Source organism: Perognathus longimembris, chromosome 28, assembly GCF_023159225.1.
Source record: "Perognathus longimembris pacificus isolate PPM17 chromosome 28, ASM2315922v1, whole genome shotgun sequence".
NCBI classification, from domain to species: Eukaryota; Metazoa; Chordata; class Mammalia; order Rodentia; family Heteromyidae; genus Perognathus; species Perognathus longimembris.
The window spans coordinates 93,743,202-93,815,290 of NC_063188.1; the positions used below are offsets into that span (position 1 = coordinate 93,743,202).

The following is a 72,089-nucleotide window of genomic DNA, read 5'->3' on the forward strand; positions in this document are numbered from 1 at the left end:
AGTCTAGCACTCTACCACTTGAGCCACAGTGTCACTTCCAGTTTTCTTGTGGTTAATTGGAGATAGAAGTCTCACGGACTTTCCTGCCCCTGCTGGCTTTGAACCGAAATCCTCAGATCTCAGCCTTTTGAGTAGCTAGGATTACAGGCGTGAGCCACCAACACCCAGCTTCCCACTCCCTTTGTAAGGAAATAAGACATTATATCTGGTGAACAGCAAAGATTTCATTATACATTAAATGCAGAACACCTATGGACCAGAATTCTCAAACAGAACCAGATTTTTAAAAGATGCATGTCACATTCAGTAATCATAGAAAAACTTTCCAGAGGCTGGGAATATGGCCTAGTGGTAAAGTGCTTGCCTCTTATACATGAAACCTTGGGTTTGATTCCTCAGCACCACATATATAGAAAAAGCCGGAAGTGGCATTGTAGCTCAAGTGGCAGAGTGCTAGCCTTGAGCAAAAAGAAGCCAGGGACAGTGCTCAGGCCCTGAGTTCAAGCCCCAGGACCGGCAAAAAAACCCCACAAAACAAAACAAAAGGAAAACTTTCCAGAATATTACCTCACACAGTCACAGCAAATGTTGTCATTCTGCATTTCTGTAAATGCTGACAATCTTCTAAAGCTCTTCAGTTTTGATCAGAGCTCCTGGCTTATGATAGAATTGTTTGATCCACTGACTATCTTTGTTAATAACAGATAAACGAAATCATTTGTAGTTACCTGTGTAATAACTTACTCCACTGAGTTTACCATATGAGCCACAATCCCCCTCTATAAAAACAATATCAGGAGCACCCTGTGGTTCATATGCCATCTGCCATTCTGATGGGTTCCATGGATCTTTTGTGGAGTCTCATGCTTCATCAGTGCTGAAACCATCATGACATAATTATGGTCTCCAGGTCTTCATCTCCTGTCACCACCTCCCTCCTCCAGGTGGTGATGGTGGAGGAAGAAGAAGCTTCTGAGGTCTGCTACTAGCCTTGTTACTTTGACTAAGAGAGGTCCTTGAGAAGGGATCAGATCAATATATTTTGTTTTCAGAAGGAGGCACAGGATTCCCACACCAACCAGGAAGCATTTTGTCAAAGCTACTTCTTCCCTTCATGGGAAATCTCAGAGGATTTTCCTGTATAATGTTCACGGACGTCATCAACCATCATCGTAAAACCACCATAATCATAGGTTTCATGATAAAATTTAGATAATAAGGTTGCATGTCTTTATTAATGGGAGACTCTGATTTAAGATCAAGAACTATCTTTATGTGCTCTGTAGTCCTATCAATCTTTTCCCAACAGCAACAGTTCTCAGTGGAATGAGGACATCAAGCTTTCCCAGGAATGATGTTCTCTGAAACTTCTTTGATTTTAGCACCTTTGACCCCAGTAATTATTCCTGCCAAACTCTTATGAATCAACACTCAACTCAAAATCACTTCATTTATAGTGTTGGTACTTTTCCAAGATAAGGATGGTTTTCTTTAGAAATTCTCCAAGTTTTTCAAGATTAGCAGTAAAACAGTATGTGCTCAGGGCTACTGCAGTCTGTGATTGAAACACTGACTCTATAGTCTGTAAGGAGGGTCTTAATATTCCTATTTCCTTTTCTAATCACTGGTCTATTCTTGTTCTGAAGAAAAAATTGTGATATAACAATCTTACCAATGTTTCTGGATCTTTTTTTTTTTTTTTTGCCATTCCTGGGGCTTAAACTCTGGGCCTGGGCACTCTCTCTCTCTAAGCTCTTTTGCTTAAGGCTAGCACTCTACCACTTGGGCACAGCACCACTTTAAGCTTTTTCTCTGATTAATTGGAGATAACCACCTCATGGCCTTTCCTATCCCTGATCCTCAGCTCCTAGTCTCCTGACTAGCTAGTATTACAGCCACCAGTGCCCGTCAGCAGTGCCCTTACTTTTTAAGATTTGTTCCTTTCATTTGAGAACATTTTTTTTTTGCCAGTCCTGGGACTTGAACTCAGGGCCTGAGTACTGTCCCTGGCTTCTATTTGCTCAAGGCTCTAGCATTCTGGCACTTGAGCCACAGAGCCACCTCTGGCCATTTTCTATATATGTGGTGCTGGGGAATCGAACCCAGGGCTTCATGTATAGGAGTCAAGCACTCTTGCCACTAGGCCATATTCCCAGCCCCTCATTTGAGAACCTTTATCAAGCTGTCTTCCTTATATAAGTAGTGTTTCTCACTTGTTGTCATCTTGTGTCTTTATAGGTAATGAAATGTATGAATACCTAGCAGTTTAAAATAAGATACACCTACTAGTAATTATTTCTCGTGGCTCCATGTACTAGTTAAGCCATTGAAGTTTTTAATTTTTTTATTTTTGCAGTATTGAAGCAATGGGAAGTTAATCTTCCCTATTCAGTCTCTGTTGGAAGTTGAATGGTCTAGGACATCTTTACTTATTGGTAGTGGTCAAGCTGTTGGCTTCAGGTGGCTTAGCTAGGAAGTCTTGTCTCTGCTCCACTATGTATCATCTCCTTCTGATAAAGTGTACTGGTTCTGTTCTTTTTCTTCATAGCAAAGGCCTTTAGTATCCCTGCATGCATACTCCTATATGCACATCTAACTATTCCCATTTCAGTTTTTGTAGAGGTTTCACATAAGATCACTGCTTATCTTTTCTTCTTCAATATTCTCTTGGATATGTGTTTGCTATAAAGCAACTGAAGTTTTGTATCTGTACCCTACAACAGCTGCTATTCTCCTTTATGAACATTTTCATTCTTTTTTTTTTTGCAAGTCCTGGGTATTGAACTCGGGGCCTGGGTATAGTTCCTGAGCTTCTTTTGCTCAAATCTAGCAGTCCACCATTTGAGCCACAGCACCACTTCTGGCTCTTTATACTTATGTGGTACTGAGGAATGGAAACCAGGGCTTCATGCATGCAAAGCAAGCACTCTAAGACTAAGCCTCATTCCCAGCCCCATCCCTGAGCTTCTTCTGCCCAAAGCTAGTACTCTACCACTTGAGCCACAGTGCCACTTCCAGCCTTTTCTGTTTCTGTGGTACTGAGGAATTGAGCCCTGGGCTTCATGCATGCTAGGCAAGCACTCGATCACTAAGCCACATTCCAAGCCCTAACAATTTCTTTTAAAATAAGCTTTTCAGCTTTTACATATAGGCCATATGCCCAGTAGTAAGTTATGCATCTAGAGGCAATGAATCCATACCGAGAACCTTTTTTTTTTTCAGTACTGGGATTTAAACTCAAGGTCATATATTTGCTAAGTGACTAGTCTACTACTTGATTCATGTCCCCAACTTAGAGAATCCATACTGTGGGACAGATATGAGGCTGCCTGTGTTATTGGCTGAAAATATCATTATGCAAATTACTTCTTCTTGACCTTTTTCATCCATATATCATGTTGGCCCAAATCCCAGCTTGGATGAAAGCTTGGATAACAGCTCAACAAGGAATGCTAGATCCTTTCCAGTATGGGTCCATCCTTTGTGTTTCTTGCTTTCCTGAAGTTACCTTGACTTCTTACCTAATTCCCCTCCCCAATCTCTAGGTCAGTGAGCACTTTCTACAGTGAATCATTGGCTAGTCTCTTAAAGTGCATCAACTCTCATATCTCTTTAATTTTACCCATGCTGATTCCACTTACTGTAATCTTTTTTTAACCAATTTCTACTTGAAGAGTTCTTCATTCCTTGTATCCCAGCAAAAATCTGTCAAATTATTCAAATCTCAAAGTCTCTTTGTCATAACTGATTACTGTAGGTCATAAGTAATTATACCTTTTAAATAATTTCTCTCCCAAAGTATTGCAATATTCTTACTTAAAACTATTAACTATTAAGTCAAACTTGACAGTCTCTATCTGGAAAGATACACACAGACAGTTGTTTGATGGTAAGAGCTAAAGCTACTTGCTAGATAAGAGGTTATGGTCAAAAAGTACTTATCACGTGATTGACTGAACAGATAAAGCAGGGGTAATGTGTAAGATAGGCAAAATGTGGGAAGTAAATGGGAGTGCCATAGCTAAAAATGACAAGTGTAGTCCTACTTCTGAGAGTGATGGATTATTTCAGAAGACTAAGAAAGGCCTATGCTGAACTCTTTAACTTTTAGTTAAAGCACTTTGATGGTGCACTTAAAGGAAGGAGCCAGGGATCTTGAGTCAGAACTTGATCTTGTCTGGGAAGTTGTCCAAAAGTATTTATATATTAGTTACTTTTGGAAAGTGATGTCCTATATGACCCTGGACTGAGAATATTTTGAGCTAGTACTTCCCATACCTTGTATCTCAAGGATGTTTGAGTGTCTAGATAGACATAGTCTATGCCTTGTGTGTGTATAAGTATAGTAAGAAATAAGGTACTCATTCTTTTAGTGGATAAATAGTAGAAGACATTTTTAGCTCTAAACTGGGAAGTCATTAGGAAGAGATGCATGGAAAAGTGTGTGGTATAATTCTTTCTGTTTCAGATTACTTGTTCTTGGATTTTCTATAATTTTGTCTTATCTAATTTTGAAAGCATTTTATTTTCTAATATTGATTTGTTTATTTTCTTTAAGTGATTGTGATTGAACTCAAGGTCTTAAGAATGCTAGAAAAGTGGTCTACCACTGAGCCACATCTCCAGTCCGTCACTTTATCTTTAATAAACAGAGGAAGATTATTTTTTAGACCAGGTCATACTATGTAGCTCATACTCTCAGATTGTTCTTGAATAGTGATCCTCTTGCTTCATACTCCAATGTGATGGGATCATAGACATATGCCGCCACATCTGGAAAGTAAAGTTTATTATTAAAATAGAAACCTAAATAAGCAAAAAGGGAAAAGGAGGAAAGACCAAATGTAATCTTTCAAAGAGAACCGGTGTTAAATTTTGGTGGTTACCCTTATATATTCTGTGTGTGTGTGTGTGTGTGTGTGTGTGTGTGTGTGTGTATGTGTGTGTGTCTGTCTGTCTCACTCTTTCTCTTTCTCTCACCAGTCTTGGGGCTTGAACTCAGTACCTGAGTGCTGTCCCTGGCTTCTTTTTGCTCAGGGCTAGCACTCTACCACTTGAGCCACAGCACCACTTTTGGCTTTTTCTGTGTATGTGGTGCTGAGGAATTGAACCCAGGGCTTCATGCATGCTAGGCAAGCACTTTACCACTAAGCCACATTCCCAGCCTGATATTTCTCTTAATACTCTTGTTTATAATTCAACTGAATGAAAAACAGCTTTGATTCTTTTTTGCCAGTCCTGGGGCTTGAACTCGGGCCTTGGGTACTGTCCCTTAGCTTCTTTTTGCTCAAAGCTACCACTCTGAGCCAAAGTGCCACTTCCAGCCTTTTCTGTTTGTGTGGTACTGAGGAATCAAACCTAGAACTGGATGCATGCTAGGCAAGCACTCTACCACAAGGCCACATTCCTGGCCCAAAATAACTTTCCTTTAATACTACTTTTATTTTTTAATATTTCTGTGTAAAAGTGAAAATATATGGACATAAATTTCAAAAGTCATCAAAGGGCATACAATTTCCTACATACCTTCTCAGAGATAGTGTATATAGTTATAGTGAACTATGTATATATTTCTACATAAACAGCTAGCATACTACAAACATTATTTAACACCTTGCTGTCTGTTTTTTACTTATGCTAGATCTTGGAGTTCTACTTCATTTCAGTTCATTGACATTTTCAAATATTTTATTAGGTGGAAACAATTATTAAAATGTAACTTAACTTTTCTTTGAGACTAATTAAAGCAAACAAAGAGAAGGTAATACCCTTTTAGTTGTTGGTACATTTTTGAGACAGGGTCTCACTATGTAGTCCTGGCTGGCTGTCCTTCATTTCATATTCTTCTTTTCTCAGTCTCCTGAGTACTAGGATTATAAGCACAAACCACCATGCCCAGCCCTGAGACAGCTAATTCTTGTAGTGGTAGATGGGAAAGTAAGTGGTTTTATTGTGGCACTCTGATTTTTCCAGTGGCATGGTATTCTCCAAGAACAGGTGTGATTCACAGTGCCATGTAATCTGTGTGACATAGACCACATCACATTTTCCCATCTGCAGATCTGGTCACCACATCCTGATCTCAAAAATCTAAAAATATAAACAGAACTGTGACCTTTTTAGTGTCCTACTCTTAATGATTCCTATGAATTAACTTCTTGTTTAATTTTTCACATATCGAAGAGAGATTTTCCACATAATCATATGTCATTTTAGATGCTAATGGACAAAACTGTTTCAAGAAGTTCTCAAAGGAGAAAAGAAGAATACTTGTTTGACTAAGTACCATTTTTGTGCGTAGGAATTGTTCTCTTCTCTCAGACTACTCAAGTTTCACATAGTTTTGAGGGATGTATTTTATAAATTTGACTTAGAAGAATGAATTCTGCAGCTGCTTCCTTAGCTCAAGTGTTCAGAAACTTAGGTCAGAGAACCAGCAAGAACCAGTTTTTCCAGATTTGACCATGTTTGCAAGAATAAAAGCTTTGTAAATACAATATCATTTCCTTATAAATTGTAAGAAGGCAAACAGATACAAGAAGGGGTTCAAATGGATTACCTTGGAATGTAAACTAGAAACTGGTTTATGGAATCACAGTAGGGGAGTGACACTTGCTTAAAGAAAATACACCCTTACATTCCAACTTTTTCTCTTAAGCTAAGGGAGGAAGAAGGTACATTCAGTACTAAGTAGTAATTTCCTGTCTGCTGCATCATATCTCTGAAGTTACCCAAGGAATGGTCTTTTGAAGGAAGAAATTGAACCTTAGATCCAGGTGACAGTGGCTCACGCCTGTAACCCTAGCAACTCAGAGGGCTGAGACCTGAGGACTATATAGTTCAAAGCCAGCCTAATCAGAAATTTCCATGATACAGTATATCCATGCTACTGTTATCTCCAATTAAATATCAAAACATGTAAACCACTAAAGTTGGGACAGGTGATAGAGCTCAATGCTATGGGAAAAATATGGTAGAAACTGTTTTTGAGGGGATGGTACTGGAGTTTGAACTTGTGTTTAGCCAAAGATGTAGCTCAATGAGAGTGTACTTGCCTAACATTTACAAGGCCCTGGGTTCCATCCTAAGAACTGCAAAAAAACATTATACAGTGTAGGGATATTTTTGGATCTGAAAATAAATCAAACATTGTAGTCTGTGCTGTACATACAGCAGACATCCTGCAAAAAAAAGTTTAGTTGAGTTTGGCAAGAAATGTACTCACTACCTTACATATGTAACTATAACCCCTTTGTACATCACATTCACAATAAAATTAATAAAAAGTTTAGTTGTACATAAGCTTCATGTTAAGATGCTGAAAGTAAGTGCATTAAAATCTTGTTGATTCTTTTTTTTTCTTCTTCATTCTTTAAAAAATTTTTGTAGTGCTAGATGTCAAACCCTATATATGCTAGCAAGTGCTCTACCACTGAACATACCCTTCCCCGCTCTCTTTGTGGTTAGAATACCTAAAATCTAAAAGGTCATGAAAGTCAAGAGATCTGTAAATTGACTTGACATGATATATGTGCAATTAGCATTTATGTCTGCTGGATTATATTCTTAGTTTATATCATTACTTGGTGGATATTTCTATTAATGAAGCTTTATAAGAAAAGTTATAGTAATTGCTCAAAGAGAGCTCATACATAGGATTTCTTCTATAAGCTTCAAAAGTAATGAATTGATTTCTAAATATAAATGCATAGGGACTTCTACACTGAAAACTTATTTTGAAAGGACACCCTTTCTAAATAGCCTCAAACATTTTTCTTTATCCCCAGGAGTTAAGAGAAATAGCTATAAAGAATATAAATTGCATTGTTTTTATAACTGTGATAATCATAAATAGAAAGAGATGGCTAGTTTTTTTAAATCTGTAATCCAAATATATATTTGGCCCAGTTTTACTCAAAGAAGGACAGAACCTAAAGGAGGTTTTAATGTGGGTAGCTGGAAGCAGATGGAAAATTTCTGCCCCAGAAGGTTCTCCACAGAGGGAGGAAATCTAGAGCTAAAAACTGACGGACACTATTTTCACTTCCCTATTGTTTTGTGAAATGTTATTTGGATTGAAGTTTCAGTTTCTCCTCCATAGACTTCATGTGTCTCTGGCTGTCTTTGTCAACAGGACCCCATACGAAGACATAATAAAAATGGAATAAAGGTGATCAAGATACATTATATACATGTGAGGAAAATATCACAATGAAATTCCTTTGTACAATTAATATACCCTAATGAGAAAGAGATAAACGTAGAATTAAAGGAGAAAATTATGAAGAGACTATCAACTTTTAAAACCTAGAACTTTCTATGGGCTGTAGAACCTCTACTTGGCTTCAGAGTGTATTGTCATTCTTCCTCAAAAAATTTATCCAAATCAGTTAATATGGTACACAGCTGTAAATGTAGCTACTTAGAAAGTGAAGGCAGGAGGATCCTGGGTTCTAGGCCAACCTAGGGAATTGGCTAAACTATCTAAAACACAAAACAGAAGTAAATGATTGGGAAAATGGTTCAAGTGTTAGCACATTTGCACAGCACACTGAAAGCCCCGGTATTGTAAAAATAACAAATAAACAAAAACTTCACCAAAGCCTGTCATAGTGATCCATGCCTGTACCTTCAGCGCTCTGGGAGGCTGAGGCAGGAGAACTCTAAGTTCCGGGTCACCTGGGCTCCATAGAGAGATTCTGTCAGAAATACACAGGATTTTTTTTTCTTTTTTCTGTTTATGTGGTACTGAGGAATCGAACCCAGGGCTTCATGCATGCAAGGCAAGCACTCTACCACTAAGCCATACTCCCCGCCCCCTTTGTCAGAAACACAAACAAACAAAACTGAAACAAAACAAAGAAAGGAAGGAAAAAACAGAAGAAAGCAGAAGAGAAAAGGAAAAGAGATGAAAGGAAGTAGGGAAGAGAAAGGGAAGGGAAGGGGGAGGATAGGAGCCTAAGAAGAGAAACAATAGAGCTGGTGGTGTATTTCTTGCCTAGCATGCAGGAGGTCTTGGAATTATTTCTAGCATTGCCAATAAAAACAAACAACAAGAAAAAATCCTTCACATTCATGCAGTATGATGGAATTTGATCACACAAGGACTAGCCAGGTTTAATATTTCTAGGCCTGTTTACTTCTAGATCAACAATAGTTCAGAATTTAGTCAGATTTCATAAAGTACTTGATGAGAAAAATTAAAATTTTCGTTATAAGTCTTATACACAGAACACTTTAAACTGCTTTCCAAGGCCATTGTCCTAAAGCAGCCAGGCTAAATGATATGAATTTCAGGAGCTCATTGTCAGCTTTGGATTTGAAAGTTTACAATGCTTATTCTTTGTATGATAGTTCAAATTTTCTAAAAATGCAGAAACAAGAGAATGCAATGCATAGTATCTCATTCCAAACATAACTTAACTTATTGATTTCATATATCCTTTTTTTTTTTTTTTGCCAGTCCTGGGCCTTGGACTCAGGGCCTGAGCACTGTCCCTGGCTTCTTCCCGCTCAAGGCTAGCACTCTGCCACTTGAGCCACAGCGCCGCTTCTGGCCGTTTTCTGTATATGTGGTGCTGGGGAATCGAACCTAGGGCCTCGTGTATCCGAGGCAGGCACTCTTGCCACTAGGCTATATCCCCAGCCCTCATATATCCTTTTAATTTAATTCTGACCTTTACAGAAGAGCCAGCAAGAATAGATACCAACATATTCAACCTTCCCTTTTATTTTTCAAAAGTCTGAACAGTAGACAAAGTAGAAATACCAATGGATTTGGGGTTAGAATAAAAATCATTGCATAAAAATTGAGATTCTCCACTGATTTGGCTGGGTCTCTTATTATTTTTTTTTTTTTGCCAGTCCTGGGGCTTGAACCTAGAGCTTGAGCTTCTTTTGCTCAAGACTAACACTCTAACTGCTTGAGCCACAGTGCCACTTCTGGCTTTTTCTGCTTATGTGGTACTGAGGGATCGAACCCAAGGCTTCATGCATGCTAGGCAAGCACTCTACCACTAAGCCACATTCCCAGCCCAGTCTCTTGGTTTTAACAGGAGTAAATACTTATAAGGCCAAAGTAGAGTTTATGCAAAGACTCATTTGTGTGACCTTCAAGGAGTAGGTAACTAAACAATATCAGTAAAGTAGAAATCCTCAGGTGTGCAACTACAGAACAGAAGGAGGTAGGAAGACATTATCTTGGCATAAGGAGGAAAGATTTCTGTGATCCAATATCTGAAAAAGACTGGAGGGATTCAAAGAAGAAAATATAAGAACTAGAGAAAAAAGGAGCATGATTTTATTTTTTTTTGTCGGTCATGGGGCTTGAACTCTGGGCCTAGGCACTCTCCCTGAGCAATTCAGCTCAAGGATAGCACTCTACCACTTGAACCATGGCACCACTTACCAGATGTTTCTTAAAAATGGTCTTACAAGAACCAAGTACTGGGGCTGGGAATATGGCCTAGTGGCAAGAGTGCTTGCCTCCTACACATGAAGCTCTCGGTTCGATTCCCCAGCACCACATATATGGAAAACATGCTCAGGCCCTGAGTCCAAGGCCCAGGACTGGCCAAAAAAAAAAAAGAAAGAAACAAGTACTTGGGCTGGGAATATGGCCTAGTGGCAAGAATGCTTGCCTCATATACACGAAGCCCTGGGATCGATTCCTCAGCACCACATATATAGAAAAGGCCAGACGTGGCGCTGTGGCTCAAGTGGTAGAGTGCTAGCCTTGAGCAAAAAGAAGCCAAGGACAGTGCTCAGGCCCTGAGTCCAAGCCCCAGGACTGGTCAAAAAGAAAAAAAAAAAGAAAAGAAACAAGTACCTTGTAGCAAAACCATATCAAACACCCAGGAGTACTTTATGATGGTACTTGGATTTGATCTCAGCCTTGAGCTTGCTAGGCAGGCACTCTACCACTCAAGCCATGCTCTCAGACCAAGGAACATTTTAATTTAGAGTTAATGAAAGAGATTAAGTATTAATATTAAGCATATATGCTAGATCATTAAGGCAAACAGTGTCAAGTACAAGCAAATTATGACAATTAGCAAGCAGAAAGCAAAATATTGTACAGGTTTGCTAATTCTGAAAGCATTCAAGTTCTTGTCTTGCTACCTTTGATAGATGCCAACTAAAAGTTAATAGCCAAGCAAGATGCATACTATGCATGGCTTCAAAATGAAATATATAGATTAGATATATTAGAGTCAATTAGCTCCCTTTAATTTATAACATTTCATTTTAAGTTATTTTTCAATTGAAAGATTTTCAAAGTACTCCAGAAACTTTATGAATGCATTAACCCTATTATTTGACGCTGAAATGAAAATCTCTCTGAGGTGGAAAATGGGAGTTATTCAAGAGCAAACAGTATATATTACAATCAATTATATCCCAAATAACAAAATCTCTAGTGCACAACAAGCTATTACAGCTTCATAGGAACTTCGAACGTTGTACTTAATAAAGCAATTATAATCTGTCATCCACTACTCAGGACAAGCATTACTGCCCTGGAGCTTACCTTATAAGTTTCTTTGGTATAAATTAAACCTACTGAAGTATAACTAAGAACTTTGAAATGTCATATTAATTTTACTTGATGGGATATGCAACATATTCCTAAATTGTAAAATGTCCATGTTAATTTTATAGAATGTCAAATAAAATTAATCTTCCATAGAAGAAATGCATTAAAACCTTATATGGAATATTATAGTGATGTGTGCAGGAAATAGTAATTATAAAAATTACTAAAATGAACTGAAAAATGAATATGGGAGGATAGGGTTGCATTTTAAAAGGTGTATTATTGCCACGCACCAGTGGCTCATGCCTGTAATCCTAGCTACTCAGGAGGCTGAGATCTGAGGATTGCAGTTAGAAACCAGCCCAGGCAGGAAAGTCTGTGAGACTCTTATCTCCAATTAACAAAGTGGCACATTTAAGAGGGAACATTGGAAAAAAAAACTTAGCAGCTGGGTGCAGGTGGCTCACACCTGTTATCCCAGCTATTGAAAATTAAAAAAAAAAGTAATAAGGTTCCAGGCACCATGGCTCATGCTTGTAATCTTAGCTACTCAAGAAACTAAGATCTGGAGTATCAAGGTTCAATAACAGCCCAGACCAAAAAAAAAATCCATGAAACTCCATCTCTAAAAGAACTAGCAAAAACAACTGGGATGAAAGAGGGCTCAAGTTTTATAGTGCCAACTGAGCAAGCAAGCCAAACAAGTGAGAAGTCCTGGGTTCAAACTCTAGTACTGCCCCCCCCAAAGAAAACCAGTAATGTTCTACTCTTCACATACAAAAGGGGATACACACCAGGCCCTGGTGGCTAACGCCTGTAATCCTAGCCACTCAGAAGGCTTGGATCTGAGGATCAGGATTCAAAGCCAGCCTCAGCAAGAAAGTCTGTGAGACTGACATCTCCATTTAACTACCAAAAAATCCAGAAGTGGAGCTTTGGTTCAAGTGGTAGAGCACTAGCCTAGAGCACAAAAGCTGAGGGATACCACCCAGGCCCTGAGTTCAAGCCTCAGGAATGGCATCAAAAAATAAAAAATGAGGATATATATAATATTTGGAATGGATATTAAAAAAAACAATAGGGAGGAATATTTAAATTTCACTGCTTTTGTACTATTTATAATTTTTAATGTTTACTGTAAATAACATTTTCAAAAACCAAGTATTTAAAAAGAGAAGAGGTTAATGGAAACTCTGAAATATATAAATGCCAAAAAAAGATATAGACTGAGATAAAATCCTTAAGAATAGATGATTAGGAAATTTTGAGAAAGTAGTTAAGATGAGTAGTCACTGGAATACTGAAAGAGAAAACTATGTTTTATGGTAGAGAGGAAGAGAAAAGAGAGCAGTAGATGAGATCAATTTGATTAAATTATATTATATGCACATGTGATTTACCAATGTGAAACCCCTCTGTACAATTAATATGTGCTAAAAATGAGAAAAAAAGACTCACAGTAAAGTAAAACACGCCATGTTGCTGGAATACACTTGTGGGAGAAAGGAGGGCCAATAGAGACGGTAAATGAGGTGTGTGTGTGTGTGTGTGTGTGTGTGTGTGTGTGTGTGTAAATAGAACACCGAAACCTGTTTAAATTGATTTAAGAAAGGAATAAGGGGGATGGAGGAGAGAGATGGAAGAGGTGAGTTTAATTGGGATATATACTGTTCATACACACTTACGTATATTTTCTGGATGTATCACAATGAATGAACTATCTCCCTTGTACAACTAATACATATTAATAAAAAAAATCTTAAAAAAAACAATTGGGCTTGGCACCAGTGGCTCATGCCTACAATCCTAGCTACTCAGGAGAATGACACCTGAGGATTGTGGTTTGAAGCCAGCTTGGGCAGGAAAGGCTGTGAGACTCTTACCTCCAACCAACTACTCATAAAAAGCCGGAAGCGGCACAGTGGCCAGTGGCTCAAGTTGTAGAGTGCTGCCAGCCTTGAGCAAAAGGAAGCTCAGGGGCAGTTCTCAGGTCCTGAGTTCTGTCCCAGGACCAGAAAAAAACCCAATAACAATAATAACAAAAAACCCAACTCTCTTGTAAGTGGTTGCAAAGCATAATTTAGGAAGACAAGTACTTTAAGAGAGTTAAGGTTTGCTGGAATAAATTTGTGACCTGCTCAACTTGGTGTATCTGCATGACTAAATACATATGTGTAGGTGTGTATACATATACATACATATACACATATGTACATATACACACCCTTTTCTACTTAGAAAAAGACAATTATAGATTATATCATGAACTAGAAATGGTCAAATAGGATGTGACAGACCTACCATTGGGAAATTTAGAGTGCTCATAGTAAGAGCACTTGGAGGGTAGTGCAGGTTGGCAAGGCGAAAGGTTAAGAGTAAGCTAGATGAAGATGGTATCCTAATAGAAATTACTTATAAGTCATTTTTTACACTAGCAAAGTAATTGGATAATAGGAATAGCATCCACTTAGAGGAACAGAAATCAAGGAAATAACTTTTACTTATCATTTAGCAGATTGATGGAAAATTGTATTATAAGATTTTAGCTACAAAGGCTATAATTCAGTTTCCTTATAGTCAGCAAAGAGAAAAGCAGTTTACGGACAATTTCATACACTTAGGTTTTATGAAAAGAGAAATGGCAAGCTAAGTTGACATCATGCCAACTTTTTGATCACAGAAAATTTCTTTCTGGAAAGGATGACTTTCCAGAAAGATAAAAAGAGTGACTTATGAGACAAAAGCAAACAGAGTCAATGTAATCAAAATCTGGCCTTTTGTTTTTGAGTAAAAAGGTATGTGTATCTGACTTCTGGAACTGAAACTCCCTTGGACAGCTATTTTAAAAAAAATGAAGGGCTGAGAATATGGCTTAGCAGTAGAGTGCTTGCCTTACATGCATGACACCCTGGGTTCGATTCTTCAGTACCACATAAATAGAAAAAACCAGAAGTGGCGCTGTGGCTCTAGTGGTAGAGTGCCAGCCTTGAGCAAAAAGAAGCCAGATTCAGTGCCTAGACCCTGAGTCCTAGCCCCAAGACTAGCCAACCCCCCCCAAAACAAACCTAAACCCAAACAACAACAAGCAAATGAAACCCCAGTATAGTGACTTAGGCTACACTGGAGCAGCGCCAATCACCCTACATTGGTTATTTCATAATAATATTAGATGAGTTTTGGGGGACTCCATGAGACAGTGATTTTGGATGAGGTAAGACTCATTCTAGGGCATTCAACATATTCATAGCTGAACCTACAGCTAAAGTGAAATCAATGTTTGGCATGGAAGGAACTGTGACTCTCGATCATAGCTAAATTCTCCATGGGGTGCCATAGCCTGAAGCCATCACTCAACCTGAGTTTATGAGATTACAGTGCAGCTGAATCTTCCCCTGGGGCCTGGGGCCTTATAGTCTGATGTTTCTTGTGATGACAGGTCAAGTCAGACCTGAAACTAGATGAGAAACTGTGCTTATTGGACCTGCCTTTTCAACTAGATCTAAGTAGTGTTCTGTTAAATAGTGCAGAAAATCACGACCTCTAACAGAGATAAAAATTGCTAGTGTGATTGTAAAGATAAGATTTTTAAGAGATCGAGTCATCTAACAAAAATACATAAAAACAATTAAATTCACTAAATGAAAATGTTCACAACTTAATGATTTGGAAATTAGCTTTGATCGAAATGATGTAGAAAAAGAGAATAAAATGGATACCATTTGGACAGCAATACTTGTGGTCTGTTAATTAGAAGTAGTTAGAGTAAACCAGCCAAATGATTTTGAAAAAATCAAGTAAAATATGACTTAAAGCACTACTTTGTAAAATGAAAATGGAATATACACACATCGTAGGAATTTTCAAGTAGTCATTTCATTCTGGAAAGGCAGTCATTTATTTCAAATTATATGTTTATCCATATAGAAAAAATATCCTAATAAGCTGTTGAGTTTAAATGGTATGATTATTTAAAATTTGACAGATATAGGGAGAATGGCTTCCAAATATGTTTATAATCTCATCAATAGTGTATAAGAGTGCTTGTTTCTTCACAACTGTCCTTTAAAAATATTAGAAATATGACAGAGAAATAAATTTTTGCGGTGGTACTGGGAATTTAAACTTAGGGTGTTGAACTTGCTACACTGGTGTGATTCTACTGAGCCACATAACTAGCCAGATCATTCATATATATATATATATATATATATATATATATATATATATATTTGTGTGTGTGTGTGTGTGTGTGTGTGTGTGTGTGTGTGTGTGTGTGCTAGTCCTGGGGCTTGAACTCATGGCCCGGGCACTGTGCCTGAAGTTTTATGCTCAAAGCTAATGCTCTACAACTCGAACCACAGCTCCATTTCTGGCCTTTGGGTGGTTGACTGGAGATAAGAGTCTCACAGACTGTTCTGGCTAGGCTGGCTTTGAACCATGATTCTCAGATCTCAGCTTCCTGAATAGCTAGGATTGCAGTTGTGAGCCACTGCTACCTATTAATAATACATTTTGATTAAAAATCAATAGCATACATTTACTGTAAACTTTCTTTGTGACACTGTTATAGCATGGATATCATATTTCCTATCATTCTCACTCCGTCACCCATTATGTTCCCACTCCCCCTTCTTAAAACAATTTCTACAAGTTTCATTGCTATATTTTATGCATACATATAAAGTCCTTCCACCATATTTATTCTCATTCACCCTCTCTACTCATGTTCCCCCTTTCCCTCTCTGCTGATATTGCCCTCCAACAGAGCCTGTTTCACTTTCCTGTTATTTTTTACAAGGTAGGTTAGTTGTACCAAGAAGAAATATTGCTATTTGTTTATGTATATATGTGTGTGTACAGGAGCACAAATGTCTTTTAGTTTGTTTGTTTGTCGGTTTGGGGGTTTGAACTCTGGACATGGGCGCTGTCCCTGAGCTCTTCAGCTCCAATCTAGCACTCTACCACTCAAGCCATAGCATCACTTCCAGTTTTCTGGTGGATAATTGGATATAAGAGTCTCATGGACTTTCTTGCCAGAGGTGGCTTTGAACCACCATCCTCAGATCTCAGCCTCCTGAGTAGCTGGGATTACAGGCGTGAGCCACTAGCACCTAGCTAGGAAGGTCTTATTATATAGTCTAGATTGGCCTTGAAATCTTTCTGGCCTAGGCATGCCTAATACTTGTGATCCTCCTAAACTCATCTTCCTTTGTGCTGGGATTATAGGCCTACACCACTGTGCCCAGCTGATAAGGAACTTCCTAACAATTACAGATTAATGATGAAAACAGTTTTTTTAGAGTCATACATAACTATGGTTCTCTTTTGTAAGACGATTACCAGATAATCTATTGCTATGTGATAATGTGCAGTAATAAGGTAAAAAAGACAGTTTCATAGATAGGTTTCATTTTTCAAAAAAGGGGAAGAATCACCATTTTGTGGTTAGATGTGGGTTTGTCAGTTACAAGCTCCCCATTTCCTGGGACTTCCCACTGCTTCTTTAGCACACATCATACTTGAGTAAAATAACTATTTTTCCACAGAATCAGTTATAAAAAGAATGACAATGCTATGAGCTGCTTAGTTTCCTGGTCTCATCATAGAAAGGCTTGTAAACATTTTTGGAAAGAGTGCTGGCTGGCCTGCTCATACTTATATGATCAGTTTTGTGGTTCTGCAGGATCGAAGTAGCAGATTGGCTAGTGAAGGTAAGTAAGAAAAAGGAGGTAGTGGGTCCTACAATTGTGTTACCCTTTCCTCTCCTTTTGGTTCTCACCCTTTCTTAGACTGTTAGCATCGGAACTCAGATCCAGTTTTGTGACATCTAGAATACTTTCTTGCTTATTAAATCCAGGTTGAGTGAGAGTTAAGGAAATATTCAGTGGGGCTAGACAATAAAGAATAACACTTTTCTTATGTACTAACGTCCACATCTTGGACACTTCTAATTTTTTCTTTTATTTTAGTTTTCGTTTTTCTGTGTTTTTATTCTTGAGACAAGTTCTTGCCATGGAACCCCTTCTACTAGGGCCTCTCAAGTGCTAAGAGATTATGTGCACATATTATCATACCTGGTTCTAATCAAACACTTTATAATGTGTTTAGTTCTCTTTTACTAATTGCTACTCTGCTTAATATATGCATTTTTTACATGAAGGCTTAAAAACCTAAGCAGAACTTTCGGGGAAAATGCAGCTCTTGACTTTATACAGTGATGAGAATCAGAGACAAGCACAATCACAATACATTCCAGTTGGATTTTACTCTCAATTATTCAGTTCAGCGGGCTGTGCTATTGTTGTTCTATGTGGCAGGATATATTCAAAGTGAATATGATCTATGCCGATGATACTTTTCAAATTATCTAAGTAGTTTGAGGAAAACCTATCTTTTGGTATTAAAGACACCATATGCAAGGGTGGACTTTTTTAAAATTATTTTTTGATCTGCTCAAGCAGAATTTTCTCTTGTACTTATATGTCTGTGCATGAATATAAACCCGGTTCAGAATAGTCACATTTTTATTAATATTTTGTATAGGTCAGTCTGAGATAATGAGAAGCTTTTGTCAGTTTGAAGAGCACTTGAAATCTGTGTTAAACATCCATATCATACTGACAGTCACAGATTATTTACAAAGTGATATTTCAAATACTTATAACAAGTCACTGAAACATTTCCAACCACATGTATAATGATTAGTTTTATATATATATATATATAGAGAGAGAGAGAGAGATACATGATTTTCTCTCTACAAGCTCTTTTGAAAAGTTTTTTTGTATTAGCATACATTAATTTCACAGTTTCATTACCTTTTCATTTATGTAGATAATGTGCTTTGATCATATTTTTCCCTTAATCAGGCCACTTTCTCTTCCCAAATTCCTCTAGGTTCCTAACTCATGTTATACAATATAAACATGTCTTTAACTAAATACAGTAACTTTCTTTAAAATTTTTATTGAGAGAGTTGTACAACCAACACCTATTATAGTAGATTAGTCAGTTATATCATTCTGTCACATTTACTTTTCTTACGAGGTGAGCACTTTACCACTAGGCCATATTCCCAGCCCCACATTTACTTTTCTTTCTCAGCATCTCTTTCAGTTTCTTTTCCTGAATCATTTGAGAGTATATTGTTGACCTTAGGACACATCATTCCTAAATACTTTGGTGTATATTTCCTAAGAAAAAAGGCAGTGTTTCACATAATTATAATACTATTATGACATTAAGGAAATTTAACATTAACTTAACATTGTTATCTAACATATAACTCTCATAAAAATTACTTCATTATCTGCATGTGTTCCTTTATTGCTTAATACAAGATCCAATCAATAATCTCGTAGTGCATATGGTTATTTACTATCTAGTAAATGTTAATAGTAGTAAACATAATTAACAAGAATAGTACAAAGAAATTTTAACTTCAAAGAACACTGTTATGATCAGTATTCTTATCTTCCTAGCCTCTACGATGCAGCAAATATACGAAAATTAAATTGAAAAAGTAGTCATAGGATTGATTTTTCAATATGTGAGATGGCATGAAAAGGTATGGGGAGAATTCAACCACGAACAAAATATATTTACTACTAGTTTAGCACTAAATTTTACATCTTTTGAAATAAGGAATTTCACACATCATGTAAAGCCCTTGAAAATAGCAGTTACCTTTGGACTTAAGACTCCAAGCAGAACTGAACAAAGTTATTTATTTACTTGGGGAGGTTAATGTGAAGAACAGAAGATATTTGATTTACAGTTGTATAATCTTAACCATCAAGTTATATTTCCAAAAATTAATTTAAGAGTCAATTTACATTTGATAGAAGAGTAGACATTCCCAAATTGTATGTTTTGTAAAAGGAATTGAAATAGGGATGAGTAAGAGATGAACTACTAAGGGATATAATCTAAGGCATGTGATTCAGTGTTTCTAGTTCTAAAGAACAGATATGTAAAAAGATATCATTAAGATTTTAAAACGTGGGGTTGGGGATATAGCCTAGCGGCAAGAGTGCCTGCCTCGGATACACGAGGCCCTAGGTTCGATTCCCCAGCACCACATATACAGAAAATGGCCAGAAGCGGCGCTGTGGCTCAAGTGGCAGAGTGCTAGCCTTGAGCGGGAAGAAGCCAGGGACAGTGCTCAGGCCCTGAGTCCAAGGCCCAGGACTGGCCAAAAAAAAAAAAAAAAAAAAAAAAAAAAGATTTTAAAACGTGCATGCTTGTTGGACATAGGTAGTTCACATCTGTAATCCTAGTTACTTAACAGGCTGAAATCTTAGGATTATGGTTCAAAGCCAGCCTAGCAGAAAAGACAATGAGACTCTTATTCCAAATTAATCAGCAAAAAGCTGGAAGTGGAGCTGTGGCTGAAGTAGTAGAATTCTAGTCGTGAACATGATAGCACATAGACCCTGAGTTTAAGCCCTAGGGTTGGCACAAAAAAATGCCCATGCCATTTCACAGAGGGTGAGTCCTCCTAAAAAGTCTGTGATTAGAGTAAAATTTTTGTATCATCCACTTAAACTATATTAAAACATATAATTCAGACTTGGTTATATTATCAAATTTAGATCATGAGCAAAACAATATTTAAAATTTTTAATGATAATTTTATATCATGTCCTTCCAAATCAGACATTCCTCCCAAATCAATAAGATGTTAAAAACATGTAGATTGGGTTTATAGGATCTAGAATTTATGGTATAGAGAAAATAAAAAGGTAAAGAAATGAAATAGAGGACTTTGAGGTTTCTGGGAATTTAAAAAAAATAGCCAGTCTTGGGTCTTGAACTCAGGGTTTGGCTATGTCCTCAAGTTTCTTTTGCTTAAGACTCATTGGACCACAGCTCAATTTCTGGCTTTTTGGTAGTTTGTTGGAGGTAAGAGTCTCATGAGCTTTCCTGCCCAGGCTGGCTTCAAACCACCATCCTCAGATCTCAGCCACTTGAGTAGCTACGATTTCAGGTGTGAGCCAACAGCATCCAACTCCTATACTCAATCTTAATGAATTTGCTTCACTTTCAAATTTAAGGCAAGTGTAAATTTACTCGTCCAACTGGAAAATTAAAAAAAAATAATGTGTTGAAGAATGTCAGTGAAAACAATTAATCTTAAACATTGCTGGCAAAAGAATAAATCAGTCCAAGCTATTTGAAAAGCAATTTGATAATAACTGTGATCTAATTATTGTTCTGTTCCAAATTGGATTGAGGAAATATTCATGGAGGCATGGGCAATGACAGCACATAGTGTTTACTATGAAAAATGATTGACTACATAAGATGTGCTTACAGAGTATTGTTTTCCTAATTGCCTTACAGGGGCGAGGAACCTTTTGTCTGCCAAAGGCAATTTGGATATTTATAACATCATTCTAGGGCCACAGAAAATTATCCATAGAAGCAGATGGCCATGGGCAATTTATGTGACGCATACATGTCTATACTGTCATGTATTTGAAGCAGGAGATTCCTTACTCCTGGAAGATGGGTCTATAAAAGCAGATGTGACAGCAGGTAGGAACCAAACTGCACTCCATCTACCCTGGCCTAAGATTAAATGTGCAATAACACATTTGTGTCTTCAGTTCCATGAGGTTGTAGCCTATCTCCATGAGGCACTGCTAGCCCACTGACTGCATCTACTCTTTTGGAGACACTGGAGGGCTCCTTAGCATCTATTCCAATCCAGTTTCTTCAGGCGTGTTAGTTATCCTTGCCCCAAATACTTTTTCAAGAAGCAAGACCTGTCCTGATTCCTTATCACCTCAAATCAAGTCATTCCTTAGTCATCTTACTTTCCTTTTGCTTTCACCAGCCACTCATTCCAAAGATGATTCTAATGACTATTTTACAGTTTATGGTAGCAGCTGGGTTATATAAGAGTTCTAGATAATCCTTGTGAATCCCTTAGTGTAAGGGAAGGAAGACTCTAGACTGTTTCTAACTTAGGGATATGGATTCTGAATGGGTGGCCTAAGCCACTGAAATGTAACTGTTCGAGATAAGACTTGAAGGTCATGGGTGGTAGGAGGATAGATTGGCAAGCTCCCAGGAAAGAAAGAAAGATGAAAAAAATCTCTGGGATAAGAGTGAGGTTTAGAGGGCTGGGAATATATATGGCCTAGTGGCAAGAGTGCTTGCCTCGTGTACATGAAGCCCTGGGTTTGATTCCTCAGCACCACAAATATAGAAAAGCTGGAAGTGGTGCTGTGGCTCAAGTGGCAGAGTGCTAGCCTTGAGCAAAAAGAAGCCAGGGACAGTGCTCAGGCCCTGAGTCCAAGCCCCTGGGCTGGCGGAAAAAAAAAGGTGAGGTTTGGAGGTACTGGAGAGGCTCAGCATGGGTAGAGACCTGGGACTTTTGGGGAATAGGTGGAAATGAGGTAAGAAGGCAGACAATACCATACATCACGAGGGTCTGGCAGGTGTGAGTGTCCTGGAGGTGATTGGGAAGTGTAAACAGGGCATCTGTAATATTAAATTACACTGTAGAAAGTAGTGGTAAAAAATGACATAATTCTAGACTAGCAGTGGTTCTTGTTACAAAAAAAAGTCCATATGCTTAGATTTAAAAAAAAAAAAATGGAGGATGGACTGGGCACTGGTACCTCTTGCCTGTAATGCTAGCTACTCAGCAGGCTAAGATAAGTTAGTGAGACTCTTTTTCTTTTCTTCTCTTCTTTTGTATTGGTTGTGGGGCTTGAACTTGGGGTCTGGGTGCTCTCCATGAGCTCTTTTGTTCAAGGCTAGTGCTCCCGCCACTTTGAGCCAGAGCTCCACTTTGGGTTTTCTGGTGTTTAACTGGAGAGGAGAGTGGCATTATAATGACATATGAACATCAACACACAATTGAGTCCTGTGGGGTAGGAGCTGGCTGTCACCTTGAACACTTTTTCTCTCATTCTCATGGTATCCTTCTTATTTTCTAGTCAAAGTTGATTCATTTTTCCTGGAAGAACTGCTTGTTATCATGACTGTAGGATGTTGACTATCCTCAGCTAGGAGTAGAGCAAGCTGTTCTAAGACCCAAACACAAAGCTGAAGTTTGTAAACTTGGGCTTCAACCATGCATCTGGTAGTTAGTGCCTGTGTTATCGAGGGAAGGTATTTGTCATATTTGAGGCTCAGTTTTTTTCCTCCTGAAAATCTGAATTATGTTATTACTTCATAGGCAACGGTGTTGTAAAATTAGGGATAATATATGGAGAAAACCCAAAGCACAGTTGCTCTTATGATGTCCTACTCAACTTACCACATCTACATTTTCATTGAGGTAAAAGTTAAGCAAGCCACAGCCCAGGACCAAATTGGCTGTTTTGTAAATAAAGTTTTATTGAAACACAGCCATAGTTGTTTACATGTTGTCCATGGATTCTTTGATGCTACAATAGCAGAGTTGCAACAAACTCCAGATGACCTACAGAGCTTCAAATATGTACTATTGCTAAGGTTATTTTTGTCTTTTTGTCAGTCATGGGGCTTGAACTCTGGGCCTGGGCGCTGTCCCAGAGCTCTTCAGCAGCTCAAGGCTAATGCTCTACCACTTGAGCCACAGTGCCACTTTTGGTTTTCTGGTGGTTAATTGGAGATAAGCGTCTCATGGGCTTTTCTGCTGGGGCTAGCTTTGAACCATGATCCTCAGACTTCAGCCTCCTGAGTAGCTGGGATTACAGGTGTGTGAGCCATCAGTACCCAGCTGCTAAGGTTTTTGTTTTTTTCAATGTTTCCTCTTAAATGTTCTTCCTTTTTGATTCTAGGCTTGTATTATGTGGTGTAAATTCAAAGAATGTTTATATACTGAAGTTATAAATACTAGTTTTCTGAGAACCTATATATGGGCTAATCTAGAAGGAAGAATTCATTTTGCAGTTTCTTTTGAAAGCCAAGTAAATGATTTAACAAAGTGCTGTACTTTAGCACATACTTTCAACTTGTGAATTTGTGCTTAAGGTTAATTTTGGTATTCCCCTATCTGGTAATGATTAATGTAGGCTAAATTTGCTAGAACATCTCATTTGCAAATGTCCTTAGATGTCTTTTTCTTCACCTGTAACCAGTCACGGAGAATTCTTTTTTTTTCGATCATGGTGCTTGAACTCAGGGTCAGGGCACTGTTTCTGAGCCTTTTTGTGCTCAAGGCTAGCACTCTACCACTTGAGCCACGGTACTTCTTCCAGTTTTTCAGTGGTTAATTGGAGATAAGACTCTCAGGGAGTTTTTTTTCCTGGGCTGGCTTTGAACTTCAATCCTCAGATCTCGGCCTCCTGAATAGCTAGGATTACAGGTGTGAGCCTCTGGTGCCTGGCATAGTCACAGAGAATTCTGAACACACACACACACACACACACACACACACACACACACACACACACACCGCTTCTCTCAAAGATGAGAGACAAAACTTCAAGTGTTAAAATACCTTTCAATAATTTCATTAAAATATGTTAGTATTTATGTAAAGTGAACTATTTGTAATATCTTTAAAGTGATCCAGTGATAACATCTTAAAATTCACAACTAATAGAAAATTATTAGGAAAAAAATACCAGCCAGGAATGATGGCACATGTTTTAAATTCCAGCATTTAGGGGGCTGGGGATATAGCCTAGTGGCAAGAGTGCCTGCCTCGGATACACGAGGCCCTAGGTTCGATTCCCCAGCACCACATATACAGAAAACGGCCAGAAGCGGCGCTGTGGCTCAAGTGGCAGAGTGCTACAGCCTTGAGCGGGAAGAAGCCAGGGACAGTGCTCAGGCCCTGAGTCCAAGGCCCAGGACTGGCCAAAAAAAAAAAAAAAAAAAATTCCAGCATTTAGAAGGCTGAGACAAGAGGATCATGAGCTCAAGGTCAGCCTGAGATACATTGCCAGACCCTATCTTAAAACAAAACAAAACCCCCAAACAAAAAAGAAAAATCCCAATAATTACTCAAAGAGACCCATCAAGTTTATTTCTCTATTTTAAAATTTTTGGATAACACGATGTGTACCATTGTTTTTGTCCTATTGTTGCATTAAAGTATGGTTATAATAATTAAGTGTATTAGCATTTATTTAATATAGTATTTGTTTATAATTTTACGCAGTGTTAGTCTCACAGCTTTACAATTTTTTTAAGCTCCTTACCATGCTTTCTGCTGCCCTCTACTGCTAATTTTCAGAAATGTCAGGTTCTGAGTACACTAAATCCTCTTCATAAAATTATGCAATATTAAGGTTTGAAGGTATTTGAAGCCCAGGATCACAGCATCATATAAACAGAAAATACTGGAAGTGGCTCTGTGGCTCAAGTGGTAGAGTGCTAGCCTTGAGCAAAAGAAGCTCAGCGACAGTGCCCAGGCCCTGAGTTCAAACCCCATGACTGGCAAAAAACAAAAAAACAAATAAAGCCATGTGATACTTCTACTTTTTTCTCCTTGTGGAAGCTCTCCACTGAAGTTATCATAAACACACCAAGGCTCCTCAAGCCATAGTATAAACTCCTATTTCCTACATTTGGCCATTTGATTTCACTGTTGACTTTAACTCTTCTGATAAGCTCGCTGCCTGAATCTTAAATGGACAATTAGACACTTATACTCAGATAATTCATTAGTGTCAGGCTCAAAGAGGAACTAAGTTAAACCCTTCAGTCCTCCACTCAGCTCCTCCTTATGACGTCCCCATTTTCATCAGTGCTAGTCCAATTTCCCAACATATCCAGACTCATTGCTATTTTTGGTTCCTACCTTCCTTATTTCCATATCTGAGAGCCCTGGTCACTCATATTCTTTTTCTGCTACCTCTCTCTTGGCTTGTGTCCCGGGTGAGGATGCATCCAACTCTTAACTTGTAACCTCACCCTGCACTTTATTGTTACTCATGCCGGGAACCAGCTTCATCTGCCTGCACTAGTTTTATACAAGTTGGGAACCCTTTATCTGAAAGAATTGGGATCTGAAGTGTTTTCGATTTTGGCTTTTGTTGTTCTTTTAGGATATTTGCATGTACATAATGAGATTTTTTTGAATGGAACTCAAGTAGATATACAACATTCTTTTATGTTTCACACATACTTTATACACATACCTAGAAAGTTACTTTATTATTTTTATTTAAATTTTTTAAAATTTATTTTTATTTTTTATTTTTGTTGGTTGTGGGGCTTGAACTCTGGGCCTGGCCATTGTCCCTAAGCTGTTCAGCTCAAGTCTAGTGCTTTACCACTTGGAGCCACAGCACCACTTCCAATTTTCTGGTGGTCAGTTGGAGATAAGAGCCTCATGGATTTTCCTGCTCGGCTGGCTATGAACTTCAATCCTCAGATCTCAGTCTCCTGAGTGCTAGGATTACAGGCGTGAACCACCGGTGCCTGGTGGAAAGTTACTTTATTTATTTATTTGTTTATTTATCTATCTACTCTCTACCTATTTACTTATTATTTTATCCACGCCCTAACTTGCCCAAGCATTCCCAGAGCCTGAGAAGCTGTGGCTTAGCCTTAGTGATCTGAGTGGAGCGAGTGGAGTGTGCCTTATTACTACACATGAATAACATGGCTAACTGCCGCCTCTGCAACTTTGTGTCATTTCTAGACAGAGTTGCTTAAAAAAATCTCCTAAGAGACTTGGGGGAAGTAAATTATATGTTTACCACCTCAGGTTAAAAGTCCAGGGAAAGCCAGGCACTTGTGTGGTTCGCACCTGCAAAAGTCATAGAATAGCTGGGTGCTGGTGGCTCAGGCCTGTAGTCCTAGCTACTCAGGAGGCTGAGATCTGAGAATCACGGTTCAAATCCAACCAGGGCAGGAGACTCTTATCTCGAATTAACTACCAGAAAACCAGAAGTGGCGCTGTGGCTTCAAGTGGTAGAGCACTAGCCTTGAGCAAATGAGCTCAGGGACAGTGCCTAAACCTGAGTTCAAGCCCCAGGACTGGAGTGTGTGTGTGTGTGTGTGTGTGTGTGTGTGTGTGTGTGTGTGCACGTGCGTGCACATGAATACCCAGAGTCACAGAATAATACCCACAAGTGCCAATCAAGAAATTAAGGGAGGGGCTGGGAATATGGCCTAGTGGCAAGAATGCTTGCCTCCTACACATGAAGCTCTCGGTTCGATTCCCCAGCACCACATATATGGAAAACGGCCAGAAGGGGCGCTGTGGCTCAGGTGGCAGAGTGCTAGCCTTGAGCTGGAAGAAGCCAGGGACAGTGCTCAGGCCCTGACTCCAAGGCCCAGGACTGGCCAAAAAAAAAAAAAAAAAGAAATTAAGGGAAATTACGCCAACTAGGAACAAAACCTCACATCAGAAGTCAGTTTGGAATGATAGAATGGATATAGAGAAACACACACACACACACACACAAAACAAAACCGAGTTCCACAACTCACAGATACTGTTCTAGTTCTTCATCAGTGACTTTCTCGCTCAAAGAGAGCATCACCAGGATAATTAACAATTCCTCTGGTTTCAATAAGTCGAAGTTGATTATCTAAAGGGCAGGCTGCTCTTTAAATTAAAGATGATATCAGAGACATTTACAGCAATCTATATTACTGCGCAGATATTGCACTAAATATATAGGTCGGAAGTCCAGCCCAGTCATCCAGTAGGACCAACAGGTGAGACAAAGGAGCGGCCAGACCTGTGAGGATGGACGCCAGGGAGAGAACACATTCAGGACAGGGTGGGTGGATGGACTTTCCACAGCCCATTGTGGCAAGACAGAGAATTTCCTCTGAGCTGTGTTGAGGATCTCCTGTTGGCTGGCCCATGCGTATCGGGGGGCTCTCGTGGGCTGGCCCACGTGTGTCAGGACTCTCACGTGGGTTGCCCCTCGCATGTCAGGGATGTCCTGTGGGCTGGTCCACTCGTGTTGAGGCTTTCCCGTGGGCTGTCCCACGAAACTATCAAATAAAGGGGTTAGAGGCATGGCTCACTTGGTAGAGCACTAGACAATGAGAACAAGCATCAGGTACTGAGTTTAAGTCCCCATCTCAGACAAAAAAAAAAGAAAAGGAAAAGGAAGAAACTATTCTCTAAATGAACTTGTCCTGGGCTGAGGCTCCGAGGAGTCTTGACATTGAAAGTGGGTTAAGGATCAACCCCGGAAGTGGGCTGAGGCTCCCAGGAAAGTTACTTTATACAATCATTTTTGTGCACCTGCGTTTTGAATGCTCATTATATGAGTTTGAGTATAGACTTTTCTGTATATGGACATTTTTTGAGTTTGGAGCATTTTGGATTTTTGGACTAGGTATACTCAACCTGTGTTGCTTACAAATTAAATGTCCACAGCCTTGTATGCTCCAACCAACATACATATCTTCCTTTCCACCCTCACAGGAATCTTCTCCATTTGGTAGGGGTAAGTCTATCCTTTGACAGGTGCATACTTTCTGCTTTTCTAACATTGGATCTACTACATCATTAATCTAAGACTCCACACCTAAAAATGTTAGGCATCTATTCCATAAGAATGGAGGCATCAACAAACTTCCCTGCAGATGACAAATAGGAAGAAAGAAGGCTCATGACTGAAAGCAAAACCAGAGGATTTCTTCTTTCATTATTGTGAAGGAATGGAGGTTATTTGGAGTTGGTATAAATATCATACACATGTCATGAAAAGAAGACTGCAGCAAGGCTGAGGTTTTTGTTTTGTTTTGTTTTGGTTCTGGGGCTTGAAGTCCTGGGACTTGAACTCAGAGCCTGAGCACTGTCCCTGGCTTCTTTTTGCTCAGGGCTAGCACTCTACCACTTGAGTCACAGTGCCACTTCTGGCCTTTTTGTGTCTATGTGGTGCTAAGGAATCGAACCCAGGGCTTCATGTATCCTAGGCAAGCACTCTTGCCACTAGGCCATATTCCCAGCCCCCAAAGGCTGAATTTTTAATTAATTAATTAATTTAAAATTTTCATTGTACCACTACTGGCTTTGGTGCTGTTCTTTAGCTTTTCTGTTTTCACTTAAGCCTGGTGCTCTATCACTTGAGCTACAGCTCCACTTCTAGCTTAAAAAGAATCTTTTTCTTGAAAAGGCTTTTTTTCTGCCAGTCCTGGGGCTTGAACTCAGGGCCTGGCCACTATCTCTGAGCTTCATTTGCTTAAGGCTAGCACTCTACCACTTGAGCCACAGCACCACTTCCGGCTTTCTGAAAAGGCTTTTAAAAATACTTTTATTCAAAAATAAAAGCAGTTTGTGAATACAATGCATCTTGACCAACCCTTTCAGCATTCTCACCCACTCCCCCTAACCCCCCCCTTCCCTCACTTTTCTTATTTCTTAGGTTATATGTTGAATTTTCTGCCATTTAACAAAGTAGTTAATGCATCATTACAATACATCTTTATCTGTGCCATCACTTCAACATTTTATCCTCCTGTGACCCACCCCTTGCCTTATATTTCTCAATTCTGTGTTAGATATAATGAATCTTGCCTGCATTCTTCCCCCGTCATTTGTTCAGCTTTTTCTCTTTTTCTGGTCCTAGGGCTCGAACTCTGGTCTTAGACACTGTCCCTGAGCTACTTTTTGCTCAAGGCTAGAGCTCAATCACTTGAACCACAATGCCATTTCCAGCTTTTTGATGATTAATTACAGCCACGAGTCTCACAGACTTTTGTGCCCAGGCTGGCTTTGAACCACAATTCTCAGATCTCAGCCTCCTGAGTGGCTAGGATTACAGGCATGAGCCATAATGTCCAGCAGACTGATTGATTCATTTGAAGAAAGAGTTGTTGAATAATGAGATATTTGCTACATGTCTGAATAGGAACCAGGGAAATAAAGGGAGATTATGCAAACATTCCCCTTTGTGACATTTCTGGAGAAGTTCTGACATAAGCATGGTTCTGAAAAGTAGCACTTGCATTCCCCACCTAGACTGGTGTGCTTGCAGTTACGGACCTACATAAATTGACAACAGAGACCTCTCTACTCCAGTGCCCTACTTTGCTATGTCTGTCGAGCTCTAACCCTGTCCTCAGAATTTCAAGTCCTTTCTGTTTTGCAGTGCACAAAGGAAGGTTCACTTTCCACATCTGCCCTCTCCTTCAATCTTAGAATAGCTTTCTTTTCTTTTTTTATTTTTTATTTTTACCAGTATAGGGGGTTTGAACTCAGAGCCTGGGACACTGTTCCTGAGCTTCTTTTGCTTGAGGCTTGCACTCTTCCACTTGAGCCACAGTGCTTGCTACTTTTAGCTTTTTCTGTGTATGTGGCACTGAGGAATCAAACCCAGGGCTTCATGCATGCTAGGCAAGCACTCTACCACTTAGCCACATTCCCTGTCCCAGATACACTTGTCATTGTTGTTGCTGTTGGCTGTACTGGGGTTTTCACTCAGAACTTGGCACTTGATAGGCAGGTGCTCTGTCACTGAGCCACATCTGCAATTCACAATCTTAAGAGTATCTTTTCTTTTTTTTTTGCCAGTCCTGGGCTTGGACTCAGGGCCTGAGCACTGTCCCTGGCTTCTTTTTGCTCAAGGCTAGCACTCTGCCACTTGAGCCACAGCGCCACTTCTGGCCATTTTCTGTATATGTGGTGCTGGGGAATTGAACCTAGGGCCTCATGTATACGAGGTAAGCACTCTCGTCACTAGGCCGTATTCCCAGCCCCACTTAAGAGTATCTTTAACCACTACTCAGCTGTACAGGAAATGCCACACCTTTTTTGCCCTTCTTAGTTACTCTAGAATATTTTTCTTTCTATCCTTTTATTTTTATGAGGTGTTGAGGATAGTACTCAGGGCCTTACAAATGGTAGACAAGTGTACCATGGAACTATACTTCTAGTTCTAGCTTTTCATTTTAATTACAAATTTGAATTAGAGTTATATATGAAGACAATTTGGGTCACATGATTTCTAAGAGGTTTATTATGAAAAAATAGCACTCTCTACATCCCCTTTCCAGAAACAACTTTTAGGTCTTTTTAACTAATTGGTATTTACCCCATTTCTTTCAATAGCATGCTTGTGTTGCAACTTTTCTTATGGTTGGATATTATTTATTGATTTGTGACTAGAAAGAAGATCTAGCTTTCTTTCCAATCTTGTTGTCTTACTGCTTCTCTGATTGTGTTGAAAATTCTGAAGATTCTGGTTCTGTCTTTTTTTTTCTTATTTATTGTCAAAGTGGTGTACAGAGAGGTTACAGTTTCATATGTTAGGCTTTGGGTACATTTCTTGTACTGTTTGTTACCTCCTCCCTCACTCCCCCCTCCCCTTCCCCTTTTCCCTCTCCCCCCATGAGTTATTCATTTGGGTTACACCAAATGGTTTCGCAAGTATTGCTTTTGGAGTCATTTGTCTTTTTTATCCTTTGTCTCTCGATTTTGATATTCCCTTTCACTTCCCTAGTTCTAATACCAGTATGTACATTATCAGTCTTTTTAATGTATGACTTTTTTCTCTCAATCTATACAATCTTTTCTTTGTTCCAAGTGTTTTATCATTTCACAATAATGAGAAGAGGTGTAGGTTTATTTTTACTCCATATTTTGAGAACTCATGTCCTTTAGTTTTTTATTTTATTTTAATTTTTTTAAATTTTTTTTTTTTTTTTTGGCCAGTCCTGGGGCTTGGACTCAGGGCCTGAGCACTGTCACTAGCTTCTTTTTGCTCAATGCTAGCACTCTGCCACTTGAGCCACAGCGCCACTTCTGGCCATTTTCTGTATATGTGGTGCTGGGGAATTGAACCCAGGGTCTCATGTATACGAGGCAAGCTCTCTTGCCACCAGGCCATATCCCCAGCCCCGTCCTTTAGTTTTTTAAAACATTCTTTTCCCCCCAGTCTTGCCTCTTGAACTCAGGGCCTGGACACTGTCCCTGGCTTCTTTTGCTCAAGGCTAGCACTCTACCACTTGAGCCACAGCACCACTTCCGGCTTTTTCTGTATATGTAGTGCTGAGGAATCGAACCCAGGGCTTCATGCTTGCTGACAAGCACTCTACCACTAGGCCATATTCCTAGCCCCTGGAAAACATTTTTAATATGTTTATTTAAATTCCTTCCCTATTTTCTTTGTTCGCTTTGAACCTTCTATTACTCAGATAATGGATCTCTTGTGTTAATTATCTAATTTAATCTTTCTTTACTACTTTGTGTCTTGTGTTTCCGTTCTACTTTCAAAATTAAAATAGTCTCATTGACAGTTTATGACCCACATATCATGCAAGGAAAGAAATATATGACATAGAATTTGGTCTTAGAATGATTCATTTCCATCTTTAAGAGCAATAGAAAGAAAATAGAAAACAAAACTTTCCAGTATTATTCTAATCTTTATGACTCTGGTTAGAGTTACTGAAGTGACATTGATCAAGATGCATTTTATTCATAAAAGGCTTCATTGAATGACATCTCCTTTGTACAACTACTTAAATATAATAAAAATGCATTGAAAAAATAAAATAAAATAGTCTCATCTTTATCTTTTGAGCCATTGGCTTGTGTGTGTGTGCTAGTCCTGGCACTTTAACCTAGGGCTTATGTGTTGTGCCTTTGCTTTTTTTTTCTCTCAAGGCTAGCACTCTTCCACCTGAGCCATAGCTCTACTTCTGGGTTTTCTGGGGGTTAACTGTAGATAAGTGTGTCACAGACTTTACTGCCTGGTCTGGCTTTAAACTGCAATCCTCAGATCTCAGTTTCCTAAGTAACTAGGATTACAGTGGTTTCCAGTGGTGCCTGGCTCCACTGACTTTAAAAAATGCAATTTTTCATTTCCAAGTACCTCAGAATACTGCTTTATAAATAGCAATTCACTTGTAAATTCAGGATTGTAATATTAATATTTTTTAACTTTGAGAATACCAGTGGTAGGTCTTTTTTCCTTGTAGAGAGTTTTTATGCTTCAAGTGATTGTTTTTGTCTCTATCATAACAGATCTTTCCTCAGATGTTTCAAGTTTCTAGTCATATTTGATGATGGGAATCTAAAAAGCTCAATATTTTTCAGAGACTATGTCTCAAGTTTTACTTTGAGGCTGAGGATGGGAGACAGTCTCTTGGCTGCAGAGAGTAACAAAGGCACAGCTCTGTGATTGCTTTAAAATACTTTTTTAAGCTGGGCGCTGGTAGCTCACACCTATAATCTTAGTTACTCAGGAGGCTGAGATCTGAGGATCATGGTTCAAAGCTAGCCCAGGTAAGAAAGTCCTTGGGACTTTTATCTCCAATTAACCACCAGAAAACCAGAAGTGGTGCTGTGGCTTAAAGTGGTAGAGCACTAGCCTTGAGCTGAAGAGCTCAGGGACAGTGCCCAGGCCCAGAGTTCAAGCCCCACAACAGAGAAAAAAAATTTTTAGACTATATGAATTGAGAGTAATTTGTTTCGTTATGGCATTTCCATACATGCATGTAATGTGCTTTCATGGTACTCATTCTATCACCCTTGTTTATCACCTCTTCTCCTTTCCCCCTTTCACATCCCTAATGTCTCCCTTTCACTTTCATGTCCCATTGTCAGCCCTAGGTTCCACATGAGAGAAAACATCTTGTCTTTCTGAGCCTGGCTTATTTCACTTAACATGATGATCTCTCATTGCATATATTTTCCTGAAAATGACATAATTATATTCTTCTTTAAGGATTATGACTATATATAATGCACAGTAATATGTTTATATCTTATATTTTTTAATCTATTCATCAGTTGAATTGACTCCATAAATTGGCTATTGTGAGTAGTGCTGTTATAAATGTAAGTGTGCAGGTGTGTCTGTTGTATGCTGACTTTGACTTCTTCAGGTGTACCTACCCCTGAGTGGTATGCATATATTATGTGGAAGTTCCATTTATAATTTTCTGGGGGAACCCCAACACTGATCCTCATAGTGTCTGGATAATTTGTATTCCAATTAAAAGTGTATAATTGTTCCTTTTTCTGCATCCCAATACTGATTCTGTTTTTGTTTTTTGTTTTTTGTCATGAGTCTTGAACTCTGGGCCTGGGCAAGGTCCCTGAGCTCTTCAGCTCAAGTCTAGCACTTTGCCATTTCAGCCACAGCACGTCTTCCAGTTTTCTGGTGGTTAATTGGAGATAAGAGTCTCATGGACTTCCCTGCCTGGGCTGGCTTTGATCTGTGACCCTCAGATCTCAGCCTCCTGAGTAGCTGGGATTACATGCATGAAACACTGGCGCCTGGATTTCGTTCGGGTTGTTTTTTGTTTTCTTGATAATAACCATTCTGATTGAGATGAAGTGGAATCTTAATGTTGTTTTGATTTTCATTTGCCTGATGGTTAAAAATGTTGAACATTTATCATGTGTATATTGGCTATTTGTTTTTTTTTTCAAATTTTTATTATCAAACTGATGTATAGAGAGGTTACAGTTTCATACGTTAGGCATTGGATACATTTCTTGTACTGTTTGTTACCTTGTCCCTCATGCCCCCCTCCCTCCCCCCCTTTCCCTCCCCCCCCCAGGTGTTCAGTTCACTTACACCAAACAGTTTTGCAAGTATTGCTTTTGTAGTTATTTCTCCTTTTTTACCCTGTGTCTCTCAAATTTGGTATTCCCTTTGAATTTCCTACTTCCAATACCAGTAAACACGGTTTCCAATATACTCAGATAAGATTACAGAGATAGTGTAGGTACAACCATAGGAAGGTGATACAAGAACATCATCATATATTGGCTATTTGTATGTAATCTATTGAAAAATCTGCCCAAGTAATTTGTAAGTTTGTTGATTGGATTATTGAATCTCTTGGTATTTAGTACTTTGAATTCTTCATATATTCTTGGTATTAACCCCATTAGATGAAAAGCTGATGAAGACTGTCTTTCATTCTGTAGGCAGAAAGCCTTTTATACAAACCTTCATTGAATCTATTTCCTTTGCCCTTACTCCTAAAAGGCAAATTGATCAATGTTTACAGAACTTCAAGTCAGAATGATTTTTGGTTATTATCATATAATTTAATTTTCTTTTCTCAGTCTCCTGACTCATTAACCATAGTTTCCTGTTTTCTGGCTTCTAAAATATTATTGCTCTTGTTTCATCTTCTGTTTTTCCCTTTTTGGGTGTTATACCTTTAAAAATAACTGCCATTTTAGTGAAATCTGGAAAGAGAGAGAAGAAATATATTTGTGCACGTATTCTGCTATCTTTCCTTTTCTCTTTCTCAATTTGACTTCTCTTTGGTTTATATTCTTCTGAGTGGTGGAAAAGTAATGTCTAAACCAAGATTTTCTCAATCAATTCACAGATCCCTCCTTGGGTTTGTCTCTAAGTTCCAGGTTGCTTATATGGAATCAAAGGGTCAGTTAGGAATAAGAGTAGGTGGGATGTATCTTTTGTTTTCACCACAGAGTCACACTGGTACCCATGGCAACTTCTTGTCATTTACCTAGTTCCTTGTTAGCACTCTATGGAGATGACCATGGGGTTGTCCTTTCTGTTTCCACACCATGCTGGACATGATTAAATTTTGTCTTCCTACTTCATCAGATTCTTCATAGGGCATAGGATGCAGATTTTTATGTAGTTTTTGCTCCTCAAGCCTCTCTAGAGCCATACCGTATCCCTCTATGGGGGAGATTCAGTACACTGGATTATATTGTTGATGCATAAATATTATGCTTTACATACCTCATGATTCTGGATTATGAAGTTTATTTTACCACTTTTATTTTACCAGTCCTGAGGCTTGAACTCAAGGCATCTGTTCCTGAGCTTTTTATGCCCAAGGCTAACACTTTACCAACTGGGACACAGCAACACATCTGGCCTTTTCTGTGTATGTGGTGCTGAGGAATTGAAGCCAGGGCTTCATGCATGCAAGGCAAGCACGCTACCACTAAGCCACATTCCCACTCTTGGATTGTGAGTTTAAAAGCACAAGTTAATCTGGGTATGATGGTAAATGCCTGTAATTCCAGCACTCAGTAGGTGAAGGCAGGAGGACCATGGGTTTCAGGCCAGCCTGGGCTACACATTGAATTCTAAGGCCAGCCTATGCTACACAGTAAGGCCTTGTCCACCCCCCACCCCCTAAAAGATCTCTTGAGTTGTATTATCTCAAAAGTTGTTTTTCTTTTTTGAGGCAGAGCCTTACCGTGTTGCCTGGGCTGGGTTCCGCCAAGTTTCTAGAGTGTATTTAGAAATTCAAAAGTCAATAGTGTATTTTGGTCTCAATTCCCCAATATGATGATATTCTAAGGTCTCAAAAGTGGAATGCCCTAGATGAACACAAAGGTGCAATGCTTATGTGCTTCTGATCATATAAAATAATATTTATTGAAATGAACTTCAGGAAAAAGGGACAACAAGATGTTTCTTTTCCCTTTTTTTGTTGGTCTTGGGACTTCAACTCAGTGCCTTGGTGTTGTCCCTGTGCTTTTTTTGCTTAAGGCTAGTGCTCTATCACTTTGAGCCACACTATCACTTCTGTTTTTTAAGTGGTTATTTGGAGAAAAGAGTCCCACAGACTTTCCTGTCCAGGTTGGCTTCGAACCACGTTCCTCAGATCTCAGCTTCCTCAGTAGCTAGGATTAAAGGGATGAGCATCACCCAGTTTTTTTATTACCTTTATAATGTGTTTAGCATACAAAAATTATTCACAGATTTGTTGAGGACTATTAGCTGAGATAAGGAAATATTTGTTGAGGACTATTAGCCTGAGATAAGGAGACATTTAAATAATCAATAAATTTGTTGAATATACCTTAATGTAATTCCAAAAGAGAAAATAACAATTCATCAATTTATAATATTAACCTTGCACAATTTAAAGAAGGGACACATTTTTGTCCATTTAGAAAAGAGTAACTACCTGAATACAAATGAAAGGCTAAATAAAAAAAAGATATTCATATGTAGTCAAAAGTGATCCTTCTGTTCTAATTTGCTTTTTGAATTTCAAGGTCAGATGGACAGGTTTGTTTTAGAAGCTAGTCCTTGAAGCCAAAGAGGACCCGCTTTCCTCATGCATCTCCAGTGCCAAGAATGCTAGTATGTTCCTTAATTAGAAAATACAGCTGCTGGTTTCTGACCTATTCTTGACACTCCAGGCTTCAGTGACAACTGCTGAGTATGGTGAGAGGAGGCAGGTGTAGGGAAAGCCCACAGTGAGCAAAGATCTTTGGTAAGTAGGGTAAAGGTAAAACATAAACGAATGTAGACATTTCCAGGATATATTCTGAGAAGTCAGAGGGATACAGAAAAATATCCATCCTAAGTTGCAAAGATAGAGAAAGCTTTGTGGTCTTTCAGCATATGTTCATTATGAACTCATGAGCTGGGAATATGGCCTACTGGCAAGAGTGCTTGCCTCATATACATGAAGCCTCAGCACCACATAAACAGAAAAAGCTGGAAATGGCGCTGTGGCTCAAGTGGCAGAGTGCTAGCCTTGAGAAAAAGAAGCTCAGGGACAGTGCCCAGGCCCTGAGTTCAACCCCAGGATTGGCAAAAAAAAGTATGAATTCATTTCATATTATGGTATATTTGTCAATTATTTCATTTCAGCTAACAGATGCCTATTGAGTCCTTTCTAAATACAAATAAAATACAAAGTAAAATACAAAGATGAGTAAAACACAGCTCTTGTGTTCAGTAGAATTTGCCATGGATTTCCCATAAATTTTTCCAAATCTGGTGGCCATGGGTTTCTGCAAAATATCATTTCTCAGAAACTCTTAATTTCTAAGGGACAAAACACAAATCTCTTTGCCTAAATCTTGAAGTCATGCATAACCCACTTCCAAATGATTGTCCTAATTCCTTCTGTTTTTGCTCAGCTTCTTGGTATGTACTGAATAGGCCAAGCCACCATTTTCTTTTCTAACTCTGTGACAATGCTTTAAACTCCTGCTTCTTTTTCACCATTCAACTGAAAGGCCACATTTCCTATGACACATCCCCCCAGGTTATTTCAGGGTGTTTTCTTTTCTTTTCTTTTTTGAATAATTATTTATTGTCAAAGTGATGTACAGAGGGGTAACAGTTTCATATGTAAGGCAGTGGGTACATTTCTTGTACAATGTGTTACCTCCTCCCTCATTCCCCCCTCTCTCCTCCCCCTTTCCCTCTCCCCCATGAGTTGTTCAGTTGGTTTACACCAAATGGTTTTGTAAGTATTGCTTTTGGAGGTGTTTGTCTTTTTATCCTTTGTCTCTCGATTTTGATATTCTCTTTCCCTTCCCTAGTTCTAATACCAGTATATACAGTATCCAGGGTACTCAGATAAGATACAGTGATAGCATGGGGACAACCACAGGCAGGGAATACAAATGGATCATCAACAAAAAAAAAAGCTATGGTTTCACATGGCATGTTGAAAATAATTACAACATTGATATAACACTCATTTCTATAACATGGAGTTCATTTCACTTAGCATCATCTTATGTATTCATAAGGGCATAGCTATTGAGCTCTTGTGATCTTCTGCTGTGACTAGCTTAAACTTGTACTAATTATTCCCTATGAGGGAGACCATAGAGTCCATGTTTCTTTGGGCCTGGCTCACTGCACTTAGTATAATTTTTTCCAAGTCCTTCCATTTCCTTACGAATGGAGCAATGTTATTCTTTCTGATAGGGGTATAAAATTCCATTTTGTATATGTACCACATTTTCCTGATCCATTCGTCTACTGAGGGGCATCTGGGTGGTTCCATATTTTAGCAATGACAAATTGTGCTGCGATGAACATTGTTGTGCTGGTGGCTTTAGTGTGTTCTTGTTTGTAATCTTTTGGGTAGATGCCCAAAAGTGGGGCTGCTGGGTCATAGGGGAGCTCTATGTTTAGCCTTCTGAAGAATCTCCATACTGCTTTCCAGAGTGGCTGAACAAGTTTACATTCCCACCAACAATGTAGTAGGGTTCCCTTTTGGCCACATCCCCTCCAGCATTTGTTATTGTTAGTTTTTCTGATAATGGACATTCTTACTGGGGTGAGGTGGAATCTCAATGTTGTTTTGATTTGCATTTCTTTTATGGCCAGTGATGTAGAACACTTCTTCATGTGTCTCTTGGCCATTCTCATTTCCTCATCAGAGAAGTCTCTTTTTAAGTCTTTAGCCCACTTGTTGAGTGGGCTGTTGGTTCTTTGAGGTTTTGTTTTGGAGGAATTTAATGTTTTTAGTTCTGCATATATTTTAGATATGAGGCCTTTGTCTGTTTTGTGGCTGGTAAAGATCTTCTCACAATCTGTGGGCTTTCTGTTTATCTTGCAAGCTATGTCCTTTGCCCTGCAGAAGCTCTGCAGTTTGATGCAGTCCCATTTGTCCAACCTTTCTTTGATTTGTTGCATTTCTAGGCCTTTGTTAGGGAAGTTTCGTCCTGTCCCAAGGAGCCCAAGTGTTTCTCCTACTCCTTGTAGTGTTTTCAGGATATCTGTTTTTATTTCAAAGTATTTGATCCATTTGGGATTGACTTTAGTGCAGGGTGATATATAAGGATTTAGTTTTAATTTGTTGCATGTGTTGAACCAGTTTTGTCAGCACCATTTGGTAAAGAGGCTATCTTTCTTCCATCCTATTTTTTTAGCTCCTTTATCAAAGATCAAGTAGGCATAGTTCTGCGGGTTCATTTCTGGGTCTTCAGTTCTGTCCCATTGGTCCTCAGGCCTGTTCTTGTGCCAATACCAAGCTGTTTTTTTTTTTTTTTATTACTATAGCTTTGTAAGACAGCTTGAAGTTTGGTATTGTAATTCCTCCAGCACTGTTCTTTCTACTTGGGATTGTTTTTGCTATTTGGGGTCTTTTATTGTTCCATATGAATTTCTGGATTGCTTCCTGTATTTCATTAAAAAATAGTATTGGGATATTGATGGGTATTGCATTGAATTTGTAGATAGCCTTTGGCAATATTGCCATTTTGACAATATTAATCCTCCCAATCCAGGAGCATGGGAGATTTTTCCATTTCCTTAGTTCTAACCCTCAGTGATATAATATTGGAGTGTTCTTTATATTCGGATTATTTTCCTCCACAATGAGAATGTTTATGAAGGATAGAACACTTTTTTTTTTTTTTTTTTGGCCAGTCCTGGGCCTTGGACTCAGGGCCTGAGCACCTTCCCTGGCTTCTTCCCACTCAAGGCTAGCACTCTGCCTCCTAAGCCACAGCGCCCCTTCTGGCCATTTTCCATATATGTGGTGCTGGGGAATAGAACTGAGAGCTTCATATGTAGGAGGCAAGCACTCTTGCCACGAAGCCATATTCCCAGCCCCAAGGATAGAACACTTTTAAAAAAATTTTGTCTGTGTGGGGCTTGAACTCAGGGCCTGCACACTGTCCCTGAGCTCTTCATCTCAAGGCTAGTGCTCTGCCATTTTGATCCACAGTTTCACTTCTGGTTTTCTGGTGCTTAATTGGAGAGAGCCAGCCTGGGCTGGCTTTTGAACTGTGATCCTCAGATTTCAGCCTCCTGAGTAGCTAGAATTACAGGCCACTGCCACCTGGGGAAACTGTATCCTTTTATCTTTACATTTCCAGTTCATTCCAGAGCAGCAGTATATAGTAGGTACAGAATTACTAATGGCTTGGGAAATGAATAAATTCATTTATTGTCCTTTACTTTTTTGATATATCAGTCACCAATTTCTTTCCAGCTTCTTTTTTCCTCACTTATTTACTCACCAATTCTCTTTCCAGAATGCTTTCGGAAGGATATCTCAGTGGACTTGCCTACTGGAATGACATCCACTGGAATTGTGCATCTTATGGTGAGCAGGTAGCTGGGGAACAGGAAGAGGACACGAATTCTATTGCTGCTCTTTCCTATTCCTCTGTGGATGAAACACAAATACGAAGTGTTTACGTGAGCTGCAAATCCTCTGACAAGTTTGTTTCGACAGTGCATTCAAGAGAGCACCAACACAACAGAAGTCAGGGAGTCACAGTGCTGCAGACAACCCACAATCCTGTGTTTGAAAGCCCAAATCTGGCGGCAGTTGAAATATGCAGAAACCCCAGCAGAGAGACCTTCTTGGTTCCATCTTCCTGCAAAAGTATCTGCAAGAATTATAATGACTTACATATTGCAGGAGGCCAGGTGATGGCCATTAACTCAGTGACAACAGGTTTTCCCTCTGAAAGCAGTTTTGAATGTGGTCCTTTGCTGAAGTCATCTGAAATTCCTTTGCCCATAGAGGATTCTATTTCTATTCAGCCCAATGACTTTTCCCAAAAACCTATCCAGCGGTATTCATCTTACTGGAGAATAACCAGCATCAAAGAGAAAAGCAGCCTGCAGATGCAGAAGCCTATTTCAAATGCAGTGCTGAATGAGTACCTGGAGCAGAAGGTGGTGGAGTTATATAAGCAGTACATTATGGATGCTGTGTTTCATGACAGTTCTCCTACCCAGATTCTGGCATCTGAACTCATCATGACAAATGTAGACCAAATTAGTCTTCAAGTGTCTAGAGAGAAAAACCTAGAGACCTCAAAAGCCAGGGATATAGTTATTAGCCGTCTATTACAGTTGGCATCAACTGAAATCAGCACTCCTAGTCTCCATATTTCTCAGTATAGTAATGTGAATTCATAGAAAAGAGGCTTTCATTCCTCCCAAGTATTCAAACCCAAAGCAATACTTTATTCATTTATTCAGAGAATATGTAGGAAGGGATGAAAGGGAGTTAACGGCTAGAGAAATGAAGATTAGATGGAAGATAGTTGTGAATAAGCTTTGAGAAATGAGTAAGAGACACCATGAGGAATTTTCAGAGACAGCTTTGTACAACAGCAAGGCAAAAATAAAAGTGATAAAAAAGAAAATATTATGATTTACTTAAAGGAGCATAGAAATTGGAAAAGACAAAACTACTAAGGAATAAACACTGTGATGAAACTAAAAAGCAGAAAGGTTTCATGTCAGAGACTTAAACATATGTTTCTTATCCAAACAAATTCCTCCAACTGGTTTTGTTTTGAAGGAAAAGGAAGGTATAGACAGCTGCTAAATTTGGATAGAAAGATAAGTTCAAACATTTTTTAACTATGTGTTTATGTCTCTCTTTCCTATATTATATATTGGTATGCCATTTATGTATATTCTTTGTAAATACTAAATGAAGAGAAAATTCCAATTGTGGTTTTATTTTTGAGTGTCACTTAATTATAGCCATTGAATCTCCTAATTCTGTTTACTGATAGAGATAACTTTTGCCTCCCCTCCCCTCTATAGACTACTTTATATGTTATAATTTTATAATTTATACACTTAAACAAATTGAAGTGTGCCTTTGTTTTCATTACTTTACATATTTTCATCAGAATTGTCACTGTAAAAGGTATGAATCACATCCATGCCTTAAATATAATTCCTAGAGACCCTATCCCACATCAGCTTTCTCTGATGAGGGAAATAATGAAGACCTTCCTAGGCAAATGTCAATATAGGAGAAAAAATTCCATTTTTGTAGGCCATATCTGTTTAACGGGAACAATATTCTCATCAAATAAAAGAGCCTCTTTTATTTGGAATTTGGTGTTGTAAGGTATATAATTCTTTTAACACAAATTAGTCCATTAACATAGACTGTAAATCACTCTTCTGCCATGGACCTGCTGTTGTTTGACAGTGATCCATTAACAAACTCCTTATCTATGGACCTCAAATTTAAGATTGTTTTGTATCTAGCTCTTAGTTCTATATCTTGTTCACAAGGCTTTTGTGTTGAGTATTTTTTATGAGTCAATTTTACTGAGCCATAAGGTGCCCAGATATGTGGTCAAATATTATTCTGGATGTGTCTGTAATAATGATTTTGGATGAGATACATATTTGAATATGAGGAATGATTAAGGCAGATTGGCCTCTCTAAAATAGGTGGCCATGATCCAATAAGTTAAAGGCTTGAATTTTAACAAAGGATGAGCCCCTACCTCCCCAAACAGGAGAGAATTCTTGACTGCAGCACATTGGCTATAATCCTGGTTTCGAACTTGAAATGAAACATTGGTTCTTCCCAGTTCTCAAGCCTGCCAGACTTCCTACTAGAACTATGCCACTGTTAATACTGATTTTCAGGCCCCAAAGTCAGATTGAAACTACATGGTCAGCTCTTCTGCAACTCTAGGCTGCTGACTCCCTCTGATGATCTTGAGACTTGCCACCTTCCTTAATTTATCATGTGAGCTAGTTCCGTAAAATAAGTCTTTGTGTGTGTGTGTGTGTGTGTGTTCTATTGATTTTGTTTCTTTAGAAAACTGAAAAATAGATACTAAGATGCATTTTCCAGATGCCTTCCTATAAACAAGAGACATCAAGTTTATAATATTTTCTTGGCTTATTAGCCTAGTTAACAATGCATTTGGTCTGAATTCTGGTTTTGTGGTGTATCAATAGTGTCACGCAAGGAGTATTTGTAGGCACTTACTCAACATCTTTAAATAACTTGTTTAGTCTTTTCATTTGATTTAAGACTTAAATTCTGGCTCTCAGAAAAGAAAAAAAATTGCCCTCACATTAACAATTTTGGATACTTAGTTCCTCTAAACCTCTAATATTTTCCCCCTTCTTTTCTATATGTAAGGGTTGGATGAAGCATGCTAGCCATTATATTTGTCAAAAATTGATACTACCTTCTGGGTACCAGAAGGCTTATGCCTGTAATCCTAACTACTCTGAGACTGAGATCTGAGGATGGCTATTGGAAGCCAGCCCAGGCAGGAAAGTAGACTATTACCTCCAATTAACCACCAAGAAGCCAGAAGCAGAGCTGTGGCTCAAGTGGTAGAGTGCTAGTCTTGAGTAAAAATGCTGAAGAATGGCACCCAGGCCCAGTTCAAGCTCCGGGCGTGCACACACACACACACACACACACACACCACCACCACCACCACCACAAAAAATCTGACACTATGTGCCTGAATTTACACTTAACATGTTGTTTTAGTACATTTACACAGAAAATCATTTTAAACATGATTTTCTTATAGCCACTAATTGGAAGATCACTCTTACAAATATAGTTTAACTATATACTATTCTGAGTGCTTAAGTTACATCTTTTTTGAGTAATTTAATTTTTGGCAGTGATGGGGTTTGAACTCAAGGCTTTGAACTTGGTAGGCAAGCACTCTATCCCTAGAGCCAAACCTCTTTCTTTTAAGATATATTTGCTTACGATGATTTTTATTAGACATGAGAAAGACAGTTTATTCACACACCACGCACAAGTCTGAAGTCCAAATTATATAATGGAAACACAAACAGGAAAGTAATGTTTCCATCTTAACCAATACCATAATGCCAGTCAAAAAGAGAGTAATGGCCACCTTCTTCTATGAAAAGGAAACAGTGCTTTTGTGGCAAATGATGTAATTTGATAAAAAAATTAGTATATATCATTCTGAAATTATTTAGGGTTGCCACTAAAAACACTTCTCTAGGTTACCAAAACCAAAACAAAACAAAACACCCATTATGTAATTGTTGCCAAAACGTTTTGACTCTCTGCCACCAATCCGATAAGTTTGAATGTCTTTCAGCTCTTGGGGGAGGGACCTGGCACTTTCAACGATCTCTAAAGATTTTCCAGAAGGTATACAAGTAAACTGGATGACCTCGTTTGAAAGAGTAGTTGTGACAGGATATAGTTTATTAGATTCTAGGCTATGGCAATCCTGCATCAAATATGATCAAATGCATTTCACTAGAAAACTCTGAAAATGTAGAGGTATTATGCTCATTTTTTATCAGCCTAGTGATATCAAATAACACAATGATCTCTGTTCCAACTAGATGAGTTTTGGTGCCACTGTAGTATACATTACTTATCACTCTACATGGGCCATTCACACTTTAATACAAAAGAAACTGAAATTCTGGAAGTTGAGTGTAATTTAATATTTCCATTCATTAAAAATATTATGTACTCCTTTATAAAGTTATTCTACATATAATAATATATGAAATAATTGCATTTGTTAATGAAAATAGTAGAGGTAAGCAGTGTTGGCTCATGCTCATAATCCTAGCTACTCAGGAAGCTGAGACCTAAGAATCACAGTTCAAATTCAGCAAGGAAGGGCAGACAAATCTAAGATTCTTATCACCAATTAAACAGCCAAAAGCCAGATGTGGAGGCATGGCTCAAGTAGCAGAGCACCAACAAAGATTGAAGAAGCTGAGTGAGAGCACAAGTGATTAGAGTTCAAGCCCCAGTACTACCATTAAAACAACAACAAAAATCTTATCTTTGTGATGAGAACATTTAATTCTACATGCTAAGAAAATTTCAAGTTCTGTATATTATTATTATTAGCTATGACCACCATGATGCATATAGATCTGAACTTACTCTTCTTATTTAACTGAAATCTTGTAGATTACCCCCCAAGATTTCCCAGATACCCCTGGAACCTTAAAGCATCAATACTTGTCGGTGCTTTGTGAAGTTTACTTTGTCAGTTGAAGGATAGCAAAACGTGGTTCCAGTGACTTAAAACATTGAGATTGTTTGAAAACTGTCATCTCTTTATAAGGACCTAAGAATCCTTCAAATAACTATCATCCCTCTGTACTCAGAATTGCAAATGTCCCTTAGTGACCACAGCTTTTGGTATCAGTTGCAGATCTGTATGATTATTGTTAAGTTTCTACAGTCTCCAGCTGCTGTAACATTAATTCGTTATCAGTAGCTTTGTTACTGTGTCAAAATCGCTGTGTTTCTTCCTATTGCCAAAATGAGGTATTTCCCAAGAGCTCTTCAGTCTCTTATGCAAATAAAGTTCCCACCACCTGTTCCTAGAGAAGTCTGCATTCCTGATTGGTTCTTATCCAGTGCCAGGAATATAGCTACTGCTGCTGCTATGGCTACTATCAGTCAGCAATACTTATATGTACATAATGCTTTAAAAGTTACAAAAGGATTTCAGTGAGTTCAGCTGATGCTCTCCAAAACCTGTATAGGAGTATTAAGATCACTATTATCAATGGATTTTTTTGTTTCCTCTTTCAAGACTCTTGTAATGGTCATAGACATAATAAAAAGATGAGAAAAATGAGAGAAGACTCAGACACATACATAAAGAGGAAAAGAGAGATCACATACATACATGTGCACACATACATACCTACATCCTATTGTATGTATCTCTTGAGAACTCCAACTAATAAAAAATTCCCTACATCATTGGACAACTTTTTTTGTATTTTTCTGAATGTTTTTTAATTTTTAAAATTTAATTTAATATTGTTGTAAAGGTGGTGTACAGAGGGGTTATAGTTACATAAATAAGGCAATGAGTACATTTCTTGTCGAACATTATTACCCTCTCGCTCGTTTTTCTCCCACCATCCCTCCCCTACCCCGATTCCCCCAACCCAAGTTGTAAAGTTCATTTCCAACCTAGTGTCTTGTGAGTATCACTGTTGCATTGGTTCGCCCTTTTTCCTTGTTTCGCCATTTTGTTATTCCCCTTCCTTTCTCCAAATCAGATAAAGATATATAAAAGACACAGGGTACCAGGATCAAAAATAGTGATTACAGGGGATAAACCAAAGGGGAAAAAAAAGAGAAAGAACTTCATACAGTACATTAAAAACAACAACATTAACAAAAACAAAACTTCTTGTTTCCATAACGTGGAGTTCATTTCAATTAGCATCATTTTATGTGGTCATATGTACATAGCTATTGAGCAATGCAACCCAGATGCCCCTAAGTTGATGAATGGATCCAGAAAATGTGGTATATATACACACTGGAATTCTATGCTTCTATCACAAAGAATGACATCACTTCATTAGTAAGGAAATGGAAAGACTTGGAAAAAATCATATTAAGTGAAGTAAGCCAGACCCAAAGAAATATAGGCTCATGGTTTCCCTCATTTGTAATAATTAGTAAATATCTAGGATAGTCATAGCAGAGGATCATTGAACATCTCAAGTGAAAATAAACATCTTTGATCGTTCATGCTTTTTCTTATTTAATTTTATATTTTAAATTTTAATTTAATTTTATTTTTTTGCTTGTTCTGGGGTTTGAACTCAGGGCCTGGGCACTGTTACTGAACTTCTTTTATTCAAGGCTAGCACTCTACCACTTGAGCCACAGTCCACTTCTGGCTATTTCTATTTATGTGGTACAGAGGAATTGAACACAGGTCTTCAGCCACGCTAGGTAAGTACTCTACCACTAAACTACTTTTCTCATTTTAAACAATAGCACTTTATTGGTGGTAACAAGTTGGATAAAAAATGTACACACTACCTTATGTATGAAGCTGTAATCCCTCTGCACATCACTTAGACAACAAATAAATTTAAAAAAAGAACAGCACTTTATTGAACAAGCTTTATTCACAGAAAAAATAAGCTTTAATCTACAACAAAAGCCAGATTATACACAATAAAGTAATATTCTTAATTTCCCATACTAATGGAAACAGTTCATGCTTTTTATACTGAATTTGATTATTATTATAAAACTGATACTTGGACTGGGAATATGGCCTAGTGGTAGAGTGCTTGCCTCGTATATATGAAGCCCTGGGTTTGATTCCTCAGCACCACATATACAGAAAATGGCCAGAAGTAGCGCTGTGGCTCAAGTGGTAGAGTGCTAGCCTTGAGCAAAAAGAAGCCAGGGGCAGAGCTCAGGCCCTGAGTCCAAGCCCCTGGACTGGAAAAATAAAAAATAAAGAAACCCAAAATTAACCCCAATCCTTAATTGAGTAAAAAAACCTACCTTAAAAAAATAAATTCTGGCTATGGTACATGTTTATAAATAAATCATTCTGAGAGTGATAATTTGTTCACTTTTTGACTGTGATCTTAATTTCTTGGATATGTACTAAAACTCAAATTGTACATTTAATTTTTTATTCACGTTTTGTGTGACGCTACAGGGTCTCTAGCATTCTACCACTTGAGCTACAGCTCCACTTCTAGCTTTTTGCTAATTAACTGGAGATGATTAGTATATGTCTAGGATAGTCCTAGCAGAGGTTCATAATAGCTCAATAGCTATGTACATATGATCATATAAGAGGAGGCTCAGCAAAATTAACTCCAGGATATGGAAACAAAAACAAATCAACCAACAAAAATAATCTCATGGACTTTCCTTCCTGGGCTGGCTTCAAACCTTGATCCTTAGATATCAGCTTCCAGAGTAGCTAGGATTGCAAATTTGAGCCACCAGGCCTAGTTATATTGTACATTTTAAGTATATTCAATTTGCTCCATGTTAGTTATACTTAAATATAATAATTTTTAAAAGGAAATATGAAATGGCTGGGTGTTGGTGCCTCATACCTGTAATCCTAGTTACTTAGGTGCTGAGATATGAAGATTGCAATTCAAAGTCAGCCTGGACAGGAAAGTCCATGGGACTCTTATCTCCAATTAAGGACCAGAAACCTGGAAGTGGCACTGTGGCTCAAGTGGTAGAGCACTAGCCTTGAGCAGAAGAGCTCAGGGACAGTGCTCAGGCCCAGAGTTCAATCCCCACAACTGACAAAAAAAAAAGCACATGAGAAATCTAAAAGAAGATCTCCTTTTTGTTATCATGAACTCCTATAACTATTGGGAAACCATGTAGTTCATGTCTTCAAGCAAGATCAGATTGAAACTCATGCAATTATCAAACCATTTCTCAAAACACTTCAAAGCAACTTCTAATTTCTTTCAACTTTTAAAATATTTTTCCTAATATGTAACTAATGAAAACTTCTCTGACTCTCATTTAAATCAATTGCCTCTTGTCTCCACTAAGAAATTGAGAACAGTTGTTCTTTCTAATTTTACATGTTGACTGTGAGGAATAACATGTCAGGAAAATACACTGATTTTATTCAGGAGCAGTCTTTCTTTCCTACATTGTAAGTCTTGGAAATACTTCCTTTGCATAAAAGGTGGGCCTAGTAGCTAATTTTGTACTATTTACCCTGTGGACCGCATCACACCTGTTCTGACCAGAAGCATTTGGAGCTTCAGGTATGTAGACTGAAACCCCTAAAACAATAAGCAAAACTCCATCAAAGGCCTCTGACTCTCCTAGTTTATAATATCTCTACTATATTTTTCAATGGTTCCTTTTGTCATGTTTTGCCAATAAGCATTATAGGAGGGAGAAAAGAAGAAAGGGGGAGAGGCTTTCGGTCACTATTTTGAGTACACGGTGAGATGTTACTGCCAATCATGAATAACCTTCAGCATTTCTAAAATGGCTTCTAAGCTTCCTCTTCTAAATTTATCTCTTGTGAAATATTGCTTTATGCTACATTCTTTATTTGAGATATTGGCCTAATAAATTTCATAGATTGGCACAATATTTGTGCAGACCCAATTAATTCATTTGTTCATTACTCCATGGATTCATTTATTTAATAAACTTGGATTGACTGAATCCCAGCTCTGTTATGCATAGTGTTGATGTGGTATTTTGAATAAGTCCAGGAAACAGATGACACATAGGCAAAACAGAAATAAAACTATAAATCCTAATTGTTATAAAGAACACGACTGGTATGTTATGAGCAATAACGAACATTCTATGGAGGCTGTATATTTGTTTATTTATTTTGTGCCGGTTCTGGGGCTTAAACTCTGGGCTTGGGTACTTTTCCTGAGATTTTGTGCTCAAGGCCTTCCACTTAGGCTTTTTTTCCTTTTTGTAATTAATTGGATGTAAGAGTCTCATGGACTTTCTTGCCTGAGCTGGAACCATGATCCTCAGATCTCAGCCTCCTGAGTAGCTAGGACTACAGGTGTGAGCCACTGGTGCCCAGCTGGAGGCTGCTTTAGATGAGTTTACTGTTTTGTTCAATAGGAAGACATTTAATTGACTCAAAATACAATAAGCCCTTTAGGGTAGCCATATTGGTATTAAAGTGTATTCTGAGCCATGCTTCATGGCACATACCTGTAATCTCTGTATTTAGGAGGCAGAAGCAGGAGGATCATGAATTTGAGGCCAGCTTGGGTTTTATAATGAGATTCATCCCCCTCTTTTTCTTTCTCTTTTCTCTCTCTCTTTCTTTGTCTTTCTCTCTCTCTCTCTTTTTTTCAAGCAGAAAATAGTTATTGTGGGGAGAGCAAACTTCCCACATGGAATAGATGGAGGTGTGTGGAGAGAGAAGAAAAAAGATCTCTCTCTCTCTCTCACACACACACACACATACACACACATGTACACATGTGTGCACATGCACACACAGACACAGACACAAAGAGTTCTCTGGCTGGAAGAAGTTGCTCTCTCAGGGAAAAGGAATATCATGCACCATGTTTTGGGAAAAGCATCTTTGTACATGAATGTGGCTCTTGTGGTTTTTTTTTAAACAGTTGCTTAGGAGGCAAATTATTTACTGTGTGGCCACAGGAAATTTGGAAATACATATGCAGCTTTGTAGAAAACCATACTTATTGGTATATTTTTTTGGATTAAGTATATGACTCTATTGATACATTTTTTTCTTTTTAAAATCACAGCTAAGGATTAATCCCAGGTCTTCATGAATACGGGGTAAGTGCTTTGCCAATGAGCAACATTGTAAGCCTTATTATTTTCTACAAGCAATAACTGGTTCTTTAAATTTTCCTAAATAGAGAAATAGTCTTTTAGCAAATCTATAAATTAGTTTATAGTAATTTATTCTATTTACAATATGCTTTACAGGCATCATGTTCTTAAAATTTAAATAACATTATTTCATCATAGGTGGAGGATTGAAGGTTAGAAAAGTTTAATGATTTGCCCATGTAATAATGACAGCCCAGAAAATGAGCCAAGCTTTCCTGGTTCAGCATGTCATCTCCCCAGCTCCCTTAATACAATATATCAATTAGGAGTAGTTGAGGGCCAGGGCAGTGTCACATTTTTCTTTGATTACATCATGATTAGCTAGGCTTATACGAGGACCTAATCAGTGTTTGGGAACTAGTAGTGTGAGCACCTTTCTCTTTTTACTCCTAGAAATATTTAAAAAGGAAAAATCACGAACCTTACTTTTAATTAAATAAATAGAAAAATAATTCTCAGATTCCCAAACTTATTGCATTTCTATGTATTTACATATGGCTCCTATTTACATGCAGGTATAAAAGCCTAAGAGAGGAATCTGAGTATAGAAGGATGTGAACAGAATGAGAGTGGTGGTGGTGGTGGTGGGAGATAGTGGAAGCTTCCAGAAAATTCTAGAAAAAATATACACATGGAAGCTTGGAAATGTAAATTCATATCTATTATTTGTAACCATAGGTAAAGGGATTAGTTTGACTAGCCTTATGGCAGAAACCCAGTTTAAGTCAAAGAAGTAGAAGAATGAGGCATGCAAAGAATCACAAAAATTAGTCATAAATACAGGAAGCAATTTGTCTGTGTAGTAGTTCCATGTCCTAGCTATAATCCATGGCATAGGAATATTGTGGAAATAATTGACCCAGAGAGAGTGATGCAACCTATTTAATGATAAGTATTAGGAAAAAAAAGTATAGGCAAAAAGACAGTATGCAAAAAAATGTGATAGAGAAATAAATCGAATACAAAAAGAGCACTTAGTTCAAAGACGTTGCTTTAGAATCAATGAAAACTGTGACCAACAAACATAACTGGTGTCTGTTTCATTCCCTTTGGACTATAGCTCCTGAATGTGCTTTTTGCTACAAGTCCTTGTGGTTTTGTAACAGCTTTCTCTGGATGCTTTTCCCACATGCAGGGCAAGCTGGAAGTGTCAGGGAATATACTTCAATAGGAACAGCTTTCAACCAATAGCAGATCAGCATTGACACCCTTGGAAGCATGATCCAGTACTAATAGCAATTCTACGTCCTGATTATTTAGCATAATCAAGAAGCTTGTAAGAAATTTGGAACCTCAAACTAGGTGTGATGACACAGGCCAGTAATTCTAGCACTCTGGAAGATTTTGAACGTTATGCCAATTTGGGCTTCATAATAAGACCCTGCCTCAAAAAAAAACCTCTCAAAACAAAGAAAAGAAATTAATAATCTCAGATGTGCTTAATGAAGACTTACATTTTTTGAAGAACCCCTGGTAATTTGTATACATGTTCACATTTGAAAATCCCTGCTAAACATGATCTCCGGGGAGACTCCAGCAGGCAAGCACTCTACTCCTGAGCTACATCTGTTTAGACTAGTATTTCCATGGTTGCATTATTTTTATTTATTTTTTGTGGTGCTAGAAATGGAACACAGGGTTTTACATTTGTTGTACAAATGTGCTCTCACTGAGCTACAACCTCAGCCCTGTATTTGGCTTGGAAGTACTTACTTTTTTTTTTCCAGTCCTGGGGCTTGAACTCAGGGCCAGGACACTGTCCCTGGCTTCTTTTTGTTCAAGGCTAGCACTCTACCACTTGAACCACAGCACCACTTACTGCTTTTTCTGTATATGTGATACTGAGGAATCAAACCCAGGGCTTCATCCATGCTAGACAAACACTCTAACACAAAGCCACATTCCAAGCCCAAGGAAGTACTTACTTTTATAAAAACTTATGCATAAACTAATTGTGAAGTGGTCTTTAATAACACTATAGATTTCCCTTGCATCGAAGGATGAAAACCCAGGTACTTAGAAGGAAGGCTGCAGGAGTGAAACAGAAGCCCTTGCCACTCACAATTACATAATGATTCTAACAAATGTGTTCATTAGTGTGCACCGCAATAATTAACCTTACAAAATGACTTTGTGTTAAGGTATCTTCTGGAAGGAAGTATTGAGAGAGTGAAGGCCTTCATATGTAGAATGCATAACTAACTTCAAATTAACACCAAGGAAATTCACAAACACTCTTTGCATATCTTAGACAATTCATGAATAAACTTAACTGAAAGAAAATTCTTGATGAAAAGGTACTTTGAGTTTTTTTCATACTGCTTTCTGCTCCCTAGAGAAGGCAATGTTTCGTGAAGTTACTTAATATAGTAGAAAAGTTCATGAAGCAAATGATTTACAGTCAGAAGAAATGCCAAAGCTGACATTTTAGGTACCATATCCCCTACACTAATTTTCATGACAGGCAGAAACTTTAGATAAATCATTCATGTATTTGATCTAGAGGCCTGGGCACTGTCCCTAAGCTTCTTTTGCCCAAAGCTAGTAAATACTTTACCACTTGAGCCACAGTGCCACTTCTAGTTTTTATGGCCTTTCCTGCTTGGGCTGACTTTGAACTGTGATCCTGAGATCTCAGCCTTCTGAGTACCTAGGATTACAGGCATGAGCCACCAGTTCCTGGCCTGACTTCCTTTTTCTTTTCTTTTTTTTTTCTTTTTGCTGGTTGTAGGGCTTGAACTCTGGGCCTGGGCACTGTCCCTGAGTTTCTTTTGCTCAAGGCTAGAACTCTACCACTTGAGCCACAGCACCATGTCCAGCCTTTTCTGTTTATGTGGTACTGAGGAATCGAACCCAGGGCTTCATACATGCTAGGCAAGAACTCTACCATTAAGCCACATTCCTAGCCCCAATTTATTTGGATTTTTATGAGTTGAAAAGTAATAGTTATAGGTGGGTGCCAGTGGCTCATGCCTGTAATCTTAGCTACTCAGGAGGCTAAGATCTGAGGATCATACTTCAAAGCCAGCCTGGGTGGGAAAATCCATGAGACTTTTATCTTCAATTAACCACCAGAACACCTGAAGTGACATTTTGGCTCGAAGTGGCAAAGTGCTATCCTTGAGCAAAAGAGCTTGGGGACACCACCCAGGCCCCGAGTTCAAGCCCCATCATCTACCAAAAATAAAATGAGTTGCATACAAATACTTTGTGATGATATCACATTATATTTATTTATTTAGGCAGTACTGGAGGTTTATTTAGGGCCTTGCATTTGCTGGGCAAACATTCTACCACTTGAACCATCTTCCTAGTCCTCTTAATTTGGGGGATGGAGTCTTACATTTATTCCCCAGCCAATCAGGACCATGATTGTCCTATTTATGTTCCCTGTGAAGCTGGGGTGACGTGCACATGCCACCAAGACGCACTTTTTATTGGCTGAGATGGGTCTGTCTAATTTTTGTACAGTCTTGACTTCAAACTGCAATTCTCATATCCTCTGCCTCCCGAGGAGCTGAGATTGCAGGCATGAGCCACTGTGCTTTGCAGTTATTGTATTCTATTAACAATCTGTTATTAGTCTTAACACATTAGTACAAATATTTGTAAAACATCATATTATACACTTTCTATGAAGTTAATGCTATGTATAATATGGACAAGTAGACATTTGACAATGAACTACCACAAAATATCAGAGCTTCATAAATTTGGAGCTTTCAATGTTAGAGGTCACATAGACACTGATTAAGGCTATGTGTATAGAATTAAAATGTGGAGTAGGATGTGATTATCTTGAAAATCTAGTACTGCATTCTTCTTTCTCAGCCAGCATAATTTCAAAGTCAAATATGGCTTGTGCTCTGGATTAAAATGGTGTTTTATGGTGATTGAAAATACTCCAGGGAATGCAGTTTAATTTTATTTTAGCATTCAGAATATTTAGAACTTCAGTAAGGCCACAAGGTATTATTCAGTAAAATAAGTTCATTCTCAATGTCGCATTAAAAAGAATAATGAGGATATGCACATAGCTAAAGCCATTTGTTCAGATATCATTTTATTACTTTGTAAGTTTGTTGAGCTAATCTACTGTTTTCCAGGTGCCTCCAAACACATTATTTCATTTAATTCTAACAGTAATTATGTAAGGAAGTGAGATAGACATTATTGAGACTGTTTTAAATTCTCTGGTAGGTGAACCATGAGCACACATACTTGATTTTATTTTAATTTAAAGTAACACTATAAGAGAAGTGCTGTTTGAATTATTTTTTTATATGAGAAAAGTAAGGTTAAAATGGTAAATACATTGGGCTAGTTCAAATATTTAATACAAAACAAAGCTCAGATTAATATTTTTTTTTTGCACTCAAGATCCTCTCTATTGTCTACCATTCAAAAACTTCTAATTGGAAGTGGGAATGTGGCTTAGCAGTAGAGTGCTTCCTTAGCATATATGAAATCCTGAGTTCTATTCCTCAGCACCAGATAAACAGAAAAAGCTGGAAGTATCCCTGTGGCTCAAGTGGTAGAGTGTTAGCCTTGAGCAAAAGATACTGAGGGACAGTGCCTAGGCCCAGAGTTCAAGGTCCATGACTGGCAAAAAAAGAGAGAAAGAAATAAAAGATAATCAAAGAATTCAAAGTAGCAAATATATAGGATTATCAAGTCTAAAGAGCTAATGGACATCATGAGAGCTATTGTTAATAGCAGTGTAATGTATTTAGGAGTTTTGCTAAATGACTGAGTTATATATAGCTGTTCTTAGAAGAGGAGGACAACTCATACTCAGTTATGTGAGCTGATTCAATAATTTTTTTAAATGAAAAACAGCAACAAAATGAAATGATTTCAGGTAAGAAATAAAAGAAAAGACAGGTTCGTAAGGGGAATTGATAGAGAGAAATATACTACAAGGACTCTTCTATCTTGTCCAATCTAGGCTTCAAGACAAGCTCTTTCAATACTACATTTGCTAATGACTTAAAATGTTTTTTCTCTGTGGTATATTTGCAGGTGTGTCTGAACAATAATCAGCCTAACTACGCTGTCTGTGTTTTCTGCTCACACAAAAGATGAAATTACCAAACTGAATAGGTCTACTGAAGTTTATAGCACTGAATTTAGCATGACTTCCTACCTAATTGTTTCATGGGGTCCTCAAGTTGAACACATTTTGAATCTGAATTATTGCTCCATGTTCCATATGTCCTGTTTTGGGGAATTCCTAATGTGTTTTGATACCACTCTATTTTGTTAATAATACAAACTTCCCAGCTAATTCATACTTTACACACTTAGTGTGTACTTACCAGCAATGATGGGATGGATATTTGTAGCTCTTAAATTTGGACTTTTCTTTTCAGGGCCCCAGTTGAAGGTCTCATTACTGGGCAATTATTGTTACAGACATGTTGTGTGTGTCCACCTGAATGAGATGTCTCTCTGTTTATTTGAGCCTAATATCTCTTGTAAACCAATGTAGAATGGCACATGACATCATATTGATTCCTCGAAGGGTTCTCATTGATTATCTTATAATAAAATCCACACCACACTCCTGGTCCTGTCACTCAAGGTCATCTCTTGTTTATTTTGGTTTGGCTTTTCCCCACTGTGTCCTTCTCTTGCCTGCTTCTCCTCTCTTCCCCCTTTCCTCTTTCCTCTTCCTTCTTCCCTCATCTCTCTCCCCTCCCTCCCTCATCCCCCCCCTCACCCCCCTCTCTCTCTTTCACTTTCTCTATGTCTCTCCTACCAGCACTTGGGCTTGAACTCAGAGTGATGTCCCTGAGCTTTCTTGCTCAAGGCTAGAGCTCTACCACTCTAGCTACAGCTCCACTTTTGGCATTTTTTTTGGTAGTTAGATGGAGAAAAAAGTCTCATGAATTTTGTTGCCTGAGCTGGCTTAGAACTTGGATCCCCAGATCTCTGCCTCCTGAGTAGGTAGGATTACAGGCCTGGTGATTGGCCTCATTGCTCTCTTGATTGCTATTAACAGTGGATTCTTTGTGTCTCCTTGATGACCCTTGGTATTATGTTTATCACAATTCCTTGAACTGGAATGTCACTAGATTCTGAGTTCTAATGTTCAGTTCTGAAATTATCTCTTCTTTCTTCAAACATTGCTCCTGCCTTTGTAAGACAAGGATCTCATTATCTGTACATTGTCCTCTCATGACTATTATATTGAGAACTCAGTGAAGAAAAGATTGTATTTACTTACCTTACAAGGCCCCCTTACATGTAGTTTATATTTTTCTTGAATGAAAAATGATTAGTCCTTATGTTTGGATCATTTCTCTTATGATAAGTAGAAACATGAAGAATAGTCACATATATGAATGTGGCTTCATTTTGACACTGGTTCTGAACCTTTTTCTAAACATTTAAGCTTGTAGGTCATCAGGGGATAGGAAAATGCCTTTCTCTGTTCTTTGTGCCATTGAGACACTGTTGGGGGTTATTTTAAAAGCATGGAGACGGATAGGAGTGTTCCCTAATATTTTAAAATTTAGAAGGATGTGGTATAAGTCATTTCTTGAGGTGACATAGTACCCCAGTGTAGTATTGTATCTGAGAGGACTGTTAGATGAAAGTAATCTTTTCTAAACTCAAACTGACATGGGAACAGTTAAGTCTGATTTGTGAGCTACTGAAGTGTCATCTTTTATTCTTCTCAAAGACCTTAACAACTTGAAGGTGAGAACAAAGGGAAGAAAAAATGGAGGCTCATTTATTTTTCTTGATGTAGAAATTGATGTTCATCAAAATCTTCTCTGTAATGACTTGCAATGATACAACTGATGGGTCGTAAAAATGTTCACTGGATTTTGACATATTGCATCATAGTTTTATTTCATTTGGGGAGGATTTGGGGATTCAGATCTTTTTCTGTGGATAGGATAGTAGTTAACTATGTAACTCTGGGAGTGTTAATCATCATTCATTTGCACAATGATCTCTCAGGTTTTCCCCACCTTATTTTATTCTGGGTGTATGGATTTCATCCCACATTCTGTTTACTCATAAACTCCTCTTTCCTCATAAAGTTACAAGAAGAGGAAAGCAATTAATTCACAAGCTTTTCAGAACTGAAACATTTTTACCTTTCCAATGGAACAAAGTAGTTCTTTGACCTTGAGACCAGGAAAAGGGAAGAAAAGATTAAAAATAACCAGAGAATATGACAAAATATTTACTTCCTGCTCTTGAATGCTTTAAAAATATATGGGAGGTCAGTAGTATCTTCTTATCATTGAAGACAGAAATATTATAAAAAAAAGTCATTTATATTTTCTTGGTACCTGTATTTTTTTCTTCATTCATCTGTCAAACACTCTGAGTGCTAGTAAGTTCTAGGTGCTGGCATTCAGTTACAGATTTCTTTTCTTTTTGAGACAGGGCCTTGTTATGTAACCTTGGCTGTCCTCAAACGCATGACTTCTTCCTGTGAAAACACCCCTCCACCCAAGTACTGTGATTGCAAGCATGTGCAACCATTCTGGGCCCAATAGTGGGCTCTTAATGGATGAAAATATTTTTTTCAGGGGCTGGGCATATGGCCTACTGGTAGAGTGCTTTCTTAGTATACATGAAGCCCTGGATTTGATTCCTCAGCACCACATATATAGAAAACGGCCAGAAGTGGCCCTGTGGCTCAAGTGGCAGAGTGCTAGCCTTGAGCAAAAAGAAGCCAGGGACAGTGCTCAGGCCCTGAGTTGAAGCCCCAGGACTGGCAAAAAAAAGGAAGAAAGAAAAGATTTTTTTTATCCTATTACCACCGCTGACCATTAAATGCTGTCCTGAACTGGATATGGAACTCTAATATTTTATTTCTAGCCATCTTTATAATTTTTTGCATAACACGCATGTGACAAAGTGATCTTCAGAAATATATCATGATGTCAGAATATTTAAGCCTAATGAAACTTAAGTTTCTTTTAGTGATGCTAGGAAGGCAGCTTTAGAAGGATTTCTATTGATGATAGATAGGAGTTGTGTCGTTGCCAGGCATGGTGACTCACTTCTGTAATCCTAGCTGCTTGGGAAGCTGAGATTTAGGAGAATGATGTTTCATGACTGGCCTGGGAAATAATAAGATACCATCTCAACCAATAAAATCTGGTTGTGGTAGCATATACCTGTTATCCCAGCTACATAGGAAGTATAAACAGGAGGATTAAGGTCCAGAATGTCTGGGGTATACATGTGAGACTATCCCAGAAATAAACCTAAAGGGGTTGGGAGCATGACTCAACTGGTAGAAAGCCTACCTAGCAAGCAAAAGTCGCCAAGTTCAAACTCTAATATCAAATATAAACAAAACAACAACCAAAAACCTAGAAAAAAAAAAACCTTCCCCCCTTATTTAGAGGGAATAGGTATCAACATCACAGGAACTAAAATTTGTCACTTTTCTCATATACATGAACAAGTGGTTATCCTTGTATAACATTTATTTCAGCACTGTAGGCCTTTTGAAGTAATCTGGTAGAAATCTTTTCTCTGTCCCCAAACTCTGCAGTTTATCTATTTTTGTAGCTTGTGACTGGTTGCAAAAAACTCCTTACAACTTTGCCTGCTTCCTCCCTCCTCCTGTTTAAGGGACTTTTAAGAATGGCAACATAATGGGGCTGGGGATATAGCCTAGTGGCAAGAGTGCCTGCCTCGGATACACGAGGCCCTAGGTTCGATTCCCCAGCACCACATATACAGAAAACGGCCAGAAGCGGCGCTGTGGCTCAAGTGGCAGAGTGCTAGCCTTGAGCGGGAAGAAGCCAGGGACAGTGCTCAGGCCCTGAGTCCAAGGCCCAGGACTGGCCAAAAAAAAAAAGAATGGCAACATAATTAGGTCATTCCCTAGTGTTAAGTCACCAATGGCTTTTAAGGCAGACCTTCCCTATTGAGCCTCCCCCGATCATTCGTTCCCTTTCAGATTCTTATATCATTTTCCCCTTTTGCTCTGGCACAGAAGCTACTATACTGTAACATGGTCATTTCCATGCATTTTCAAATTGTGTGTTCTCAGTACCTGAGGATTCTGTGGAAGAACTTTAGAGTTTATCAAGGGAGATATGAGGGGATACCAAGAGAACATGGAAATTTGCCTCATTCTTGCCTTCAGTGTAGACTGCTAAGAGTTGAGATCTGAGGATTATGGCTCAAACCCAGCCCAGGCAGGAAATTCTGTGAGACTTTCATCTACAATAAAGCCCCAGAAAAGCCAGAAGTGGAACTATGGCTCAAGTGGCATAGGCTAGTCTTGAGTACAAAAGCTCAGGGACAGCACCCAGGCCCAAGTTCAAGGCCCAGGAGAAACACACACACACACACACACACACACACACAAACAAACACACACACATATACACACACATGAACAATAGTATTATTATACTATTATCTTCATAAATTGAATTTATGAATTTATTTGAAGAAAAATTACTTCTACACATTTCTTTTTTGACAGTACTGGGATTATTAAAAAAAAAAAACTCAGGGTATTGTGCCTACTAGGCCTCTTGAATCACACTCCCAGCCCTGTATACAATTTACCAATTACTCTTTTACCTGATCTGCAACATGCCCAGGAATTCCTAGTTAAAATGTGTGTGTCTTTAAGCAAAAATTCATTTGGGTGTGTCTATCTTAGAGATTGTTAATTATCAAGGAACTGAGACTTGAAATGCAGCAGGCAGAGTTTGCAGGGTGTGGGATACAAGGATGCATCATTTTGTTATGAGGACAGAAGTCATAGATAGGAGAGAGGTATGAAAGCAGAATTAGAGGTAAAGATGAACAATGTCAAAGAGAAAGTTGTTTGTTTCATGGTTTGTTCTATGATACATAATACCAATAATGCTAGGTTTCAGGTTTTCAGAATAGAGATATAGTAATTTTATAGTATCTATAGTACCTATATCTATCTATATTTATATCTGTATCTATATATTTTTTGCCAGTCCCAGGGCTTGAACACAGGGTCTGGGCACTGTCCCTGGCTTCTTTTTGCTCAAGGCTAGCACTCTACTACTTGAGCCACAGCGCCACTTCCTGCTTTCCTGTTTATGTGGTGCTGAGGAATTGAACCCAGGGCTTCATGAATGCTAAGCAAGCACTCTATCACTAAGCAACATTCCCAGTCCTATTTATATTTTTTAAGAGACAGAGTATCACTTTGTAATCCAAGCAAGGCTTGAACTCATGATCTTTCTGCCTCAGCCTTCTAAATGCTGGCAATATAGGTGTGAGCCATGCACCATGTCTGCTTTGTCTTCATTAATTGATCAGATTTGATATCTTTCAGCATCCTTTTTCTCATTTCAAAAATATAGATCTCACAGTATTTTTGACAGAACACACCATTATCAGAGTCCACTGACATAGTGAGACATGTTGAATTCTTATTTACAGTGTTGCACTCTTTCATGTATCCATACTGTTTTCCAAGTAACTTTCTGTGTTTTTCACTACAAGAGGACTAGATGTCCTTATTCCTAAACTTTGAGATTCATCCCTAACTTGCTTTGGTTCATAGGTTGTAAGTGCCAAATCTGAGTCTAAACCTAATTAGGTCCTGTGTATTCCATTTACCCTTTTCATTTCTGTCATCATCACAAGAATACCATAGTCCAGTTATTCTGCTGACTAAAGATGACTGAGAGACATTTGAGGGAGCAGAGCTGGGTTCAGTTTGTAGCTGAGCCCAACCAAGACCAGCTGAGTCATACTGTCATTTGGGAAATGTTTATTTAGCATTATTCTCCATTGATATTTTATGCTTACTTGTTATATAGCAATAGTTGGCTGATACCAGATATGAGAGCTTGAGTTTATAATCTGACTGACGTGAATTTGGGCAATCTTTCTAAAGATTCAGAATTGGTATATGTACTCATAATAATTCATTGAGAATAATGATTTATTTGATCACAGTAACTGTAACTGTATCACAGTGTTATATGCAGTGAATAAAATAACACATAGAATAGTAGGTAGGGTGCCTCATGATTAATGTTGCTATACTTGAATATACAAAGATACTATGGAACTCAGAAATCCAATGAGATAAAGAAATACTCATAGATTTCAAGATAAGAACTACAATATATAGTAGTTTAAAACAGGCATTTATTTTTCTGAAACTTGGGACATATAAATCCTCTTCTTTAGGTTTTAATGAATGTTAACCTTCATAAATTTAGTAATTGGGGCCTTGGAAATGTTCTTCTTTTAGAGAGAAATGTAAAAATAACTTGCTCAGTATCACTTGGTGTATAAAGTACAATTAGTCATACGCTGTAGTTAGCATGTTTGACTTGTTTGTGACCAGGATTTCAGGTGAATATATTTGAGATTTATTTTGTAATTTTCTACATGCCAATATAAAACAGCTTGTCCCCCATCCATTGCCATCAGTTCAGAATAAATTGACTCTTGATGCAAAGTTGTGGCCAGGGCTTGAAATTTACACGTGATTGATGGTCAAAGCACTTCCTAGCTACACCTCCCCTTCCTTCATATCTCCTGGGCTGGGGTCTGTTTTGGGTAAAATATGGAGATAGTTACCATTCACTATGCCTCTTACATGTCCTTGAAAATGAAGAAAAATTGTCACTTAATTGTTTTATAAGAGAAAGAAAAACAGCTCTTGGATAAATAGGTTTTATAAAAAATATATTTATGATTTTGGGGATTTCAGGCATACAACCTTGTTTCCTAAGTAATTACTGAGTTAGTTGTCAATTGTTTCAACCAGCTCCTAGCACCCAGTTCAAGTTCCCATGCAAACTTTTAGAACATATAGAAAAATCACTAGAGTGGGGGTCCCTCTTTCTTTCATGTGACACGTTCCCTATGTTGAACTTCCATTTCTATAAAGAAAGTTCCTAGGGGAATGTCACTAGGGCTACAAGCAGTTGTAAAAATGCTTTATGGTTGCTGTAAATCCAGAATATTCTAAATCTACCTTAGGTCTTTTCATTTGGATGTATTGCTAATGAAATTAGTGCAAATGCATACACTTCATTTTTGAAATCATGAATACGTGTGCTTACAGCATTAAGGTAGATGACTATTTTCATTTGAATCACTCCGTAATCTCAGGTGTGCATAGTTTACGGGATGGTGAACTGGAAGCATGTGGAAGGAGTTAAGGAATACACTGAAGACAATTAATTATAGGAGTTATTGCTATGGATGACTGGAATTCCATTCTGCCCAGGTATCCCTGAGAGACTGTGTAGAAAATAATGCAGAATGGTGTCACTGAGGAGAGAGGGAATAGATACACTTATCCTTTTGCATGTCTCTCTCTCTCTCTCTCTCTCTCCCTCTCTCTCTCTCCTCCCCCGCCCCCAATCCTGGGGCTTGAGCACTGTCCCTGGCTTATTTTACACAAAGCAAGCACTCTATCACTTGAGCCACAGTGCCAGGCTTTTTCTGCTTATGTGGTGCTGAGGGATTGAACCCAGGGCTTTATGCATGCTGGCAAGCACTCTACCACTAAGCCACATTCCCAGCCTGCATCCTGCTCTCTTTATTGAGAGCTTTCATGGGGGCTACCCTGCATGGGAAAGACTCCTATCTGTAGCCACAGATAGACCTCAGACACAGAGAGAAGGAATGTAATGGATGATTGTCTACCTAAGCTGTAGGTGTCTTCTGGGATCTTCAGAGAGGGTATGGGTATATCTTAGAAACAAGGGGACTGGAACCAGGTGTGTATGAATCAGACCTATAATCCTATGTACTCAGGAGGCTGAGATGGGGAGGAGATGGGCCATACTGGGTAGAAAAGTCCGCCACAGTTCGTCTTCAAAATATCTTAACAGATGCTTAAGGCAATACAGAAAAAAGTTTCTTCTTCAATTTTTATTTGAAAATAAGAAACACATCAAATTTCTGATGTTATATGTGCTTCAAAGGTAAAATATTTCTTTAAAAATAATTAGTTGATGAAATGAAAGGTTTGCAGTTCCTTGCTTATTTCCCTAAGAGAGCTTTTATTTTCCACATTAAACTCTTTTGTCACTACTGGTATGGGGAATACTACACAACCAAAAATGTATTAATTTTTCCTCCTTCCCTTTTACTTGGTGGATGTGCCTTTACTTTCCCAAATTTCAGTGATTTTAATTTCTGATTCTGACCAGTAGATGTCATTATATCACCAGAGTAATATCTAAATGTTGTCTTGGAAAAGTTTAAGATTCTCTGCTGATATTTCCAATAACTTCTTCACATACATCCATTGAAATTGTTAACTACTGGTGGTAGTTATCATATTTCACTGGGATACTGATCGTATCACAAAAGATCTGATCATCTCCCATAGAATCCAAAACCTTCCAAGGATTTCAAAATAAAAATTCTCCCAACTCTACACACATTGGGCAGATGTGTTAAAAATCAGTGTTAAAATGTCTTATTTTTTGGTTAAGAGATTTAGTATATGCCTTTAAGATCTTTAAAGCCATTTTTTAATTCGGCACTTCTTAAATCTTACAGGATTCAAACCACAAACTGTTTAGAACAAGTGGACTGGAACCAGGCTAGAGTGGTTTACATCTGTAGTCCTAGCTACTCAGGAAGCTGAGGTTCACAAATTCTGGGTACAAGGCCAGCTAAGACAAGTTCACTGAAGTACATCTCCCAAATCACTACTAGAAACAGAGTGGGTTGTGTGGCTCAGGTGATAGGCACTATCTGAGGAAGTAATGAGGCCCTGAGTTCAAACCCTACTACCACAACAAATAAACAAAGAGACTCAGGATATAACTTAGTGGTAGAGTGCTATTTTAATATGCTCAAGGCCCTCAACATCCCTAAACAAACAAAAATAAATGATTATTTCCCCTTTGAAATACATGTAGCAGAAGACATTACGGTTTCTTTTTCTTTACAAACGAGAGAAAATCAAGACAATGCATGGTGAAATGGGCTTTGAGAGTCCACATGAGACAGAATAATAAAGGAGTTTCAAGTCATAGCTGGATGCTTAACTTGTCCATGGCTGTGCACATTTGCCAGACTAATTCTTTCTATTCTTGTCTTATTTTCTTCATTGTGTGTGTGTGTGTGTGTGTGTGTGTGCGCGCGCGAATACCATCTTCCAGACTCTACTTTTGAAATCATTTTGTTTTCCTACTACTGTAATAACTTATGGTAAACTTAGCAACATAAGACAACACAAATTTATTTTCTTATAGTTCTTGAAGTCAGCAGTGCAGAATAAATTTCACTGAGCTGAAGTCAATGTGTTGAGGACTAGCTTTTGATGGAAGCTTTAGGGAAAAAAATCTGTTCCTTGACTCAGCTTCTAGAGGCTGCCAGAATTCATTGGTGTTTTTTTTTTATGGTTTGTGGACTCTTTGCCCTTCATCTTCAAAATTAGCAGCGAGTGATATTCATTTTTGCATTATAAGGACCGTTTTGATTGTTCTGAGTCTATTCAGGTATTTCAGAAAATGTACCTATCTCATAATCCTTAACCTAATCAAATCCGTAACTTCCCTTTGCCACATACAGTAACATTCACAGGTTCTAGGAATCGGAACACAGGAGACTGCTGTTTAGTCTACCACAGCAATATCATACTGAAGGTCTCATCATTGAGTACATTCTTAGTAAAGAAAACTATGATAGAACATGAAATGTTAATTTAGCATCCTCATGCTGGGTCAGTGATGGCTCAATGATAAAGATAGCATTTTCCATATTTGGGATTTAGTAATAAGACATTGACCTTTGTTTCTTTTCTTTTCTTTTCTTTTCTTTTTTTTTTGCCAGTCCTGGGGCTTGAACTCAGGGCCTGAGCACTGTCCCTGGCTTCTCTTTGCTCAAGGCTAGCACTCTACCACTTGAGCCACAGCATCACTTCCGGCTTTTTCTATATATGTGGTGCTGAGGAATCGAACCCAGGGCTTCATGTATATGAGGTGAGCACTTTACCACTAGGCCATATTCCCAGCCCCAAGACATTGACCTTTAATTTTCAGTATCTACTCAAGCAAGAGATCAATTTATAAGCAAAAATGTGTTCCTTAAGGGATTGTCTCTGAAGGTAGAGTGTTAGCCAATGGGCAAAAGTATCAGATATCAAGTTCAAGTCCCAATCTCTCACACACAAAAATTCCTTAAATCAGTGTTTGAATAAATGTGTGGCATAGGTTGTATATTTTCTCTGTTGGATTATTTTCATTTTACTTTTGCTACTACAACAAAATGTTAGCATACATTTACAGATCAACATTCAGCTTATTGAGTAGAAAAATACTGTCCTTATATATGTATGTATTTGTATATATGTATTTGTGTAAATATATATGATTTTTCTTGTAGTACTATCTGTTCATTGTTCAAATCAGACTGAAACCCAAAGGACATTGGGAGTGTAAAACCTGATTTCACAAGGAAAAATAGTTTGTGAATCTATGAAAGGAATTTACATAAAGACTGAAAGTTTTAATATCATTGTTTTCATTTGGTATTTGTCATATCTTTTTGACATTTTCTGTGTTATCTAATCTTGAACATACTTGAAGCTATTATTTAAAAAATAAAGAACAACATTTTGTCATCATTCAAACTTATGTGGAATAATTATATTGAAGAGACTATCATCTGAACACTTCAGTTTTATACTAAGTTAAATTATGCAGTTCACCATTATGCAATTAATTGAAGTAGAGACACCTGCAGACTAATGTCATCAAATCAAGTGTACAAGTAAAATGTACACTTAGGTGAAGTGCCTCTCTTGTTACATTCACATATGGAAATTTTAAGATGGCAGCAAAATTAAATACTGTTCAACTAACTCACAGTACAGCAAAATGAATACTGTTCAACTGACTCATAAGACTACCAAAATGAATACTGCTACTTGAACGGTGGGGGGAGGGGAGGTGAATGGGAGAGGAATAGGTGAATAAAGAGAGGAAGGGGGTGAGAACATAGTAATAAAACTCAATGCTAACACATAAGATGATGCTAAGTGAAATGAACTCCATGTTATGGAAACGATTGTTATGTCACTGTTGTAACTACTTTCAACGTGCTATGTGCAACTGCAGCTTCTATTATTGATGATGTTCTTGTATCCCCTTCCTGTGGTTGTACCTACACTATGACTGTATCTTATCTGAGTATATTTGAAACCGTATATACTGGTATTAGAACTAGGAAATTGAAAGGGAATACCAAAATCGAGAGACACAGGATAAAAAGACAAACAACTACAAAAGCAATACTTGCAAAACCATTTGGTGTAAATGAACTTAACAACTCATGGGGGGAGAAGGAAAGGGGGGAGGGGGGGAATGAGGGAGGAGGTAACAAACATTACAAGAAATGTATCCAATGCTTAACGTATGAAACTGTAACCTCTCTGTACATCAGTTTGATAATAAAAATTAAAAAAAACTCAATACATATTCTATGAAGTTAAGATAATTGATGGGAGGAGTTAGTTTGGGAGGGAAGGGGAATAATGATGAAAGGGGTGACATGGACACAGATACTTGTATTCAGAAACTGATTTGTAGAATGGTTAACTCCCTCCTACAACTTCTAAATGAAAATAAAATATAACATTAAAAAGAATAAGCTATTGAAAGCATTGTAGTTTTTGAGAAACATAATCAACATTTATTCCAGAAGGGTGAGATTCCGCCCCCTTCCCCTTGGGTTTTTTGCTCAGGCTGGTAGGCAGGCTACCACCTGAGCCACACTACCACTTCTGACATTTTGCTGGCTAATTGGAGATGAGATTCATGGACTTTTCTGCTTGGACTGGCTTCAAATTATGATCCTTCCAATCTCAGCCTCCTGAAGAAACTAAGGTAATAGGCATGAGCCATCAGCACCAGGTTGAAAATGGTATGTTGTACCTAACCTTGTGTTTTTAAAATGCCCATTGCTATGCAATTTGTTATTTATGCAACAAGTAGCTGCTCACATGCACTAGACCAGTGATGTTTATTATTGAATTCCAGTAAAATGAGATCCAGTGGTAGCATCTTTGAATCCCCTGACATTATGTAAGAAACTACATGCACACTTATTTTTTTACAGTGTGGCTGAACAGATAACCAATATCTGCTTAACCATTTTTTCTTATTATTACAACCAGATTTTATTCTTTCTAGAAAGTGTTTGGAGAAATAATGCATGTGCTTCCCCCCCCCCCACCATTTCTCTTCCAGTTAAGGTTGTCCATTAAAAATTAACTATAGGATGGAGACGGGACTTATGTCTCTTTAGAAAGCATCAAATGGCAGGCACATGTTTTATATTTCTTTTTTTGCCAGTCCTGGGGCTTGAACTCAGGGCCTGAGCACTGTCCCTGGCTTCTTTTTGCTCAAGGCTAGCACTCTACCACTTGAGCCACAGTGCCGCTTCTGGCTTTTTCTGTTTATGTGGTGCTGAGGAATTGAACCCAGGGCTTCATGCATGCGAGGCGAGCACTCTATGGCTAAGCCACATTCCCAGCCCCATCTTTTTACCTTTCTATTGGCACTTTTCACTGTTTAGAATGCAGATGTGATAAATGTCACTCACTAGCCATTTTGGGACTTTTAAAATGTCAAGTAAATACATTAAAAATAAGGTTTTGAGGCAGGCATGGTGGCACATGTCCTGTAAGTTCTGTAATCTTACAAAGATACTTCATTTCTTTCTCAGTAATCTTCTTAACACCTAGCAGTCACATCTTATTTCTATTAGAATAAGTTAGTTTTGTTAATTTAGACATTCATATAAACGAATCATAAAATATACATTCAATCTGTGTGTGTGTGTGTGTGTGTGTGTGTGTGTCCGCGCGCGCGCGCACGCGTATGCCAATACAGGGGCTTGAACTCAGGGCCTGAGTGCTCTTTTTTTGGTAATTATTGTGCAAGGTCGGTCCCCTAGCACTTGAATCACAGTTCCACTTGCAACCTTTGGCTGGTTAATAGGAGGTAAGAGTCTCATGAAGTTTCTTGCCTGGGCATGTTATGAACCATACTTATATCTCAGCATCTTAAGTAGTTAGGATTACAGATGTGAGCCACCAGCACCTGGCTTGCAACTGGCTTCTTGAAGCTTTGATATCTATCATGCAGATGCATCAAGTGAATATACTAGTTTTGCTTGTTGGCAGATACCTGAGATATTACCATTTCCTGGTTATTATGAATCAAACTCCTATGAAGATGTATGTCCAACATGTGGACGTATGGGTCTCATTTTCATTGGACAAGCAATAGTGACACCATTGCTGGGTCATAGGGTACAGGCAAAAAGATAACTACTCCAAAACTGCCAAATATTTTCCCAATGTACCTGTAAAATTTTACACCCATGCTACCAATGTCTTGCCTAGCATCAGTGTTATCCTTTCTGTTTTATTTATTCTGGCAAGTATATAGTGGTATCTGAATTATTCATTTGTATATCCCTGATTTTAATAATATGCTAGACTTTTAATGTGACAATTAGACATTTTATTTTTAATAAAATCCTGAAATAGAAGGAAATATCTTCAAAACAACACAGTACTGGTTACCAGGGTACTAGTGACTTATGTCTCTAATTCCAGCTACTCATGAGGCTGAGAGCTAAGGATGGCAGTTTGAAGCCAGCCCTAGCAGGAAAGTCTATGAGACTCTTATATCCAATAAGCTACCAAGCAGTTGGAAGTAGAGTGGTAATAGAGAAAATGGTAGAGCACTAGCCTTGAGTTCAAAAGCTCAGGCACAGCACCCAGACCCTGAGTTCAAGCTCTAAGACAGAACAACAACAACACAAAGGAGCATAGTAATTAATAGTTCATGTCATATTGACTAGACTAGAGGATGCCCAGATGGCCGGTAAAACATTATTTCTGGGTGTGTCGAAGAGGCCAGCATTTAAATCAGTAGATTGAGTAGATTTGTTTATACCAGTGTAGGTAGACATCATACAATATACTGAGGGCCTGTATTGGACCAAAAGGCAGAGGAAGGGCAGATTCCCTGACTAAGCTGAGATGTTCATCTTCCTCAGACATTGTAGCTTCTGGTTCAAGGCTTTGGCTGGAGAGTTATATTATACATCTCGTTGATTATCAAGATTTCTGCTTCAGACTAAAGTTATCCACAAGCTTTCCTGGTTGTCTCAACCTCAATAACTGTGTGAGCCAGTCTTTGTAATAAAATCTCTCATTTGGACATGGGATCATGACTTAAGTAACAGAGCACCTGCCCAGCAAGCATGAGGCCTTGAGTTCAAACTCCATTAATACCAAAAAGGTAATCTGGGGCTGGTGATATAGCCTAGTGGCAAGAGTGCCTGCCTCGGATACACGAGGCCCTAGGTTCTATTCCCCAGCACCACATATACAGAAAACGGCCAGAAGCGGCGCTGTGGCTCAAGTGGCAGAATGCTAGCCTTGAGCGGGAAGAAGCCAGGGACAGTGCTCAGGCCCTGAGTCCAAGGCCCAGGACTGGCCAAAAAAAAAAAAAAAAAAAAAAAGGTAATCTGTCTCCCTCTCTCACACACAAAAGTATATATGTATGTATGTGTACATGCATGTATATCCAACAAGTTCTTTTCTTCCAGAGAACTTTGGTAAATACAAACACTTCAACAAACTCACACAAACTGCTTTTTAAAAAAGTTAATTGGGCAAGTCATAGCAGAGCATCACAAGGCCCAATAGCTATACCCTTATGAACACATAAGATGATGCTAAGTGAAATGAACTCCATGTTATGGAAACAATTGTTATATCACAGTTGTAACTACTTTCAACGTCCTATGTGTATGTGTAGTTTCTATTATTGATGATGTTCTTGTATCACCTTCCTGTGGTTGTACCTACACTATCTCTGTAATCTTATCTGAGTATATTGGAAACCATGTATACTGGTATTGGAAGTAGGAAATTGAAAGGGAATACCAAATTTGAGAGACACAGGGTAAAAAAAGACAAACAACTACAAAAGCAATACTTGCAAAACTGTTTGGTGTAAGTGAACTGAACACCTGGGGGGGGGAAGCAAAAGGGGGAGGAGGGGGGTATGAGGGACAAGGTAACAAACAGTACAAGAAATGTATCCATTGCCTAATGTATGAAACTGTAACCTCTCTGTACATCAGTTTGAAAATAAAAATTTGAAAGAAAAAAAAGTTAATTGCTTTAAGACATGAATTGCTTTTTAAAGGATTATGAATATTGTTAACTATTTAATTGGGCCTGCAATCTCTGAGCAAGAATTGAATACTCTGGAGAATATCAGGAACTTTGAAAGATTTGTAATAGAAAGAGAAAAAAAAGAGATTACTCATGCTACTGGAAGCTATACATAGACTTTAAAGAAATGAGAATTTCAATGGAGGCTTTGAGTTTTTCTGCAAAGTGTGTGATGTGAACACTCCTCTACATTCATAATAGAAATGTCAAGGAAAAGTACATTATTTACCTGTTGCGGAGTGGGAAAAATTATGGTTTGTAGGCCAAATCTGGGCCACCACTTATTTTTTGCTAATAGAAGTTTACTGGAATACTGCCATGCATGTCTGTCTACTTGCTGGCTCATTTGTTTCCATGTTACAACAACAGAGTTGAGTTGTCACAGATGAGACTATTCAGCCTGCAAAGCTGAAAGCATGTACTATCTGATCTTTTATGGAAAAAGTTGTCAATTCCTGTCATATTAAACTAGGGTGTTTAGGGGAAGGAAAGCTTCAATGGAGTGATGATACATGGTCAAGTGCAAGAGTGGTGAGAATCTTTGAGTCTTGATTCTGTGGTTTTCAACCCTAGGAAATGACATCCATCTATAGATTCTTAAATCTCAGCAGCCAAGTATTTGAAGGTATACCAAGTGATGTTTCTAGGTAATGATCAGTTATTGAGCCACTTCTTTTCTGGCTACTATGCTCGGCTGTACACTATAATTTAGATTGATGCCCTTACCGCCTAAGCTAGATGATATTGATGTTAAAGACATGAAAAATCACATTGCCAACAGACTAAGAATGCAAAATGACAGTCAGTATTGAAATCGCTTCAGAGACTATATAATTCCCTTTTCTCTGAATTCATGTTAATTAAGCTTTTAAAAAATCCGATTTCCAGAACGCATTTATGGATTAAAGAGCAAATACAAGCATATGCTCTTTGACCAACTGTAAGTGCCTCTATGAAATATAAACATTGACTTCCTGATTCAAAGTGGTTTCCTGTGGCCTTGGACGTGTCAGTTGTCTTCTTTGGACTTAATCACTCTTAAATAAGCTCACTAACAACTATTGATATTTACAGAGGCACTAGGGAAATGGGATAGGGTTTGAATCCTGCAATGTTTACTAGCTTTGTGACTTGGAGTAAAAGTTATTTCATCTCTCTGAACTTTACAACTTGGCTTTCTGTATTAAACGAAATAATATATCAAACCTCTTACGTGTGAGTCTAGAATAAGTATTTTATTAACAACGAAGGCATCTCTCTTCATTTTCTATGTGTAGGGTTGGGAGACTAGGCTTTGACCAACAGGGATATGGGTTGAACTGTGTTGCCTCAAAATTCTCATGGTCATCTTTATTTTCAATATTATAGTATCTGGAGGTGAGTTCTTTGGGAGGTAATTATATTTAGGTGACATCATGATGGTAGGTCTCTTCTGGTGTAATAGTGCCATTATTAGGAGAGAACCAAAGAACATTCTCTCTGTTGATTTGAAGGAGAGCTCATGTGAACACAGAGTGAGATGGTAGATAACCATCAGTCAGCATGAGAGGTCCTAGTAGAATGAAATCTATTAGACTGCACCTTTATCTTCTTTTTTTTTTGTCAGTGTGGTGCTTGAACTCTGGGCCTGGGTGCTGTTCCTAAGCTCTTCAGGTCAAGGCTAGCGCTCTACCACTTGAGCCAGAGTGCCACTTCCTAATACCTTGATCTTACACATGAGTCTTTTGAACACTGAGATATAAATGTCTGCTGTTTAAGTCACCTAGTTTCTGGCACCTTGTTATAGTAGCCTAAACTGACTTAAGAAAAACAAGTGGCCAAGGA

General features: G+C 38.3%; 1 protein-coding gene across 1 annotated transcript; it reads left to right on the forward strand.

Annotated features, from left to right (window-relative positions):
• The first annotated feature begins 17,034 nt into the window (after positions 1-17,034).
• Tasl (TLR adaptor interacting with endolysosomal SLC15A4) lies at positions 17,035-41,446 on the forward strand. The gene is made up of 2 exons (XM_048336106.1): positions 17,035-17,247; positions 40,152-41,446. The coding sequence occupies exon 2, from the start codon at positions 40,153-40,155 to the stop codon at positions 41,047-41,049; it is 897 nt and encodes a 298-aa protein (XP_048192063.1). The 5' UTR covers positions 17,035-17,247; position 40,152; the 3' UTR covers positions 41,050-41,446.
• Positions 41,447-72,089: the final 30,643 nt, after the last annotated feature.

What these genes read in the sequence shown, in the direction of transcription:
- Tasl (XM_048336106.1), top strand. Translation starts at nt 40,153, where the DNA reads ATGCTTTCGGAAGGATATCTCAGTGGACTTGCCTACTGGAATGACATC.